Source organism: Thalia democratica, chromosome 2, assembly GCF_965202585.1.
Source record: "Thalia democratica chromosome 2, ktThaDemo2.hap1.1, whole genome shotgun sequence".
Taxonomy (NCBI): domain Eukaryota; kingdom Metazoa; phylum Chordata; class Thaliacea; order Salpida; family Salpidae; genus Thalia; species Thalia democratica.
In genome coordinates this window covers 46,801,928-46,855,264 of record NC_139166.1, presented here as the reverse complement: position 1 = coordinate 46,855,264, position 53,337 = coordinate 46,801,928, and the positions used below count along the sequence as shown (strand labels likewise).

The 53,337-nt window shown below is 26.2% G+C and overlaps 1 protein-coding gene across 1 annotated transcript; it reads right to left on the bottom strand.

Annotated features, from left to right (window-relative positions):
- Window positions 1-18,889: 18,889 nt before the first annotated feature.
- LOC145829864 (putative methionine--tRNA ligase, cytoplasmic) lies at window positions 18,890-51,678 on the bottom strand. Its single transcript, XM_082937740.1, has 20 exons — window positions 51,546-51,678; window positions 49,348-49,414; window positions 46,664-46,874; window positions 46,257-46,436; window positions 46,095-46,190; window positions 45,821-45,942; window positions 45,526-45,642; window positions 44,459-44,564; window positions 44,287-44,384; window positions 43,523-43,730; window positions 42,074-42,163; window positions 39,848-40,018; window positions 39,389-39,481; window positions 38,769-38,973; window positions 37,743-37,872; window positions 34,164-34,298; window positions 33,826-33,936; window positions 22,656-22,848; window positions 19,730-19,846; window positions 18,890-19,314 (listed from the first exon to the last, which is right to left on the bottom strand). The coding sequence occupies exons 1-20, from the start codon at window positions 51,658-51,660 to the stop codon at window positions 19,099-19,101; spliced, it is 2,781 nt and encodes a 926-aa protein (XP_082793866.1). The 5' UTR covers window positions 51,661-51,678; the 3' UTR covers window positions 18,890-19,098.
- Window positions 51,679-53,337: the final 1,659 nt, after the last annotated feature.

Here is a 53,337-nt window from a genome sequence, read left to right as displayed (position 1 = left end):
TACAAAAAGAGTTTGAAAAGGTTTATGGACAACACTAAAGCAAATTTGGTCAAAGACCAGAAATCCTCGACAAAATTGATCGGATTCGTTCCAAAGACCAATTCTCGAAGGCGAAAATTTAAGTCTAAGATTTAGTTCAGAAATATTAAGTTAGTCAAATCAATTTCTAATTTTTTATATATTTTTTATAATAAACAACATTAATTTTGAATAATAAATACTTAAGTTCTTATTAGAATTAAGTATAAATATTTAACTTGAAAAATCCGATTATTTTTTGTATGTATTGTTTGAATTTATTTAATAGATTCTAACCTTAGTTTTTATTTTGTACAACAAAATAAAATTAGTTTTTAGAATGACTAATTTATTGTTTTTTCACTTGGTTTATCAATTTTACATGTTAAATAAAACATAGAATTTTGATCAATATTTTAATTTGTTTTAGATAATCGGATTTTTTAATTGGTTTTTGTTTCTGAAGTATAAGAACGTATATCAGGGTAAATTAAAAACTCGATAATTTTCAGCCAATCAATACAAAGTTGCTATTATCTTTTGAGGCTAACTTCCTTTTTTTTTTTATATTCAAAGTTTGTTTATTATCATTTAAGTGTTGAAATAAACAATACGACTTAAACTCTAAGTTATAACTTTTAAAAACTTATCAAATAACTAAATTAGTTTTCTATTATTTTCAAATGGAAATTTAAAAGCTTTAAACTTCATGTTAAGTAGTAGATTTTTATAGCTTATTTTAAACATTTTTAAACTTTTTGTTTGAAAGATTTTGTATACTGCTATGAAGACCTTTAAAAAGATTATATTTCTGTTTTCAGTAAAATAATTAAGAGAATATTTTATTTGTTTAAAAATTCAACAGTTTTAAGTAATAACTTTAAATGTTACTGTCAAGTTTAAATACCAGGTTTTTATTTAAAGCAACAATTTTTTATCAAGTTTCAGGTTATTTTTCAACTCAGGTAAAGTCAGGTGAGCTTAGGTAAAGTCAGGTGAACTCAGGTAAACTTAGGTGGTGAGGTTTACAGCTTTGAAGTACCACTAAGGTATTTCAAAGCTGTAAAAAGTGCACATTTAATAACAACTGAAAATTACAAAGTGTGTATCAACTAACTTAAATAATTTTCAATTTTTATTATTTCCTTCACGTGGTCCTCGCTGTAAGTAGAACGTTAAAAACATTAATTAAAAAAACCAAATCTAAGTGGTTATGTTTTTGAACTTGTTTTTAACATTTGAAACTAAAGTGCACAGTTATTTGTTTTACAATCTAAAACAACAAAGTTTAAAAGCGACAATTCTTAAAGTATTATTTTGAACTAAAAAAGGTATCTATTATGTATAAAATACATTTTTGTCATATTCAAATTCTGGCAACTATAGCTTAGGTCAGGATTTTCCAACCACAGGTGCGAGGCAGCATTCCAGGGGGTGAGATTGTTTTTTTTTTGATAATTAAGAAGGGTTTTTTTTAAAGTTGGGCGACTGTAAGTCGAATTTTTTTTTACTATATAAAACATAACTACCGATTATCAAAACTAACAAGCAATTCAAATCATTCAAAACGGAGTCCTGGATGAAGAGAAAATTAATACAGGTCATAAGTGTTTTTAAAGCTAATTTTGAATCTTACACTAGATATTGTGGAGTTCTGGATGAAGAGCAATAAAAAAAAGGTTCAAAACTAATTTTGAAACTTACACTAGTTATTATGTACTTTGAATGTACTGCAAGGAGTGCGACAGCAAACTGACGAGACAAATGTTTTATGGGTGCGGGGTATCAAAAAGGTTGGGAACTACTTGCTTATTTATACTTAAGTTATCAATTTTGACTTTAGGAAGGTTAAGCATTTGTTTAACAAAAATAACGTTGGTACTTAAACAAAAGTTTTGAATAAAACTACTATTCAATTTTTTAAAGAAAAAAAAGTTCTTGAAGTTTTGTAACATAGCCAGTTCTTTAATAAGTTTTGAAAACAAATATATCGACCACAAATTTTTTTTAGTCTAGGCAGTTTTCACGGATATTCGGATATTCACTTAAACTTTTTAACTAGAAATCTCAAACTTCTAAATAATGCCCGTTGCAATTATAAAATATGTCAAATAGTTTTTGTTTTGAACTAAAATAATTATATTATGTTTTTACAGAATGAAAAACTATTTATTTATCTAGGTGCTTCTGAAGTATATAATATTTGTATGCTATATTATATATAAGCTCAGCTTATCAGGTTCTCCAGGATTTAACGCCTTTTAACGTTACATCTTATGCTATATTAATGTATTGTTGTAGTGTAAACGTCATAACTTTAAATAAATCAGGATTGCCAAAGGTTTTATGAAAAAAAAATCAATACAAGTTTTGTTTTGTTAATTTTTAGTATAAAAACAAGTTTAAAGTAAAAAACTGTTTTAAATAATACATAATTTATAAAAAAAGATACTGTAAAAATACCAATTTTACGTTTTTTTTTTGTAATTTCAACTTTTCATTTAAATAAATATGTCGATCTTATGATAAAGTAAATATTTATAGAATCTAGTGTAGTGAGTTTGTTTACATCGATGAAATGTTGACTATTCAATTAGTTTCTATAGTAACACACTAAAATACTTAAAAAACAACTAAAAAACATTTTTAACTTCAAGTTGTTAAGAAGTTCTATTTAAGAAGTTCTATTTTACACAATTTACTTTTTGATATGTACTTATTTTATATACATTTGATTACAAGTTTGTACCTTAAGCTTCATATTTAAGTTAATTGCAAGATAGTCAAATAATAAATTTTTAGAATAATAACTATTAGTTTTAATAAAATGAACTATTTTATTTATAGTAAACAAACTTTATCTTAAAATGATGACAATCTAAAACTTATAATAAGAATTTTATATATATTTAGCAATTAGAAAGAAAATACTTAGGTGGAATTTATTGGATAAAATTATTGTAAAGGAATTGATCAAACGAGATAAAATTTATGTTGGAAAAATAATTGGATAGGAATTGAATCAGGTTGGATATCGGTGGGTAAAAATTATCGCAGGTTAGAATCAAGCGATTTCATAAATTAGTTATTTTTTAATCTCTTTTTTAAATTTCTAAAAAAAATGTTTAGATATTATAGACAAGAATAATATAATACTGCAAGTAAATTATGAAGAAAATTTCATAAATAATACTAAGATAACAAAAGTTTACTACCTATTAAGCATATAACTATTAAAATATCTGTTCAGTAGGAAACGCCTTTCAAAAACAAAAGTTTTGTAGCATAGCTTAGTTAATATTTTTACTTTTGAAAACTTTATAGAAAAATGTATAAAATATTAGTTTCCTAGCGATTTTTATTTTCTTAATTTTATAGTTTGTTGAACGACAAGAAAGCGCTCAAAATATTTTGTGCAAGGACCTGTTGTACAAAAAAACCTTTCGGTTATCGAGTCGCACACCATCGTCTTTTCCAGGACTGATGTACCTAGTGTCATTAGAAAAAACAAACTTGGTTAATTTAAATTGAAAGGTTAACCGCGGGGGTCAATTTTTCTGTTACATTTTTTCAATTTGTTTTTAATTATGCGCTTTCAATAACTTTGAGAAACTATTTTTGCTTTTGTACAAGAGTTTTGAAACAGTTTTTTTAGATTTTTGTCTCTTTTAAAACATTTCACTAACCACAAACAAATAAAAAAGAAAAATTTTTCACATTAGCTTGTTTCTTGAATCCTGATTATTCTGTGGTTTAGCTTTTCCTTTCTATACTTTTAAACCACTTGTAGTGGATTGTTGTTAAACAAATATTAAATTCTAAACGAAATCAAAAAATTCTTGCACAGATTAAAACCTCGCTTAGTAACATATATTTCAATTACTAGTGCTTTTGCCTGTAATTAATCTTTGACGTTAAGTCATTGTTCTGGAGGTTTGTTAGGAAAAGAACGACTGTAATCTACGTTAAAAAAGTATGAAGTTATTTCCGTTAAAGTATGCAAGATTTATGAGTAGCACAAACAGGAAGTTTAAGTAAATCAATCTTATTAATAAATCCTGTGGATTAGATTTTTTTGTTTATTTAGTGATTTCTGAGCTCGGAAACCTGAACTTTAACTTACAGACTGGTATTATTGTCCAACAAACTCAGAGCATCTAGCTCTTCAAAAAGATACCATAGATGGCGATTTATCATATTTAGTGCAGAATTTGCACAGTTTTGAAGTGTGCTTATTAAGTTTTAGTGTTTGCTAGTAACTTCTAAAGCTAAAGTACTATTTATTCAATAAGGAATTTGGCAGATTATTAAAAAATAAACAAAACGTTTAATTTTTTTCAAACAAGTGGTGTCAACAAATGTCTTGAGCGATTTTTATTTGAGGAAAAACTATTATAAAAGTGTAAATGACTTTCGTCAGCAATATAACTTTACATATAGCTCCTGGATGTTGAAAGGTGATACGAGAGTTGAATGTTGAGGTAAATTTAAGCTAGTTAGATAAGCACTTTATAATCATCACGAAACAAAACAAACTTCCATAAATTTTATATTTCCAAGGAATTTTAGAAGTTATACCTTAATTAATATTTAAACCATTTAACTTCTGCCAGAATTCCAATGCTTCTTAAAAATTTTGGAGGTTTCATACTGAGGACTTTTTAATTTTTCTGACTAGGCAGCAGAAAGTTTTACTTAGTAGCAGTGCTAGTAAATTATACCTACAAGCCAGCCAAAATTTTGGCTTACCAAGGCATATTTTCAATGACTCATAAGTATTTGAGAATCACCCTGCATTGTAGCTTGTATTGTACTGTCAAAAACTGCGCCGATAATGATGTTTATACAGTTCCATTTTTTAAGAGGATCTATCACTTCCATACAAAATATTTTTCCATAAAAATTTTAAAATAGGTCCCTAACGAACAACTTCTAAAAGCTTATGCTCTTTTCCTAAGACAGAAACCAACAATTGTTTTTCATTTAAAGTGTCACCAAATTTTTTGTTATTTTTTTCGTACCAATGCCCCAGAGGTTTTTCAAAGCAGTTTCTTTTGATCTGATAGTGGGAGAACATGCTTTAGTTATTTAGCTGTAATGGTTTCTAATATATGAGTAACTTAAGTTCACAGAATTCATATTTCCACTACCAATTTTTAAAAACCATAAACAATTGTTAATAAGTCAGTTGATATGACTAGATTTGCATCACTAAAACAACTATGCTGCAGCACGTTTGACTTGCTTTTAATGAGAAAATTTTGTCTATACTATTATCTTTTATTGGTCTATTTTCGTAAGTTTTTTTTTCATCAATCAATTTTAAGTCATTTAACTTAATTAGGTATTAAACCATATAAAAACACCCTTGCACAAAAAGAAGTCGCAATTTATTACTTTACATAATTTGTATTTCCTATATCTAGTAGAAGAATATAAAAGTCTAACTCAAAAGTTTTTTTTGCTCAATTGAATTTACTTCTTCCATAAGAAACTAAATAATTTTCCGACTTTCATTATTTATATCTTAAAATATAAGCTTTTTTGAAATAACTGTTAAAAGCGACTTATAGCTTGGACAAAATCTAACAAAACAAAACTAACTCGTAGAACAAGGAACAGTAACGCCACCCTCCCCCTACAAAAACATCGATAAAAGTAAAGTTGTCAAATTTTATTAACGTAAACCGACTAACAACTATAAATCCAAGTTTTATCTACTGAATCTTCGTGTGATTATTGGCTGAACGAAACATAAATACGCTTAACTCCAATGTCGGGGCACTGAGTGCACATAGAAATATTATTTTGCTTTTATTTTCTACCAAATTAAAATAATATTTTAGTTATAACTATTATACACACTTGTAAATTAAAAAAACAAAATTGAAAGTGATTTAAAGGTTATTTTTTAAGCTTACAACTATTAAGTAGTCATATAAGAATTTTATATGTGTTTTATTTTTAATATATATTTTTAAATATTACGCTTTACAACAGGTGTAACTACTGAACAAATAACATGAAATTTCAAAACCATAAGCACAAAACAAGCATGTAGTCTTGTAAGTAGCTTTAAATATGCTGCTAGGTTTGGCTTTTTTTGCTAAACATAGTGCTTTTACTATAAAACTCATTTCAGATTAAAAACTTTTCTTTATTGTAGAGTTAAATATATATTTTATGTGTATATAATGTTAGATACTTTTATATAAAAATTCTTTTAATATTTTAGATATTTTTGTTTAAAAAACTATTTTATGTTGTAAGTTTAATAGTCTCATTTTTCATAGAGTTTTTCGTTTTAAAGATTAAATTTTGACTGAAAAGTTTTTTTTTAATTTTTTCGCTCATTAAAATTTTGATTAAACTTGGGTACGCAACTCGATGACCGAGAGGTCTTTTTGTGTATCCAGGTCCTTAAACCAAAAATTTTCGAGCAATTTTTTGTTATTGTTCAATAAACCTATTTTAACTTATCTTGATAAAAATATTATTTTAGTCTCTTTTTAAAAAAATTATTTATTAACATTATCATTTATTTTTGCTTAAATATATAACTTTATTTTTGTTTTAAAGGTGAAAGTTTTGCTACTTATAGATATTTCAAGTATGAGGATTTTTTTGCAATACTACTATATATCTTTAATTCGTAAATTAAGAGTGCTGCATAACAATCTACAACTAATACGTCTTTTGTATTTGATCTCTATACGTCATGTAAAATTAATTATTTTTTATAAAGTAAGACTGACTTCAACGATATTAATTAAGGGCTTGATTTAGAAAAAAATATTTTTACTGAAATATTTTAAAGGCCAAATCCTATAATGATAGTATTATCCTTTTTAAACAAACTGATCGTAATCAAGTACTTAAAATATATTTTGGTTACTTAATAATATTAGCTTTTATTTTCAGCGGAGTAATCAAGTCATTACATATATAAAATCTGAGTTTTATTTTCAAGTCAGAATTCTTACTTGGTGGCTCAAACATATCAAAAATATTTTACTTCATTTTAACAAAAATGTTCTAAACTATCTTCCTGTGTTAATTACAGTCAATAAATCTCTTTTAACCAAGCAGGTTTTTCTCATCCTGATTGTAGCAAAATTACTATTTTTTCGTTGTTTTTTTTAACTTATTTAACCTAACTGTCAAAATTTTAGTCTAGAAACTTTCGTTTTATAAGCTTTTTAGTTGTGCGAGAAGTGAAAGTTTAAATTCAGCATCAATAATGAACTATAGAATTTATGAAGTTGTTTTTTCAATGTTTAATTTAAAAGAGTGTTTTTACTCGGATTTACTATTAATTAAACTTTTGTTGTACGTTCTAAAAGTATAATTTAACAATAAAGATTTTTAAGTTGTTAATAGTATATTTATATTAGTACAGAAATAAAACTAGAGTCTTTAAGAAAAATAAATTCATATATGAAAAAGTTGATTGTTTAAAACCAATTCAATTTTTAATGTACTAAAATACGTCAAAAAATTAGACAAATCATTAACTATTATTATATTAAAGTTTATAAATTATTTTCAAACAAGCATTATTTTAAAGCTTGAACAAAACATTTTTTTTTAAATATTTATCATTTAAATTTTACCTTTTAACTTCTCAATTACTTAATTAACTTTTTTTTAATCACGATTAAGTCAAAAGGAAATTAAAAACTTAAATTTTAAAACGTTTTTCATTCACGGTTTTGAGAATGTGTTGTTCAACAAACTTAAGTTGGAGCAAACAAATAAATGACTTCAAAAATTTATAAAAAAAATATTTTAAATTAGATAGAACAAAAAGTGTTTTGTATATGTAGTAACCTACATTATGATGTTAACAAAATTATAAGCTCTTTATTTCATTTGTTCTACACTATCTTTAATATTAAATTCCTACCAAGTTAAGTGGTATAAACTTTTAACTAATTAATTTTTGTCACCGTAATAATTTAACATAATATATATAAGATGCTTCTTAATGCAATTAAACAAAGCATTGAACTAAACTATGAAAGTTAAGAAAAACAAAACTATACTCGATTTCCTAAAAAAATTTTACGAAACTAAATAACAAAATAAACATTTAAAGAAAAATTAATTATTTTTTCTTTTGACTTTTTCCCTTGCCTTGATTTTTGGTATTTTTTTTACCCTGCTTTTTTCCATCACCTTTTTTATTTTTATCTTTCTTTTTCTTTGTCGCTTTCTCGAGCTTTTGCTTGAGATCCTTCAATAGTTCGATTTTTTGCTTACAAATTTTGTCGTCTTTCCAAGCATCTCCCAGCTTTGCTTTCATTTCAGCAATTTCTTTTCCCTAAAAATGTATTATTTCTTATCGTTGATACAAAACTGCTAAACTTTCATAAACTGTTGAGCAAAAGTACTAGGATGCTAAATACAATATCAAAAAGTAAACAAAAACAATACATGTTTATAAATATTAAAATTAATCAGGAATTTATACAAAACTGGTAATATTACGCTGAGAAAACTTTAAAAGTTGTAATTGTTTATCTTTTATTGAAATAATTACAACTTTTATGTCTAACTGCATAAGCAAACAACAACTACTTACACTTTTATTTGAATTATAACGTTCTTAAGAAATGTCTTCTGTAAAAAGAACATTTCTCTAGCTTTAAAACTAATTTCAAAGAATATTTGATTCAAAAAAAATAAAAAAACTTGAGCACTTCACTATCATTGAACTAAGTTTAAACTATCTTATTCGAAACTAACCAGATCTGTTATATTTCTTACCCATTCTTGTATTTGTTCTGGAGTGATCTTCTCACTGAAGCGTTCTTGCAAATCTTCAACTTCTGAACTGTCGATTTTTCTGAACAGATTTTCACACTGCAAATTTTTTAATGTGTATTACTTATTAAATAATTTTTTTACAAATAAATGATAATATTAATTTTTTAAATGACATATTTACCAAGAATATTAAGTTGCTTTTATAGTTTTTCTACATAAATGATACATTACGAATTAAAACTTTTGGTATCTTTTTTTCCAAAACAAAACTAAAACATTTCAAAGAGATACAAATTACTAATTCATAAGTTTATGTTGACGCTGTTTCGAGTTTTCCTCAGTCATTATTAAAAACAAAACTGTGCAAAACAACTAAAAATTAGGGTTAAATAACGAAATATATAAGACACATTAAGTAATAACATATGTATAAACAGCTATATATTGAAAATTACAAACTAAAGTAAAATTACAAGGTTAACAATAAAATAAATGCACATAAACATTTGTACATGGTAAAAAAATATATACAACTAATCAAAAATTCTTAATAGGTGGGTAATACCCAGTTTAGTTAATTGTTTGTTTGAAATTGGCTTATAACGTTTAATTAAAATAGCTTCACTGATCAGAGTCTCAAATTATTCCTACATTCTTCGAGAATACCGAAATTGTTAATCTTTCATATTTACAACTATTACAATTACTAATATGATCAGATACATTAATAACTTGTACTACAAGCAAAGTAGGTAATTATTTCAGCAATAAAGACAAGACATCTCATGAATTTAAATCTAACTAGTCTACGAATATAAGCGCTCTCAGGAAGAGAGCATCCAATAAGTTGGATTTACTTCGAGACTACTAATGGAAAGAGTCAAAGAACATTTAAGAGGAAAAACAGCTGCATCTCACCATATCAGTAATTGAAATAGTTGTAAATATGAAAGAATAACTATTTACAATTTTGGCTTTTTAAAAGAATGTAGGAATAATTTGAGAGTCTGATCAGTGAAGCTATTTTAATTAAACGTTATAATTAAATTTGAACAAACAATTAACTGAACCGGGTATTACCCACCTGTTAAGAATTTTAGATCAGTTGTATATATATTTTTTTACCATGGATAAATGTTTATATGTATAAATTTTATTTTTAACCTTGTAACTTTACTGTAGTTGGTAGTTTTTAATATGTTAATGTTTTTATATATATTTTTAATTAATTTGTCTAATATATTTAACTGTTTAATACTAATTTTTAGTTATTTTGCACAGTTAAGTTTTTTATAATGACCGAGGAAAGTCGAAATGACGTCAACATGAAATAAACTATGAATTTCTAGTGTTTATCTCTTTGAAATAGTTTTTAAAAGCTCAAGTATCCCCTCCTGTATTTTATTACATTTTTATATTCAATACCGACGAATTATAAAACTTTATTATCAAATTTTCTAAAAAAAAACTAAAACCATAATTAAAAAAAAATTCTTATTGGGATCAAGAAATAGCGTTAAGTACCATGTTTGATAGTTTAGTTAATTTTTCAATAAACATAAGGTTTTAACTTATTGAAAAGAAAACAAAATAAAAAAAGTTTTTAAACGTTATGTTCAGAAACAAATCAGGTTTTACAAAAATGGTTGCACTAAACTGATAAATACTAAGTTACTAGAATCACGGTATGATTTAAATTTTTAAGTCTAAAATTTTGTTACAAAAGTAAATTAGTTATTTGAGAAACATTAACGTTAGCAATATGTACAAATTTTTTCAAGAAAAAGTGTGTTAAAAAGTAGTTTATTTTTTTATTTTTTTTTTGACTTAAGGAATTATTTTGCATGTTTTCAAGTTTTATTCTAATTTTTGAAGTCTTTCATAAAATTTCGGTAGTTTTTTTCCAACAAGTTTGTTTATTAGAAATGAATACCTTTAACTCATTTTAGCTTACTAGGCCAAACATTTATACGGGCTTAAAAGTAAGTAAAATTGCTTTTAAATTTTTCAAACAATACCTAAAAGAATATTGGTCTTAATTTTAAAACGAAATCAAACGAAACTTACCGGGTTAATTTTATGGCCAGGTTTTAGCATTTGAACAAATTTTGTATCTTCATCAAGGTGAGCAATCTCACTGAATTTTACGTTCAGTATCTTACACAGTTTCTCGCTAGTTGCTGGCATAAAAGGCTCCATCAAAATGGCGAGCAGACACGTCAAATTGGTACCGATCATCACCGCTGTGTTTGCTTTCACCCTTTAGATTCACTATGTAAATATTTTGCTTAAAATGTTCATTTTTTAAATACCATTTAAGAGTATTACATAGATAAAACTTTTGTAAAAGGCTGCTGTATACACACGGTTAGTACTAAAAATCTTGACATTTTTATACCGAAATTTTCCCTAATTTATGCTGATCAGCGCCCAGTTGGGCTTATAACCAGATGAAACGACCAAACCAATTATATTAGTTGTAACTGCATAGTCCGTAAATAACAAGATATTTTTACTGCAAATTCTATTGCTATTAATTTCAACATACTTAAGTAGAGATAGCCCCTGGAAAACATTTTAAAAATATTTTTGAATTTGAACTTTTATGAAACTGCTTTATAGACATTTTATTATCATAGTTGAGGCTCACCCAATCTTAAACTTTTTTTAAAAGATTTAACTACAGCATACTGACAATCTCACTTTATGATACTCCTCTCTCACCTCTTAACATACTAAAAATACTCTTGTTAATTAATTAGATCTTTTTTAAATCAAAAACTAAACTATAAAGTAAGCTTCACTTTACTACTTCAAGTTGTTTAAATATCATAAAAATAATAATAAATAATTTACTACCTGATTTATGATTAAACATGATCAGCTAAAATTCAATAATACTAAATTGTTGCCAAAGATTTTTTGAATTTTTTTTTTAAGTTATTTTAATTTCTTCCGGTTTTCTAAAGAACAAATTTTTTGGTCCATTTTTGGTATAAAATTAAGAAGAAAGAAAAAAATAGGATAAGATTAATGAAAAGATACTGTAGAGCTACTTTAAATGTATTTTTTTTATTAAAAAAAATTTAATGATTATTGTTTTTTTCTTATGATAGATTTTTGGTATTTAACAGAAACTTCATTACTTTATATGTTAAAACTCAAAAAAACTCTATGTTTTTTATCTAATTTTTCAAATTCCAGGTTTTTGGCAACCCTGCCTTGATCAGCAAATAGCAAACTGCGGCCCGCGGGCCAAATGAATTCAGCAAAGCAAAAATCTGAGGCCCCCGAGATACCTTTAATCTAGAAACATATTTATTAATAAGTTTTTGCAGTAAAAACTTACAGTAAGGCTCTTTATCTAATAAATATTCTTTACTTTATCGGTTCTTTTATCATACCTAAATTAATATATTTATTCTTTCAAAAATTTATTTTACAAACTAAGTTTCGGTCAAAGACCTCTTCAGTGCTTAAATAAATCTAAAAAAAGATATGTGACAGTCATGGAAAATAGCAATTGAACAATTAAATTAAGATAAAAACAAAATATCACTGAAAATTTTTACTTAAGAAACTAAACAAATCAAATTTTAATATTAAGACTGAGTTTTAGTAGAAGTTTAAATTTTTAGCTAAGTTTTAAAATCAATATAACAACAATACTAACAATAATCAAAGCTGTATGTAGCTTTCTTTTTTCTTCTAGATAATTTACAGACTAAACATTGCTTAAGTAAAAGTGTAATTAATGAAATGAGCTTAAAATTTGTTTTTATATTTATTTAAGCACTGAAGAGGTCTTTGACCGAAACTTAGTTTGTAAAATAAATTTTTGAAAGAATAAATATATTACTTCTCCTCCAGCAGTTGAGATCTCTCTATTTGTTTTCTTAAAACCAAAACATATAATACCTAAATTAAGAAGAACAGTTTAAAATTGGTTAAAACAATCATTTTAAATTAAACTGGGCCTGTGGATGACTTATTTCTATACAGCGCGGCAGGCGAACATCTTTTTCTATGAAAGTTGGCCCGCAACATATAAAGGACTGCTGACTCCTGATGTATATATGAAATATCTTTCAGCTGCAAATCTAAAGCGCTTCTGATTGGCTAATATCTTACTTATTAGAAAATCATAGAAATATGAATTAATTGCTTAATTGTAACTAAACATTTAAAGTAACTAGTGAGTTTCTTTATGACGTTTGTAGCAATTTGATATCCAAAAAGTATTTTGAAACGAAAAACATAAAAACAAACTGTAACAAGTGTTTTTATAATTTCATTGCATTACAATTATTGAAATGAATATGTCAAGAGGTCAAAAGTCTTCGGATTTTCTGGATCAAATCATGAAACGAATGGACGAGACGATTGGGTCGATCGGCGCATCTAAAAAAGTTCATAAAGTCGAAGAAATTCCTCAGGAGGGACCTGAAGATCGTGAAAAGCTTGTTCTTAGGTTCTATCGTTTCGAAGGCCCAGTTGTTGACTGTGCGAACGAAGAGGAGCTCTTAAAACAGTTTGAGAAAAGGTGCGAGTGGAAGGTTACGCTCCCTTCAGCTCTTCAAAACGATGAAGCTAAGGAAAACATCGAAAAAGTCAAGTCTGATGAGATTATGTTTACTCTGGACGAAGTTTTAAAGCCGTGGTCGAAGGCAAGCATGGAAAAGATGCGAATGATGAAGGAAAGAGAGCAGGCAGAGGTTTCGCGACTGTGCAGGACGGATTACGAGTGCGACCCGGAAATCAAGACAACGCAGAGCAGGTTCCTTTCAGAGGCAGAAATTTTCAAGCCGTGCGCGAGCACCACGCAAAAGAAGCGGGTCTCAAAGTACTCCAAACCCATGGAAGCAGGGAACAAGAAAGCTGTGCTAAATGAAGCAGTTTCTTCAAAAACTCCGATTGTTGTAAAGCGTAACATTTGCGGTTTCAACAGGAGCAAAAAAAGCCTTCGGGAGTTCGTTGCCAGCAAGAGTGTGTTTAAAATGTTCAAAACCAACAAAAGCAAAGCTTGCAACAATTTAAAAGCTTCTATTACAGTGAAAAGGCAGCTGGCTTTCAAACACTTTCAATTGTCATCCAACAAACAATGTTCAGAGCAAGAAGACCGGGAAAGGGCTTACAAAAATCGTCGTTTCGTCAAAGAACAGCACAATCTGAACGAGCAGATGACGAAATATACGATCAATGTAAACCCAAGCCAGCCTGATTTCACTTGCCGGGCGAAAACGAGGCCAAGCTGTTTCAACCCACGAAAACGAAAATGTGAATGGTTAGAAGAAAGGGCTGATAAAAAGCGTTACGTTGAAAATAAGTTCAATTACCAGACAAATGTCAAACAAGCTTCTACAAAACCGATTGATGCAAAATACGAGAAGAGTTTGAAAAGGTTTATGGACAACACTAAAGCAAATTTGGTCAAAGACCAGAAATCCTCGACAAAATTGATCGGATTCGTTCCAAAGACCAATTCTCGCAGGCGAAAATTTAAGTCTAATATTTAGTTCAGAAATAACAAGTTAGTCAAATCAATTTCTAATTTTTTATATAGTTTTTATAATAAACAACATAAATTTTAAATAATAAAAACTTAAGTTTTAATTAGAATTAAGTATAAATATTTAACTTGACAAATCCGATTATTTTTTGTATGTATTGTTTGAATTTACTTAATAAATTCTAACCTTAGTTTTTTTTTTGTACAACAAAAAGCAATTTAAAAAAAATTGAGTATGTTCAATGGAAAGCAGTTGTTGTAAGTTGTTTTTATGTTGATAAAGTTTCTAAAATAATAAATTTATTATTTTTTTCACTTGGTTTATCAATTTTACTTGGTTAAATAAAACATAGAATTTTGTTCAATATTTTTATTAGTTTTAGATAATCGGTTTTTTTAATTAGTTTTAATTTCTAAAGTATAAGAACGTATATCAGAGTAAATTGAAAACTCCATCATTTTCAGCCAATCAATACAAAGTTACTTTTATCTTTTCAAGCTAACTTTCTTCTTTTTTCTTTTGATATTTAATGTTTGTTTATTATCATTTAAGCGTTAAAACAACTAAGGCGAATTAAACTTTAAGTTATAACTTTTAAAAAATTATCAAATAACTAAGTTTGTTTTCTATTATTTTCAAATGGAAATTAAAAAATTTTAAACTTCATGTTAATCAGTAAAGTTTTATAGCTTATTTTAAACATTTTAAAACTTTTAGTTTGAAATGTTTTATTTAATGCTACGAAGACCTTTAAAAATATCTAATTCTGTTTTGAGTAAAATGATTAAGAGAATGTTTTATTAGTTATATAAGTGTTTTTTTTCAAATAATTTTTTTAATCATTGTTTTATAAAACTTTCGTAGAGTTGTGTTCACTATTGTGACTTTTTCATTTAAGGGTAGATTAAAAAAATAGTTTTAAAATTATAAATCAAATCGTTTGTTTATCTATTAAATAAAGAAAATATATTTATGTAACGTATATAAATATATCTATAAAATATATTTATATGCGTTTTATTATTTATCAATTTTTCATTAAATCTTTGTTTCATAAAGTTTAGCTAGAGTTAAGTTTATTATCGTTGATTGTTTTATAGAGGGTTACAATAAAAAATCAGCTTTTAAATTAAAAATCGATTCGTTTGGTTATTTATTGTAAAAGTAATACTAATGAAAGGCATATAGAGGGTCCACCTAGTAAAATACTTTTTATGTTAGTGTCAGGTTTAAAACAGTTAGTTTGTTGCAATTTTTTAACGTTTAATTTTTTTAAACTATCATAGTTTAATCTTAGCGTCAGGTTTTAAATTCCAGATTTTCAAGTAACAATTTTCAATGTTACTGTCAGGTTTAAAAACCAGGAATTTTAATTGTAACAAATTTTTTAATTAGTTTTAGGTTATTTTTCAACTCAGGTAAAGTCAGGTGAACTTAGGTAAAGTCAGGTGAACTCAGGTAAACTCAGGTGGTGAGGTTTACAGCTTTGAAATACCAGTAAGGTATTTCAAAGCTGTAAAAAGTGCACACTTAATAAAACCTGAAAATTACAAAGTATGTATCAACTAACTTTAATAATTTTCAATTGTTATTATTTCCTTCACGTGGTCCTCGCTGTAAGTAAATTGTTAGAAACATGTATTAAAAATATTAAATCAAAATGGTTAATGCTTTTGAACTTGTTTTTAACACTTGAAAATAAAGTGCACAGTTATTTGTTTTATAATTTAAAACAACAAAGTTTAAAAACGACAATTCTTAAAGTATTATTTTGAACTAAAAAAGGTACCTATTATGAATAAAATACATTTTTTTCATAGTTAATTTCTAGCAACTATAGCTTAGGTAAGGATTTCCCAACCAGAGGTGCGAGGCAGGGGGCGAGATGGTTTTCTAGTTTTTTTGATATTAAAGAAGGTTTTTCTTTAAGTTGGGCGACTGTAAGTCGAATTCATTTTTAATAAAAAACATAACTACTACTTATTAAAACTAACAAGCAATTCAAATCATATTGGTCCTCTGCTTTTTATTTTTTATTTACATCAACGATATTACTTTAAATACTCACATTCAAAGCGAAATAAGTCTATTTGCAGATGACGCAAAAGTATTTAGAAAGTCAGAAACTTCTTTACAATTAACATTACATAATATTCAGGAATGGTTTAAAACAAGAAAACTTTATTTAAATCCAAAAAAATGCCAAGTTCTAACCATCAATACAAATAAACCCTTCCCTATTAACCTTTTAATTAATAAAACTAAAATACCAGCAGTAAATTTTTTTTAACTTAGGAATATATATCTGAAAATCTAAAATGGAACGAACATGTAAATTATTTATATAAAATTGCTCAAAATTCATCTTATCAAATACTTAAAAGTTTTAAGACCAGTTCTGCTAGTATTCTTACTAAATTATTTAAAATCTACGTTCGCCCTAAACTCGAATACAATACCCCAATATGGTCATTATTAGGATTAAGTCTGTGCAGAGAAATTTTACCCGTTTTGTTTGTAAGATGCAACATTTCAAATACCTCATAAAAAGATAGATTGGTAAGCTCAGATTGGAGTCTCTAGATTATAGAAGATAACAGTTTGATTTGATAACACTTTTTAAAGTTGTTAATGGTAAATATAAAGAATTTTTCAATCAGCTTTTTCTTAGACGAATTATAATTCGAGAGGAAATGATGCAAAAATATAATTTGTAAATATAATTTCAATAACAGTCAGTGGCAAAATTAATTTTCTACAGAACAATAAATATGTGGAATAAGTTACCGCAGGATGTGGTTTTATATATATATTTTTTTGTTAAATGTATATTTTTTGTGCGTATAATGTTAGATACTATTATATAAAAATTAATTATATTTTTTTTTGGATATTTTTGTTTAAAAAACTATTTTATGTTGTAAAGTTTAATAGTCTTATTTTTCATAGAGTTTTCGTTTTAAAGTTTAAATTTTGACAGTAAATTTTTTTTTTCTCTCATTATAATTTTGATTAAAGCAGGGTACGAAGCTCGATGACCGAGAGGTCTTTTTGTGTATCCAGGTCCTTAAAACAAAAAATTTCGAGCAACTTTTCGTCATTGTTCAGTAAAGCTAATTTAACTTACCTTGATAAAAATATTATTTTGGTCTCTTCTTTTTAAAAAGTTATTTACTACCATTATCATTCGTTTAAATATATAACTTTAAATTTTTTTTTTAAGGTGAAAGTTTTGCTATTTATAGATACTTCAAGTATGAGAATTTTTGTTGCAATACTACTATATATATTTAATTCGTAAATTAAGAGTGCTGCATAACAATCTACAACTAATACGTCTTTTATATTTGTTCTCTAAACCTCATATAAAAAAAATTAAATTTTTCAAAGAAAGACTGACTTCAAAGACATTAATCATGGGTTTGATTTAGAAAAAAAAATATTTACACTGAAATATTTTAAAGGCCAAATCCTATAATGATAGTAATATCCTTTTTAAACAAACTAATCGTAATTAAGTACTTAAAATATATTTTGGTTACTTAATAATATCAGCTTTTATTTTCAGCGGAGTAATCAAGTCACTACATATATAAAATCTGAGTTTTATTTTCAAGTCAGAATTCTTACTTAGTGGCTCAAACATATCAAAAATATTTTACTTCATTTTAACAAAAATGTTCTAAACTATCTTCCTGTGTTAATTACAGCCAATAAGTTTCTTTTAACCAAGCAGGTATTTCTCTATCCTTATTGTAGCAAAACTAATATTTTTTGGTTGTTTTTTTAAACTTATTTAACCTAACTGTCAAAATTTTAGTCTAGAAACTTTCGTATTGTAAGCTTTTTAGTTGTGCGAGAAGTGAAAGTTTAAATTCAGCATCAATAATGAACTATAGAATTTATGAAGTTGTTTTGTCTATGTTTAAATTAAAAAGTGTTTTTACTCGGATTTACTAACAATTAAACTTTTGTTATACGTTCTAAAAGTATAATTTAAAAATATAGATTTCTAAGTTGTTAATAGTAAATTTAATTTAGTACAGAAATAAAACTAGAGTCTTTAGTAAAAATAAAATTCATATATGAAAAAGTTGGTTGTTTAAAACCAGTTCAATTTTTAATGGACTAAAACTCGTCAAAAAAATTAGACTAATCATCAACTATTATTATATTAAAATTTATGAATTATTTTCAAACAAGCATTATTTTAAAGCTTGAAGAATTTTTTTATTAATATTTATCATTTAAATTTTACCTTTTAACTTCTCAATTACTTAATTAACTTTTTTTTAATCACGATTAAGTCATAAGGAAATTAAAAACTTAAATTTTAAAACGTTTTTCATTCACGGTTTTGAGAATGTGTTGTTCCACAAACTTAAGTTGGAGCAAACAAATAAATGACTTCAAAAATTTATAAAAAAAATATTTTAAATTAGATAGAAAACAAAAAGTGTTTTGTATATGTAGTAACCTACATTATGATGTTAACAAAATTATAAGCTCTTTATTTCATTTATTCTACACTATCTTTAATATTAAATTTCTACCAAGTTAAGTGGTATAAACTTTTAACTAATTAATTTTTGTCACCGTTAGCATACTTTATTAAAGATTTAAAAACTCATTAATTGATCAATTACACCAATTTAATATAATATATATAAGATGCTTCTTAATGCAATTAAACAAAGCATTGAACTAAACTATGAAAGTTAAGAAAAACAAAACTATATTCGATTTCCTAAAAAAAATTTACGAAACTAAATAACAAAATAAATATCTATAAAAAAATTAATTATTTTTTCTTTTGACTTTTTCCCTTGCCTTGATTTTTGGTATTTTTTTTACCCTGCTTTTTTCCATCACCTTTTTCATTTTTATCTTTCTTTTTCTTTGTCGCTTTCTCGAGCTTTTGCTTGAGATCCTTCAATAGTTCGATTTTTTGCTTACAAATTTTGTCGTCTTTCCAAGCATCTCCCAGCTTTGCTTTCATTTCAGCAATATCTTTTCCCTAAAAATGTATTATTTCTTATCGTTGATACAAAACTACTAAACTTTCATAAACTGTTGAGCAAAAGTACTAGGATGCTAAATACAATACCAAGAAGTAAAAAAAAAAAATACATGTTTATAAATATTAAAATTAGTCAGGAATTTATACAAAACTGGTAATATTACGCTGAGAAAACTTTAAAAGTTGTAACTGTTTATTTTTCATTGAAATAATTACAACTTTTATGTCTAACTGCATAAACAAACAACAACTACTTACACTTTTATTTGAATTATAACGTTCTTAAGAAATGTCTTCTGTAAAAAGAACATTTCTCTAGCTTTAAAACTAATTTCAAAGAATATTTGATTCAAAAAACTTGAGCACTTCACTATTATTGAACTAAGTTTAAACTATCTTATTCAAAACTAACCAGATCTGTTATATTTCTTTCCCATTCTTGTATTTGTTCTGGAGTGATCTTCTCACTGAAGCGTTCTTGCAAATCTTCAACTTCTGAACTGTCGATTTTTCTGAATAGATTTTCACACTGCAAATTTTTTAATGTGTATTACTTATTAAATAGTTTTTTTACAAATAAATGATAATATTAATTTTTTAAATGACATATTTACCAAGAATATTTAAGTTGCTTTTATAGTTTTTCTACATAAATAATACATTACGAATTAAAACTATTGGTATCTTTTTTTTATAAACAAAACTAAAACATTTCAAAGAGATACAAATTACTAATTAATAGTTTAAATTCATGTTGACGCTGTTTCGAGTTTTCCTCAGTCATTATTAAAAACAAAACTGTGCAAAACAACTAAAAATTAGGGTTAAATAACGAAATATATAAGAAACATAAAGTAATAACATATGTATAAACAGCTATATATTGAAAATTACAAACTAAAGTAAAATTACAAGGTTAACAATAAAATTAATGCACATAAACATTTGTACATGGTAAAAAAATATATACAACTAATCAAAAATTCTTAATAGGTGGGTAATACCCAGTTTAGTTAATTGTTTGTTTGAAATTGGATTATAACGTTTAATTAAAATAGCTTCACTGATCACAGTCTCAAATTATTCCTACATTCTTCTAGAATACCGAAATTGTTAATCTTTCATATTTACAACTATTACAATTACTAATATGGTCAGATACATTAATAACTTGTACTAAAAGCAAAGTAGGTAATTATTTCAGCAATAAAGACAAGACATCTCATGAATTTAAATCTAACTAGTCTACGAATATAAGCGCTCTCAGGAAGAGAGCATCCAATAAGTTGGATTTACTTCGAGACTACAAATATAAAGAGTCAAAGAACATTTAAGAGGAAAAACAGCTGCATCTCACCATATTAGTAATTGAAATAGTTGTAAATATGAAAGAATAACTACAGTATACTACCGCTTAAGTACGCACTTTTTTTGGTACGCATCACGCCTTAAGTACGCACTTATCCAGAAAGACAAAGTAAAGGATGTTATACAAGAACTTATAAGAAATTCCAGTTTTTTTGCCTAAATTTTCAATCATCAAGTTTTTCCAGATTATTTTATGTTTCCAGGTAGAATGGCCAACCTGCTGAGTTAGCCTGAGACTTTCACAACTTTTAAACTAGGGTGAGTAATCCTGAGTAGTCTAAAGTAACCTGAGATTGTGACAGTCCTGTTATTAAATGTTAATAAACTAAATACTTATGTAGTAGTTGCAGAAAAGTAAAAAGAATAATGATATTTGAGCTGTAATGCTATAAAATAAATATAGATGACAAAGTTTAAAAAACCTACAAATACAAAATAGTTAAGTCATAAATTAATTTAAATGTACATACATCGATGTTTTGAAAATGTTTGGTAAACAAAATGTAGTTTGGTACTTTTCCTCTAACAAAACAAAATGTAGCTTAATATTTTTTTTTTAATCATTGACTGACATTGACTTTCTATATTAAATGTATGTATTAATTATGTAGAAACTTTTTATAGAAAAAATAAATCATTTCAAGATTTATAAAAAAAATTTACAAATTAGAATTATGTATTAAATGTTATTTAAAATAAAAAGACTTGTTTGTTTGGCTTAATTATTTGGTGGCTAGTTGTAAGAAAGAAAACAAACAACTAAATTTCAAATTATACTATGTCGTCAAAAAGTACGCACTACCCGTGCTAAGTACGCACTTTTTGGTCGGGTTCAATTTGCGTACTTAAGCGGTAGTGTACTGTATTTACAATTTTGGCTTTTTAAAAGAATGTAGGAATGATTTGAGAGTCTGATCAGTGAAGCTATTTTAATTAAACGTTATAATTAAATTTAAACAAACAATTAACTAAACCGGGTATTACCCACCTGTTAAGAATTTTAGATCAGTTGTATATATATTTTATACCATGGATAAATGTTTATATGTAAACATTTTATTTTTAACCTTGTAACTTTACTGTAGTTGGTAGTTTTTAATATGTAACTGTTTTTATATATCTTTTTAATTAATTTGTCTAATATACTTAACTGTTTAATACTAATTTTTAGTTATTTTGCACAGTTAAGTTTTTTATAATGACCGAGGAAAGTCGAAATGACATCAACATGAAATAAACTATGAATTTGTAGTGTTTATCTCTTTGAAATAGTTTTTAAAAGCTCAAGTATCCCCTCCTGTATTTTATTACATTTTTATATTCAATACCGACGAATTATAAAACTTTATTATCAAATTTTCTAAAAAAAAACTAAAACCATAATTAAAAAAAAAATCTTAGTGGGATCAAGAAATAGCGTTAAGTACCATGTTTGATAGTTTAGTTAATTTTTCAATAAACATAAGGTTTTAACTTATTGAAAAGAAAACAAAATAAAAAAAGTTTTTAAACGTTATGTTCAGAAACAAATCAGGTTTTACAAAAATGGTTGCACTAAACTGATAAATACTAAGTTACTAGAATCACGGTATGATTCGAATTTTTAAGTCTAAAATTTTGTTACAAAAGTAAATTAGTTATTTGAGAAACATTAACGTAAGCAATATGTACAAATTTTTTCAAGAAAAAGTGTGTTAAAAAGTAGTTTATTTTTTTATTTTTTGTTTGACTTAATGAATTATTTTGCATGTTTTCAAGTTTTATTCTAATTTTTGAAGTCTTTCATAAAATTTCGGTAGTTTTTTTCCAACAAGTTTGTTTATTAGAAATGAATACCTTTAACTCATTTTAGCTTACTAGGCCAAACATTTATACGGGCTTAAAAGTAAGTAAAATTGCTTTTAAATTTTTCAAACAATACCTAAAAGAATATTGGTCTTAATTTTAAAACGAAATCAAACGAAACTTACCGGGTTAATTTTATGGCCAGGTTTTAGCATTTGAACAAATTTTGTATCTTCATCAAGGTGAGCAATCTCACTGAATTTTACGTTCAGTATCTTACACAGTTTCTCGCTAGTTGCTGGCATAAAAGGCTCCATCAAAATGGCGAGCAGACACGTCAAATTGGTACCGATCATCACTGCTGTGTTTGCTTTCACCCTTTAGATTCACTATGTAAATATTTTGCTTAAAATGTTCATTTTTAAAATACCATTTAAGAGTATTACATAGATAAAACTTTTGTAAAAGGCTGCTGTATAAATGCGGTTAGTACTAAAAATCTTGCAATTTTATACCGAAATTTTCCCTAAACTATGCTGATCAGCTCCCAGCTTATAACCAGATGAAACGACCAAACCAATTATATTAGTTGTAACTGCGTAGTCGGTAAATAATAAGATATTTTTACTTCAAATTCTATTGCTATTAATTTCAACATACTTAAGTAGAGATAGCCCCTGGAAAACATTATAAAAATATTTTCAAACTTGAACTTTGATGGAACTGCTCTACAAACATTTTATTTTCATAGTGGAGGCTTACCCAATCTTAAACTTTTTTTAAAAGATTTAACTACAGCTACTACTGACAAACTCACTTTATGATACTCCTCTCTCACCTCTTAACATATTAAAAATACTCTTGTTAATTAATTAGATCTTTTTTTAAATCAAAAACCAAACTATAAAGTAAGCTTCACTTTACTGCTTCAAGTTGTTTAAATATCATAAAAATAATAATAAATAATTTACTACCTGATTTATGATTAAACATGATCAGCTAAAATTCAATAATACTAAAGTGTTGCCAAAGATTTTTTGAATTTTTTTTAAGTTATTTTCTAAAGAAAAAATTTTTTGGTCCATTTTTGGTATAAAATTAAGAAGAAAGAAAAAAATGAATAAGTTCATTGAAAAGATACTGTAGAGCTACTTTAAATGTATTTTTTAATAAAAGAATAATGATAATTTTATTTACTATATGATAGATATTTGAATATAAAAGAACTTCATTACTTATATGTTAAAACTCTATGTTTTTTACCTAATTTTACAACTTCCAGGTTTTTGGCAACCCTGCCTTGATCAGCAGATAGCAAACTGCGGCCCGCGGGCCAAATGCACCCCGCAAAGCAAAAATTTTAGGGCCGTGAGATACCTTTAATCTAGAAACATATTTATAAAATAAGTTTTTGCAGTAAAAAATTACAATAAGTCTCTTTATCTAATAACTATTCTTTACTTAATTGCTTCTTTTATCATACGTTAAATTAAGAAGAACAGTTTTAAATTGATTAAAACAATTATTTTGAATTAAACTGGGCCTGTGGATGACTTATTTCTATACAGCGCGGCAGGCGAACATCTTTTTCTAGGAAAATTGGCCCGCAACATATAAAGGACTGCTGACTCCTGATGTATATATGAAATATCTTTCAGCTGCAAATATAAAGCGCTTCTGATTGGCTTATATTTTATTTATAAGAAAATCATAGAAAAATGAATAAATTGCTTAAACTTGTAACTAAGCATTTTCTTTATGACGTTTGCAGCAAACTGAAATCCAAAAAATTTTTGAAACGAAAAACATAAAAACAAACTTTAACAAGTATTTTTATACTTTCATTGCATTACAATTATTAAAATGAATATTTCAAGAGGTCAAAAGTCTTCGGATTTTCTGGATCAAATCATGAAACGAATGGACGAGACGATTGGGTCGATCGGCGCATCTAAAAAAGTTCATAAAGTCGAAGAAATTCCTCAGGAGGGACCTGAAGATCGTGAAAAGCTTGTTCTTAGGTTCTATCGTTTCGAAGGCCCAGTTGTTGACTGTGCGAACGAAGAGGAGCTCTTAAAACAGTTTGAGAAAAGGTGCGAGTGGAAGGTTACGCTCCCTTCAGCTCTTCAAAACGATGAAGCTAAGGAAAACATCGAAAAAGTCAAGTCTGATGAGATTATGTTTACTCTGGACGAAGTTTTAAAGCCGTGGTCGAAGGCAAGCATGGAGAAGATGCGAATGATGAAGGAAAGAGAGCAGGCGGAGGTTTCGCGACTGTGCAGGACGGATTACGAGTGCGACCCGGAAATCAAGACAACGCAGAGCAGGTTCCTTTCAGACGCAGAACTTTTCAAGCCGTGCGCGAGCACCACGCAAAAGAAGCGGGTCTCAAAGTACTCTCAACCCGAGGAAGCAGGGAACAAGAAAGCTGTGCTAAATGAAGCAGTTTCTTCAAAAACTCCGATTGTTACAAAGCGTAACATTTGCAGTTTCAACAGGAGCAAAAAAAGTCTTCGGGAGTTCGTTACGAGCAAAACTGGGTTTCAAAAGTTCAAAACCAACAGAAGCAAAACTTGCAACAACTTGAAAGCTTCTACTACAATGAAAAGGCAGTTGGCTTTCAAACACTTTCAATTGCCATCCAACAAACAATATTCCGAGCAAGAAGACCGGGAAAGGGCTTACAAAAACCGTCGTTTCGTCAAAGAACAGCACAATCTGAACAAGCAGATGGCGAAATATACGAGCAATGTAAACCCAAGCCAGCCCGATTTAACTTACCAGGCGAAAACGAGGCCAAGCTGTTTCAACCCACGAAAACGAAAATGTGAATGGTTTGAAGAAAGAGCTGATAAAAAGCGTTACGTTGAAAATAAGTTCAATTCCCAGACAAATGCCAAACAAGCTTCTACAAAACCGATTGATGCAAAATACGAGAAGAGTTTGAAAAGGTTTAAGGACAACACTAAAGCAAATTTGGTCAAAGACCAGAAATCCTCGACAAAATTGATCGGATTCGTTCCTCAGACGAATTCTCGCAGACAAAAATTTAAGTCTAAGATTTAGTTCAGAAATAACAAGTTAGTCAAAGCATTTTCTAATTTTTTATATAGTTTTTTTAATAAACAACATTATTTTAAATAATAAAAACTTAAGTTTTTATTAGAATTAAGTATAAATATTTAACTTGACAAACCCGATCATTTTTTGTATGTATTGTTTGAATTTATTTAATAGATTCTAACCTTAGTTTTTTTTTGTACAACAAAAAAGCAATTTAAAAAAACTTGAGTATGTTCAATGGAAAGCAGTTGTTGTAAGTTGTTTTTATGTTGATAAAGTTTTTAAAATAATTAATTTATTGTTTTTTTCACTTGCTTTATCAATTTTACTTGGTTAAATAAAACATAGAATTTTGTTCAATATTTCAATTAGTTTTAGATAATCGGTTTTCTTAATTAGTTATTATTTCTGAAGTATAAAAACGTATATCAGGGTAAATTGAAAACTCGATGACTTTCAGCCAATCAATACAAAGTTGCTATTATCTTTTGAGGCTAACTTCCTTTTTTTTTGTTTGATATTTAAAGTCTTTTTATTATCATTTAAGTGTTAAAATAACCAAGACCACTTAAACTTTAAGTTATAACTTTTAAAAATTTGTCAAATAACTAAATTAGTTTTTTATGATTATCAAATCAAAATTAATAAATTTTAAACTTCATGTTAAGCAGTAGAGTTTTATTGCGTATTTTAAAGATTTTAAAACTATTTCTTTGAAATATTTGATTTAATGCTATGAAGACCTTAAAAAATATTATATTTCTGTTTTGGGTAATATAATTAAGAGATTGATTTATTTGTTTAAAAATTCCAGAAATTTAAGTAATAATTTTTAATGTTACTGTCAAGTTTGAATACCAGGTTTTTTTAAAGTAACAGTTTTTAATTAGATTCATGTCATTTTTCAACTCAGGTAAAGTCAGGTGAACTCAAGTAAACTCAGGTGGTGAGGTTTACAGCTTTGAAATACCAGTAAGGTATTTCAAAGCTGTAAAAAGTGCACACTTAATAAAAACTGAAAATTGCAAAGTATGTATCAACTAACTTTAATAATTTTCAATTTTTATTATTTCCTTCACGTGGTCCTTGCTGTAAGTAAATTGTTAGAAACATGAACTAAAAACATCAAATCAAAGTGGTTATGTTTTTGGACTTGTTTTTAACACTTGAAAATAAAGTGCACAGTTATTTGTTTTATAATTTAAAACAACAAAGTTTAAAAGCGACAATTCTTAAAGTATTATTTTGAACTAAAAAAGGTACCTATTATGAATAAAATACATTTTTTTCATAGTTAATTTCTAGCAACTATAGCTTAGGTAAGGATTTCCCAACCAGAGGTGCGAGGCAGGGGGCGAGATAGTTTTCTAGTTTTTTTGATATTAAAGAAGGTTTTTCTTTAAGTTGGGCGACTGTAAGTCGAATTTATTTTTAATAAAAAAACATAACTACCACTTATTAAAACTAACAAGCAATTCAAATCATATTGATCCTCTGCTTTTTATTTTTTATTTACATCAACGATATTACTTTAAATACTCACATTCAAAGCGAAATAAGTCTATTTGCAGATGACGCAAAAGTATTTAGCAAGTCAGAAACTTCCTTACAATTGACATTACATAATATTCAGGAATGGTTAAAAACAAGAAAACTTTATTTAAATCCAAAAAAATACCAAGTTCTAACCATCAATAAAAATAAACCCTTCCCCATTAACCTTTTAATTAATAAAACTAAAATACCAGCAGTAAATTTTTTAAAGACTTAGGAATATATATGTATCTGAAAACCTAAAATGGAACGAACATGTAAATTATTTATATAAAATTGCTCAAAATTCATCTTATCAAATACTTAAAAGTTTTAAGACCAGTTCTGCTAGTATTCTTACTAAATTATTTAAAATCTACGTTCGCCCTAAACTCGAATACAATACCCCAATATGGTCATTATTAGGATTAAGTCTGTGCAGAGAAATTTTACCCGTTTTGTTTGTAAGATGCAACATTTCAAATACCTCATACAAAGATAGATTGGTAAAGCTCAGATTGGAGTCTCTAGATTATAGAAGATACCAGTTCGATTTGATAAACTTTTTAAATTTGTTAATGGTAAATATAAAGAATTTTTCAATCAACTTTTTCTTAGACGAATTATAATTCGAGAGGAAATGATAAAAAAATATAATTTGTAAATATAATTTCAATAACAGTCAGCGGCAAAATTAATTTTCTACAGAACAATAAATATGTGGAATAAGTTACCGCAGGATGTGGTTTCGTGAGGGAGGGTGGAACATTTTCGATTAAAACTAAAAAAAAAGATTTAAATAATATAAACACCAGTAAAATACAGTGATTATCAATTAAAAATTCATTATAATAATGGTTTGAAGTAATTTTTATTTACTTATTTTGAATTATTAGTATCACTAAGAATAACTTTTCTTCCCTACGCTTTCCCTCTACAGATTATAAACTGTTATATATATATATAACTTTTCTAAATGTGTTATCTTTTATAGTCAATACATAAGTTTAATACGGAAATTTATTTTATATTGTTTTTTGTTTATACTAAGTTATTTTTGATCATACAGGACTATTTGTTTGTAATTTTTTACTATGTTATGTTTAGTTTTTCAATTTTCATTGAATGTAATTTGTTTGTTTCTTTTTTCGTGTGTATTGTTTAAGTGGCTCAGGTTTTAATGCCCGAGTCCATCTTTGCACTATAAACTCCAATAAAAATAATAATATAAAATTGAGTCTTGGATTAAGAGCAAAGAAAAGATCATGTATGTTTTTAAAGCTAATTTTGAATCTTACACTAGATATTGTGGAGTTCTGGATGAAGAGCAATAAAAAAAAGTCTCAAAACTTATTTTGAAAATTACACTAGTTAAATGTACTTTACATGTACTGCAAGGAGTGCGACAAAAAACTGACTAGACAAATGTTAATAAAATGATTAAAATGTGAATAAAAAACTATTTATTTTTCTATATGCTTCTTGAGTATATAATATTTATATGCTATATTAATGTACTATTGTAGTGTAAACGCCATGACTTTTAATAAATCAGGGTTGCCAAAGGTTTTTTTTTTAATTTCAGGTTTTTAAAAAAAACAAGTTTTTTTGTTCATTTTTAATATAAAATCAAGTTTTAAGTAAAAAGCTGTATTAAATAGTACATAATTTCAAAAAAGGTACTGTAAAGATACTTTAAATGTGTTTTTTAACAAATGAAATTTAAAATGATACAACATTATTTTTGTATATGATAGATTTTTCGTACCTAATCACATTTCCATCATTTTGCATGTTTAAAACTCCAGGTATTATAAGTGATTTTCGTTGAAAAATCCAGCTTTTCCAGTTTATTTTTCTATATTTCTCTTATTCTAGGCTTATACAATTTATTTTCTTAAATACAGGGTGGCCACTACTTTTTTAGAATATTCTTCCAGAATTTCAGAATTTCTTCCATGTTTTAAAAGTACATGTTTTTTGGTCTAATTTAAGTTTACAAGAAAGTTTAAAGTAAAAAAAAACTATGTTAAATAACATAACAACATCAAAAAAATACTGTAAAGCTACTTAAATCGTATTATTAAATATAAAAAAAAATTGATGGGACAAAATTTTTTAACTATATGATAGATTTTTTTGTGTCAAATCAAGAATTAACTACTTAACATATAAAATTGTTTAAAACTCCATGTTTTTCAGTGATTTTTGTACAGAATTACTCAGATTCTAGGATTTTCAATTAGTTTTTCTTAAATACAGGGTGGCGACTAGACTTTTAGAATTTTTTTCCAGGTTTTCAGATTTTATTCAGTGTTTTTAAGAGTACATGTTTTTTGGTCTAATTTTAGTTTAAAATAAACTTAAAAGTAAAAAACTGATTTAAATAGTATAAAAATTGATTTAAATAGTAAAAAACATTGAAAAGATACTGTAGAGCTACTTTAAATGTATTTTTTATATAAAAAAAAATTTAATGATTATTGTTTTTTTCTTATGATAGATTTTTGGTATATAACAGAAACTTCATTATTTTACATGTTAAAACTCATTAAAACTCTATGTTTTTTACCTAATTTGTCAAATTCCAGGTTTTTGGCAACCCTGCCTAGATCAGCAGATAGCAAACTGCGGCCCGCGGGCCAAATAAACCCCGCAAAGCAAAAATCTGAGGCCCCCGATATACCTTTAAGCTAAAAAACATATTTATAAATAATTTTTTACAGTAAAAACTTACAGTAAGGCTCTTTATCTAATAACTATTCTTTACTTTATCGCTTCTTTTGTCATACCTTTTATTAAGAAGAACAGTTTTAAATTGGTTAAAACAATCATTTTGAACTAAACTGGGCTTGTGGATGACTTTTTTATATACAGCGCTACCGGCGAACAACTTTTTCTAGGAAAATTGGCCCGCAACATATAAAGGACTGCTGACTCCTGATGTATATATAAAAAATCTTTCAGCTGCAAATCTAAAGCGCTTCTGATTGGCTAATATCTTATTTATTAGAAAATCATAGAAATATGAATTAATTGCTTAAACTTATAACTAAGCATTTAAAGTATCTAGTGAGTTTCTTTATGACGTTTGCAGCAATTTGATATCCAAAAAGTATTTTGAAACGAAAAACATAAAAACAAACTGTAACAAGTGTTTTTATACTTTCATTGCATTACAATTATTGAAATGAATATGTCAAGTGGTCAAAAGTCTTCGGATTTTCTGGATCAAATCATGAAACGAATGGACGAGACGATTGGGTCGATCGGCGCATCTAAAAAAGTTCATAAAGTCGAAGAACTTCCTCAGGAGGGACCTGAAGATCTTGAAAAGCTTGTTCTTAAGTTCTATCGTTTCGAAGAACCAATTGTTGACTGTGCGAACGAAGAGGAGCTCTTAAAACAGTTTGAGAAAAGGTGCGAGTGGAAGGTTACGCTCCCTTCAGCTCTTCAAAACGATGAAGCTAAGGAAATCATCGAAAAAGAAAAAGTCAAGACTGATGATATTATGTTTACTCTGGACGAAGTTTTAAAGCCGTGGTCAAGGCAAGCATGGAGAAGATGCGAATGATGAAGGAAAGAGAGCAGGCGGAGGTTTCGCGACTGTGCAGGACGGATTACGAGTGCGACCCGGAAATCAAGACAACGCAGAGCAGGTTCCTTTCAGACGCAGAACTTTTCAAGCCGTGCGCGAGCACCACGCAAAAGAAGCGGGTCTCAAAGTACTCTCAACCCGAGGAAGCAGGGAACAAGAAAGCTGTGCTAAATGAAGCAGTTTCTTCAAAAACTCCGATTGTTACAAAGCGTAACATTTGCGGTTTCAACAGGAGCAAAAAAAGTCTTCGGGAGTTCGTTACGAGCAAAACTGGGTTTCAAAAGTTCAAAACCAACAGAAGCAAAACTTGCAACAACTTGAAAGCTTCTACTACAGTGAAAAGGCAGTTGGCTTTCAAACACTTTCAATTGCCACCCAACAAACAATGTTCCGAGCAAGAAGACCGGGAAAGGGCTTACAAAAACCGTCGTTTCGTCAAAGAACAACACAATCTGAACAAGCAGATGACGAAATATACGAGCAATGTAAACCCAAGCCAGTCCGATTTCACTTGCCGGGCGAAAACGAGGCCAAGCTGTTTCAACCCACGAAAACGAAAATGTGAATGATTAGAAGAAAGAGCTGATAAAAAGCGTTACGTTGAAAATAAGTTCAATTCCCAGACAAATGTCAAACAAGCTTCTACAAAACCGATTGATGCAAAATACGAGAAGAGTTTGAAAAGGTTTTTGGACAACACTTAAGCAAATTTGGTAAAAGACCAGAAATCCTCGACAAAATTGATCGGATTCGTTCCTCAGACGAATTCTCGCAGACAAAAATTTAAGTCTAAGATTTAGTTCAGAAATAACAAGTTAGTCAAAGCAATTTTTAATTTTTTATATAGTTTTTATAATAAAAAACATTAATTTTAAATAATAAAAACTTAAGTTTTTATTAGAATTAAGTATAAATATTTAACTTGACAAATCCGATTATTTTTTGTATGTATTGTTTGAATTTATTTAATAGATTCTAACCTTAGTTTTTTTTTGTACAACAAAAAAGCAATTAAAAAAACTTGAGTATGTTCAATGGAAAGCAGTTGTTGTAAGTTGTTTTTATGTTGATAAAGTTTTTAAAATAATTAATTTATTGTTTTTTTCACTTGCTTTATCAATTTTACTTGGTTAAATAAAACATAGAATTTTGTTCAATATTTCAATTAGTTTTAGATAATCGGTTTTCTTAATTAGTTATTATTTCTGAAGTATAAAAACGTATATCAGGGTAAATTGAAAACTCGATGACTTTCAGCCAATCAATACAAAGTTGCTATTATCTTTTGAGGCTAACTTCCTTTTTTTTTGTTTGATATTTAAAGTCTTTTTATTATCATTTAAGTGTTAAAATAACCAAGACCACTTAAACTTTAAGTTATAACTTTTAAAAATTTGTCAAATAACTAAATTAGTTTTTTATGATTATCAAATCAAAATTAATAAATTTTAAACTTCATGTTAAGCAGTAGAGTTTTATTGCGTATTTTAAAGATTTTAAAACTATTTGTTTGAAATATTTTATTTAATGCTATGAAGACCTTTAAAAATATTATATTTCGGTCTTGAGTAAAATAATTAAAAGAATGTTTTATTTGTTTTAAAATTCCAAAATTTTAAGTAATAATTTTTAATGTTACTGTCAAGTTTAAAAACTCAGGTTTTTGTTCGGTTATATTTTTCTTAATTATTTTCAGGTTTTTTATTAACTTAGGTAAAGTCAGGTGAACTCAGGTAAACTCAGGTGGTGAGGTTTACAGCTTTGAAATACCAGTAAGGTATTTCAAAGCTGTAAAAAGTGCACACTTAATAAAAACTGAAAATTACAAAGTATGTATCAACTAACTTTAATAATTTTCAATTTTTATTATTTCCTTCACGTGGTCCTTACTGTAAGTAAAGTGTTAGAAACATGAGTTAAAAATATTAAATCAAAATGGTTAATGTTTTTGAACTTGTTTTTAATATTTGAAACTAAAGTGCACATTTATTTGTTTTACAATTTTTAAGTACTAAGTTTAAAAACGACAATTCTTAAAGTATTATTTTGAACTAAAAAAGGTATCTATTATGTATAAAATACATTTTTGTCATATTCAAATTCTGGCAACTATAGCTTAGGTCAGGATTTCCCAACCAGAGGTGCGAGGCAGCATTCCAGGGGGTGAGATGGTTTTCTAGTTTTTTTGATAATAAAGAATTTTTTTTTTAAGTTGGACGACTATAAGTTGAGTTTTTTTCACTTAACCTTTTTGTTAAAATTGTCTTTTTTAATGTTTTTTAAGGACTCCAGGTTTTTGGCTACCCTGTAAGTAGTCAAACTCTAGTTTATTCCAGGTTTTTTTGGTGACGCTGATTATTATTATATGTTTAATTATCGCTTAAATAGAGGCTACAAAAAATATACACTAATTAAAAAAACACAACTTAATAATGTATTCGAAAGAAACTGAATTTATTTTTTTCTTTCAAAATTCATAACTTTGTAGGGGATTGTACAAACTAATATTGAAGTTATTTCAATATTGCTACAAAAAAAAACTCTCAAACTTCTTTTATAATTTTTCAAAGACTTGTAGTGACAAGTAATGACAAACAATATGCAAATATAGCAAGAATTTCACAGTTTGATTAGAAATAAATATGATTTTTTCTCAGATATTCAAACAGTCAAAAAATTGTATTAATAAAATTTCAAGCATTTAGACTGACAAAAACTGACATTTGACTAACTTATCCATAAAAACAGGTTTATCCTGATTAGACCTAACGCACACGAACCTTGTGTACATTATGGTAGTAATATTAAGAAAGAAGGGTTGTAAAGTTAATAACAGAGTTGCCAGTCATGAAGCAAAAACTTGCTAAGTATTCATTAACCTTTTGAAGTTAAGAACTAAATCTATAAAAAATGCTATTAATTTATAACTCCATTGATTTTTTTTTTTGCATACATTAATCACAATATAAAACTAGTATTAAATAAGTCAAACTTATTCTGGACTTAATAACATTAAACACAACTTTATAAGAACTATATGAAGATAATTGGATATTTTCAAAAAACATTAGATGCTACCTAATACTAACAAATTTTAAACTTTAAACATACTTGAAGTTTAAAGAAACAGTTAAATGTGATTAAAAGTGAACAAAGCCTACCTCAATTCAGGTTCAACACCGTCTTTAAGGAACTTCCATGGTGTAGTTTCTTGAATATACTTATTACCGAAACCAGCAATCTCCATCATTTTGCCAAGTCCATCTCGAATTCTGAATACAATTTACATATGCATATGGAAAACATAAGAATAATAAATTATAATCTACTGATTTTCTAACAGATATCTTGTACAATTTTTTACATGTCAGCTAAATATAAGTTTTAATTATTACTAAACTTTCTTATTACCTCATTACAATTGACATTTTCTTTGAGTTATTTAAAAATTTGAAAGGAGTTTTAAAGATTATGAACTAAATACAAAAATTTTACTTACTTGCATTTTGACATTTCATCAAGATATTCCTTTAATGCATTATTAACTTTGTTTATGAGATCACAGTCAATATCTTGCAATTCATAATTGTGAGGTATAATACTATCAAATGACTTATTCAATATCTTCAATGGTCTATATAAAGTTCATACAACAAGTTTTATTTTATTAATAACCTCAAGTTGGTATAAGTACTATTCATATTTTAACAAATATACTTTATTTTTAAACAGCTAAACAATAAAATTAGACAATTTCTCAAATAGTAGTTGAAATTTGATATCTTTGTCAAATTAATGAACAAATAACTAATAACTTTACTTAAATTGAAAAAAATTTTTATACAACTCACTAATATGGTTACCACTCTTTGAAAAGTTTACCTGAATTAGCTATGTTTAATTATATTTATATATTAAAACATTATACAAATGTTTAATCAACACAAGACTTTTAATCAATTTAATAAAAAAAATACACTAATTTTATTAAATAATACCAGGAGCGTGGCGTTGGGAGGGACACTTTTTTAAAAGTTTATCTTATTTTTCACATTAAAATCTAAGGTGTTAGTTAATTTATAACAACTTTTAAGATTCATGAAATTTATGAGTTTTAAAGGCATAAGTAAAGTATTTCACTAAACTTCTATCTCCTCCTAAAGTTGTCTTAATATTTGCTTAGTCAAGTCTGAAATATTTTTTTTAAATTTGAATGAAACAATTTTTTAGATTTTTCAATTATTATTTATTCAAAACAAAAAAAAAACATTTGTTTAAATTTTGGTCATAAATTAAAAAATGGTATTTTTAAAAATCGGCTTTCTACGAGTGGTTGTAATATTTAAATTTTTTTTTTCCTTTTAGATCAAAAATATGTTAATTTTAAAATAAAGTAAATCTTAGATATTTTGTACATCTATAGAAATTATAAAAAAATTGACCATTTAAAAACTATCTTTTATACATTTTTTTAATCAGAAACTTTTAGAAAACTGGTTGTATCTCAGGCTTGCCACACACTCAGGACTCTAAGGACTTTAAGGATATTATGTAGTTTTTGAAAATTTCAGTATGACTCAGTTCAGCTAAGGATAACTCAGAATATTTTAAGGTTTTTTATGAACTCAGAATGACTCAGGATAATTTTGTGTTCTTATAAAAAACTCAAGATGGTTTTAAGACTTTGAAAAAATATCAGGACAGTTTTTATCATATATTTTGAATGGGATTTAGTTAATTTAGTTGCAATTTGTGTTAATTTATATCCAATTTTGTTAAAGAACTGTAATTCTATTAGATTAAAAATAATATAAAAACTTATACCAGACTTATGACGGTGCTACGGTCATGAGGGAGAGGATAGGAGGGGATCATGTAAAGTAAAGGAAGTGTATGAAAATGCTTATTACATACACGGTTCTGCTCATCAGCTTAATTTAGTGCTTTCTTTGGCTGCTAGTTGCAACAAAGAGCCAAAAAAAATTTGTTAAGTTGGATCAGATTTCTTCTTTTTTTTTAAAGTCACCAGAAAGAAGACGTGCAGTCGAAGTGAATGTTCCTTCTGGATGCAAAATTAGTTTGAATTACAACTCAAAAACTGTTTGCAAAGTTGAAGCGAGAAAAGATGAGTTACTCACAGAATTTCAACTTATTGTTAGTAACACCGACCATTACAGATTTCCCCCAATAGCTGCTGCGGAAAACTACATAAGAATCTTAAATGATGAAAAGTTTAACTTTGGCTGAACATTTTTTCTAAACTTATGCCTGAATAGATGTTCTGTATAATGTAATGCACAGTACTAATTTAACTGTGCAAAAAGTCGAAGAACTTGTGAAAAATTTTTAAGATGCTCTTGATAGAGTTCGTAACTCAAGCATTATGCCTCTCTACTTTCTCAAAAAAAGTTTAAGACAGTGTAAGGTAAACGTTGCAGATAGATTTAATTTTTCAAATAGACTTAGGACATTCCAGGTGTCTTCAAATATTTTTTTTCCTTGTGACCTTATCCAAGCAGTGAACATTTTTTACCCTGTTGTAGATTGTAAAAAGCTACAAAACGAATTGATGGTTTTTTACAATCGACCAGAAATGCACAAACGAGGATTAGTAAAAACACTGTTGAACCTTAAGAATAATAACTTGTTTAAGATTAAGAGTGACATTATAAAAATCCTAGAAATTCCTAATAACTAAACGTATGTGTTCAACAAAAGCTGAAAGGACATTTTTATCTTTGAAGAGAATAAAACGTCTTTACGAAATACCATTGGTCAGTACAGATTAAACTTCTTAAGTCTTATTTCTATTGGTCGAGACTTGATTAAAAACTGTAGTGGTTTTAATGAGGAAAATACGAATTTATTTATAAAAAAAAAAGGAGAGAAGGATGCATTTTCATTACAGAGGTATAAATAAGCTTCTTAGTTATTATGTAGGACCAACTTAGATTTTTCTTTCAAACTACTTTAACTTTTTATGAACATTGCATATTTTAGATAAATATATTTTGCCATTATATGACAACTTTATTTACAAACTTTAAGCTTTGTCTGACTAGACTTAACTATTTATTTTGTAATTTATGTTAAAACATATTTAGCTGTTATATATAAAACTTTTTCGCTATTAGATATTAAAACTTTGGTATAGTTTTCCAAGGTACTTGCAATAAAACATTTGTACAAATATAAAAGTTGTTATTCTATACTAAATCGTTAGATATAGGTTTTAAGGTGTTTTTATTCTTGTTATTTTTATTTTTATTGTCATTAAGCTTTGCGATTAAAACCTGCCAGTCAATGGTTTTCTACTATATATTGTGTTTTAAATTTGTCTTTTAATATGTTTCTTTTCTGACAAGCTTTTGATTTGTATTTAATTTTTTTTTTTAATATGCAATAAGTTTAAGTTCATCATGCGTTAACTCTGTTATGATTCAAAATAATTTTATAACATTAATACTTTAACTTTCATTAAATAAGTAAGCAATCGATTCTATTTATAATATTACACTTTCTTTTATTAAAGAATAACTTTGTGAAATGTATATAATATGCTAAGAGGTCATCACTGTTTTATTGTAATTTGAAGAGACTGACATTTTTGTCGTCGAAACACTTCTCGTTAATAAAACAGATAAGTTTGTTTTATTTTGTATATTTATTGTTATAGGCGTATCATTTATTGTAAATAGTAAAAAATAATATAATTTGGTAAGTTTATATTTGTACAAGTACAAAAAATTCTAATGATTTTCTGATTTTTAAATAGTAACTATAGTTGTTAAAAAATGATTAAGTTTTTAAAATAATTAAGTATTTTTTATAAAAGTAACTTTGAAATTATTTTATATAACAAAATTAATTCAATTGGATTACTTAGAAAAAGATGACTATATAGCTTATTAAAACAGTTTTTAGCTAAGAGATTTTTCTAGTAAAATTTGCGCACCCTCTAACAAAAATACCACACTATGCCACTGAAAAATACTATAAACTAGATGAATTATCCAAAACATTAAATAAAGCCTGAGGGTGTGGTGACCCTGTTGTTATACAAAAAAACAAAAATTACCGATTAACAAAGTTGCCTAAAGTATCGTTGAGAATGTTGTTAACTTTAGCAGCAAAATCTTCCCAATAAAACTTTGAATCGTTATTCTCAGGCCTAATTGCCAACATGTAGTATCTATATAACTCAGCATCTGTGATTTGACGTGTAAAGTTATAACATACTTTAACAGTTTAAATTATTAAATAGTAGTGTTTTACAAATACAGTTTAGTTATAGAAAACTATACATTATTTTATAAATAGAATAACATATTACAACAATTTTAAGTTTGTATTTTTCAGCCTAAAACATTTTAATGTAAGATATTAAACAAAAAAGATATTTAAAATTAGTTAAGTGAACTTTTCATAACTACAACATTTAAAACGCGTACATAAAAAAAGAAGAAAAATATCTTTAAAAATTGCTTATTTTTAAATTTATTTGACACATTTATTAAATTTATTTTGTATAGTAATATTTTCTGTAACGTTTTAATGTATATCTAAGTATGTTTAGTAATAAAAACACAAAATATTTATATATATTAATTTTGTTAGTTTAAAATAATCTGAAAACTTAGCTTGCGTTAACAAACAAAATAATAGTGGATTTAATGCTCACATTTAAATTAGTGTGACAAAAACAATTCGCACGTTTTGATACTTAATTAAGTGCTCTTACAATTCAATTGAACTCATTTTATAAGCTTTTATGCATACATGTTATTAGAAGAATATTATTTAAATCTTTAACTATTTATATGTTGTAAAAGACTATTTTTACAAAGCATAAAATTTTGAGTATTGATTACTTTACTGCACAAAATAACTAAAAATTTAATTAAGATTCTGATAATATTATCTATGTTATTAATTAGTAAAAACTAATAAAACAAATTACATTTTGAAACACTTAAAACAGTTATCAAAATATCGTGTCTAACTTAAGTAAAAAATACTAACTATATTTAAGTTCAAAAAATGGTTTAAAGTTAAAAGAGTAAAATTTAAAGTTATACTTTAAACACCAATTGCAGTAACTCACCAATGCCTGTTTCTTTTGCTTGATTACCAAAAACTCCAATTCCTCGACTTTTAGAGAATTTAGAGTCTTCGTACTGAAGGTACTCAGTGGAGTTGAGGTTGCTCACCATGGTGTAGTTGTCATCGCAACCAATCATAGTGCATGGAAACATTATAGCGTGGAATGTCACATTATCCTTGGCCATAAACTGGTACAGCTCTACTTGCTGTTTTTAATAGTTTCGGTGACTTAAGTGTTTATAAAACAGTTAAATTAATTTCTACATATGAAAAACAAAAACATTTAGAGTTTATAAACGAAAAATTAGTAAACTTTTACAACTTAAAATAAAACTTACTTATTTTGAAAAAAATACGTTACAAAAAAAAAGTTGAAAGTTATAATAATAACACTTTATTTACCATTTACTACAGATAGTATTTAGATAATTCATATTTAAAAATAACTACTAAATGAATATTTAATTTAACTTAATTTTGATATTATATTTATGCAAAAATTCCTCTTATTTTTTTTACTACTTCATTATTGCTTGGTTACTTGACTACCTACTATACCAGAAGTCTTTTAGATTTTTAAAAGTGTGTAATAAATAGTAAAAGCAGTTTGAAACTAATTACTTCTGGATTTTTCCACCATTTTTCCCATTGATCAGTGTACTCGTTGGTTATAGACAGGTACCCGATTGGAGCATCGAACCAAACATAGAACACCTGATTAAATTTGTTACAGAATTGTGTAAAACATATTTTTTGATAAAAAGTTCAAATTCTTAAGAAAAACTCTCAATGTTAAGCTAGTAAAAAAATTTTTTTTTTCTACTATACAAACAAATACTGCTATAAACTAATAAAAATAATATTAAAACCTCAGAAAAATAATTAAGTATAATTGACACAAAATTTTCTGAAATAAAATAAAAAATTAGGTAAAATAATTGTTAGAAAATATTTAAAAATTAAGTATAGGTATGTTTGATAAAAAACAAATTTCAAGTTATCTAATCTCATTAAATGTACCAAAAAAGTAAAAAAAAACTACGAACATTAGACATTTGTAACGTAGTAAAAGTTAATTACCTTTTCTTCATAGCCTTTCTTGGGAATTTCTGTACCCCATTTTAGGTCACGGGTAATACATCTTTGTTCTAATCCCATCTGGAGAAACCCAGCCGACGTTGTTTTGGCATTTTTGGACCAACCATCATTTTTCTTAGATTTCACTAAAAACTCTTTTAGGCTACTTTCCAACTAAAAAATTTTATGTTGTGAAATTTAAGTAAAACTACATTTAAAAATTACCAAGCGATAAATAATTTGAAAACCTAAACAAACTGTAATAATTGATTTACTTTTAAAAACCCACTAATAATTGAAAAAAAATAAAGCCTTGCCCACCCTTTGCCTTTAATGGATAATTGTTTACAACTTTTTTTTTTAATTTTTTGATTATGATAATAATGTCTCTAAAAATTTTTTTTTGTATTTTTCAAAAATTGCCCAGCTTCAACATTAAATTTCTTTCTTTTAGCTCTAAATATGACATTTATTTCGTTTTAAAGAATTGATCTTTGTCTTTAAAAGAATGCATTTATACCATATTTACAATGGGCTTATTTTTGAAGCAGGGTCCTTTTCAGAAGTTTGACATTATGGCTGCTTTTAACGTTATTGGCAGTATATAAAATATAAAAACATTCTACACATGTAATTAAGCTGTTTTTCTTATGGTAGATGTAAAAAGTTTTTTGATTTCAATATTGGATTTAATTTTGTAATGATATTAACATCTCATTTTCGTATTTTAAAGCGAATGTTGTGGAGTGTTTTGCGCAGATATTTGTGACGTGCTTCTAGTATTAAAAAAACAAACATATTTTTATAAAAAACAAACATTTTTATTATTTTAAGGAGTTAATTTCATTCCGACGCGTATATATCGGCGTTTTGTCTTTCAAATACGCGTTAAAGTTAGTTGTTTTACTTACTGAAAGATGTTTCATTAACTTGTTTCGAGAAAACGTCTACATCGCGGAGTTGATGTTAGTATTTTATATAACTTTACGATTGTTAATACTTTTGATAGATTTTATTTGTGTCGTGTTTTAATAGTTTCTTTCTTCAGAACTAAGAATTATTATTGAAAATAAAGTAAATTGCATTTATTCAAAGTGTGTTTTATTCATAACTTAGGAAATAGTTTTGTAACTTATACTGTTAGTATATTATTTACTTCTCGTAAGTATAGCAGTCAGTAAGTTACTGGAGACCATGTAGTTAAGACATAAAACATAAACATCATTAAAATAGCCAATTTGGTTAAAATTTGAGTCAGAAACACATTTCTCTGTTTACTACACTGTTGACTGCATAACTATTTAAAGCGATTGACTATTTTAACATTTTATTTGCTACTTTCATGTTTTTTGGTTTACAATTTATTAGTAAATGTTATTTTTTTAATTTATAACTAAAACTTTCAGATATGTCTCCCTTAAGCTTACGCAATTTTGTAAATTTTAAATAATAAAATTTTTTGAGTAGTTATTTTTTTATGTTTCTAGGAATGCTTTATACCTGAAAAATCAAAAACACTTAAAACTGTAAGGAAGACATGTCTAAAAGTTAAGTAATAAAATAAATCAGATTTTATATCTAACGTTAGATAGTACAACACGGAACAAAATATTAATAAATTTTATAAATTATTGTTAAAAGACTCAGTCGCCTTAAATAGCTGAACAGTCAACAGTTTAGTAAAAAATCAAAAAAAATAATGTTTAGACACATCTTGAAAAGAATATTGAAATTGTAACAAAATTATAACTTTAGTAAAATTGTAATTAATTATGTTTATAAAAAACGTCTTTTTTTTTTTGACATGTCGCCCTAAATCAGAAACAGCCATAATGTCCCAGGGAACCTAGTCAAAAATAAACCCTAACATACGTTGAAACTGTTTTCGTTTTAAATGCAAACGTACGTCCGCTAATTTTATTTTTCAGGTAAAATAAAAAGAGTCAACTTTGAATTGAACTTGAACAATTTTGAAAAAATGTAAAAAAAAGCCAGAATATTTTTTTTTGCTTTTTAATTGGATAATTCTAAATTATTACATTTTTTTAACTACTTACTAATTTTTTTGAGAGCAAAAAAAATATTTTTGTTTGTTTAACGAAATTACTTTTCATTTAAGGTTATTAAATTTAAAACTATCAGATTAGAGAAATACTCAAGTTATAATTTTTTTTTTTAATGAATAAAGTAATACATAATATAGCTGTATAAAACTATAATTCAACTCACTTTTGGAAGTCTGATGTACAAATGGTTAGTTTTTTCAGTTTTAATGTTATCCTTACGTTTAAGATCTTTGCAGACTTTGCACTTAGGGTTCTAAAAAAATATAAAAAGTCAACAAGTAATACTAGACAAGATTTATATATCGAATATATTACTCAAATCTGTACAGGACACAGTCTACAATCGTTTGTGATTTTTTCACGGCATCAAACAAATAAAATAATCGAATGATTTTTTGTGAAAAATTTACAACTTCAATTTGTTGATAATGCGATTATTATTACTCTTGCAGGGTTGCCACAGGTCAAGCTGAGAAAAATTTCCTGATCTTTACTGACTTTTTACTAAAACTTTCCTGACTTTTCTAAATCAAGCTCTTGACTTAAACCTATTGTAAAACACATAATCAAACCTTTTAAACTATATAAAGCTTTCAATCTTTTTTTTCAGGTTAAAACATCAGTTTTTATGCTGAATTCAATCATCCATTACATCACTTAAACCATCTATGTATGATTGATGTATTTGCCATAAACAGCTCTATCAGCAAAATACTTGTATTTTTTAACTTATAAACACAACTTGTCTGAAATAAGAAATAATATTTTAGCATCTTTTAACATAAATATATCTAAATAAACAAAAAGACATATAAGTAACTTTTACAATTGAATAAAACCTTGAAACAATAACGAACTTTTACAACTAAAACCTTAAAACAATAAATAACTTAATCAAACACATTTTGTTTACTATATGTACTAAAAATTTTTTTCTCCGTTTCTTTATTAGCACTTTAACCTCTTCATCTAATGAAGATATGGTTTCCTTTATCTGGTCTGCATCCCGTTTCATTTTCTTGACAGTCAAAACCATTTGCCTCATTTTAATTAAATCGTTCTCATCTGTTGAACCTACACTTGGCGAAGAAAATATTTTCTCTAAATATAGCCACAGTTTCTGGGCTTCATTTCTTTTCTTTTTGCACTCATTTTATTTACATTTACCAGATGAAGGCATTAAAAATTAAGTAATTTGGTAAATTTTTAGGAAGATTTTGCATTTTTAGTCTGACTTTAAAAAAGTTTTAATAAAATTTCTACCATTTGAAGGCTTTGGAAAACAAGGAATTTTGTAAATTTGAACTAACAAAATCTAACGTTTTTTTAAACTTTGACAAACTTCCTGCCTTTTTCTGACTTTTCTTCAAAAACCCCTAATTTTTTCTTGACTTTGTGACAACCCTACTCTTGAACACGTTTTGAACTTGAATGTGCAATAAAAGCTTGAAGATATTTTTCAAGTAATTAGTCAATTATTTTATCATAAGTAATACTAGACCCTTTTGTGTAAAAATAATCATAAGAATCAAAACAAATCTAAATAAAACTTTACAAAAACTAGCACATTAATGTTCAAGACTATTGTGTTCTAAGAGAAATGAAAACCAACAATAAGTTCGACGGCATTCATAAGGTCACCGCACTTGTCACACTGATCTCCTCTCGCGTCGTCGTAGCCGCACTTAGGGCGCGGACAGGTTCCTTCGACGAAGCGATCCGCCAGAAACTTGACGCAAACGTGACACTTCAACTGTTCAGTTTCCTTCTCCGTTATGCAGTCGTTCTCATCCAGCTTTTTGAAAATGTCTTGCGTGATCCTGAAATTTCAAATGAAGGGTAAGAATAGGTTCGTTAAAAAAAAATTGAGTAAAGTACATTTAAATATTTAGATATCAAAAAAAAAACCAATTAAAACCAAAAAAATAGATTCATAAAATAGTTAGTAACTTGGATTACAAACCTAAGTAAACTTATCCAACTGAAAAGATAATAGTTGTGCTAGGATATCTTTACTTTTTTACTTTATAAATCTTACTAAAATTACTTAATTTAAGTCAATTTTTTAACTTATTTAATATTTCTAAATAAGTACAACGAACTAATTAGTTGAAAAGTAATTATACAAAGAACCAATTTTTCCTGCTTTGATAATTCTAAAATTTTGATTTTAGATGAATAAAAAAATTAATAATTTGAATGTTGAATTTCTATACTACTATATTCGATAACTTTTTTTTTGTACAAGCTTTATTTTTTATTATACTTAGTCTTACAATACAAAAATAAATAAAATATGTTTAAATAGTCGTTACATTAAAAGATTCACGATAAAAAATTGATACTAATAATTGATATTAATTATTGTCATCTAACTTTTTTTGAAATTCATTTGTAGTTCTTCCAAACTTATCAAACTTGATGTTAAACCACTCATAAGTTGCTTTGTGTTTAGCGTGGTACTCGTCGCATATCTACAAGCAAAAGATCAAAATTTGAACTAAACACATCTATCATACACATCTAAAATTGTCAAAACGTTGCTTACCTCCTGGCAAGTTTTGTTCTCTTTAATAGCTTTAGTTTCAGTAGCAGTTCCGTACTCATCAGTGCCTCCGATGTAAACTGTGTTCCAACCCCTGGTGCGGCAATACCTATATACAAGTACCGTAAATATCAAATTATTAGATGACGAATCAAACTGTGAAAGAGTTTTAAACTCATCTGAGCTGACATACATCCGATAATAAGTTTAAATTACATAAAAAATACATACAAAGCAAAACTGGTAGTCATAACAAAATTTTAATAATGTGATAGAATCATAACTAGAAAAGCCAAAAAAAATAAAAGAATGAGTTTAATGTAAACTTTTAAATACTCAAAACACTTTGGCTAAACATTATAATCTTCAAAACTTAGTGAAATCATATAATCTTTTTATTTTGCTTTTCTATAAACAATTACTTACAGCTTTCAAGACAATATTAAATATTGTAAAAAATGTTGGACTCCTTATAATCTTAAACTTATAAAACTTTAATTTTACATGAAGAACAAACCCTGCATATTTTGATCCAAAAAATGCCCTATTATTCTATTTTTGAAATATAGCCCACGTTTTATAATCAAAAATTTAATTAGATACTTCAAAGTTACTTTTTTGAAAATATTTTTACCTTATAAGGCATGTACTACTTTCAATCCTACAAGTTTTCTGAACAGGGATTTTATCAACCATTTCAACATTTTAATGGCAATCTAGCTTATAGAAAAAATTAAATGGTAGCTCTTTAAATATATGTTTTTCTTTTGACAAGTACTATTACATTATACAGATTTTTTTGATGCTGCTTAATGTTGTACACTTCTTAATAACGAAAAACTATTAGCAAAGTTGATTTTTAAAAACAGCAAATAAGTTTTTCTTAAATAAGATTAAGTACTGGTGTTATTACAATAAATTTGTAAAAAAAATTAAAAAATTATTACTTATACTTATAGTTAATTTTATATGGTATTGATTTCAGATTAAGATTTTTATGATATCCTTGGAATCTTGCCTCTTCAAAGTTTTAATTAATACACCATAAAATGTATAAAATAATTTACAACCTTGCGTAGACATCAGCAGGCAAAACACAACCAACAATATTTCCAAGATGAGGAATGTTGTTACAGTAAGGAAGAGCTGCTGTTATCAACACGTTTCTTTCACCGTTCACTGGCAATCTTGGAAATATTACAGTTATTACATTTATTATAATTATTAACATAAAAGACTTGTATTAAAACTACACATTGATAAATAAATATGCAAAACATTGAAAACAAAAAATAAATAAAAGTTTTTGAACTACGATAATACTTTATGCACGAGTTATTAAGATATATTAGTTTTAAAACTAACACTACTTCGGGCTTGACTTTTCTTTTATTTGTCTCAGTTTCAATAAAACTTTTCTTCACTTTTTCCACATCTACATTAGGCAACTCTTCCCTATTGTTGACATTTTCCTTATTGTTGACATCCTAAATTTTATTTCATTAAATATACTAAGAAACACAAAAGTATTTTTAAGCTGCCTTGAAATATAATATATTTAAAATGTATAATTTAAAAACATTTGGTATGAAAAAATAACATTACCTTCTTTAAAATAATATTATTTTGTAAAACTTACCTCTCCAACTTCTCTTCTAACTTCTCTCTTAACTTCTCTTACTTCATTATTTAAATTCACCGCCAAATCAGTGAAAGATTTTGTTTGAAAGTAATCCTTTTAAAAATAATTCAAGTATGTAAAATAAAATAACGAGTACAAAAATAAACAGCTAGTACAAACCTTGCAGAGAGTGCGTGAAAAAACATTGTTACAAAGGTTGTTCAAGTTAACTTTCTTGTAGAAATCACCAGCATATTTACAAAGCTGCTGGACACCTTGCAACTTGTTTATTTGTGAAGTGGCAACAAGAAATAATGGAGCGATTGCTGCGAGCCAAACATACTTTACTTGAGAGTTTTGCTGTGCAACAAAATTACATTGAGCATTATAATTGTTTTAAACTTTGAAAGAAAAAACCGCTTAAATAATAAAAAAAATGAGTAAATAAAGTAAATGAAAAAAAAAAGATATAACTTGAATTATTATAATAAAATACTTGAAATGAAACAACTAATATTTCACCTTTCAATGAGATAGTTTTTTAAACAAACACGTTGTAATTTCGTACTAAACAATTAAAAACCCACTTTTATCGCATCTTTTCCCTGCCGAGTCAACTCACTATTCATTTTCACCAAACAAGCTTTAACGCTATTAGTGAGCTGCAAAGTAGCAGCTGGCTTCTTGTGGTGTTGAGACATGAAAGATCCAACCACGGACCTCAGTGATGTCACTTCCCAGTCCAAAGCTTCGACGAGGGTTTTCCCTTCAACAGATAAATACTTTTCGCAGAACAGTCTACAAATTTTAGAAACAAAAATTATACTGAGCATAACCATAAACTAAAACATAAAAGTTGAAAGGAGTTAAAAAACTAATTTCCTCCAAATATTTTTTAAAGAAAATGGTAAGTAGTGTAATAAATAAAAAATGATTAAGAATTTTTATCAAAAAAAGAATGTAAATTATTATATATAAAAACTAGTTCCAAAGCGAAAATACAAAATAAAAAAATTACTTTTATTAAATTTAGTTTTTAACCAAGTTACAAAAAGACTTGATTAAGATCGGGATGATTATATAATATATCAATTTCAGACATCTAAAATTATTGAAAAAAAAATTAAAAAAATAACATATCTCAAAAAGTAATATATGTTTGAAAAAAATACGTATGGAGATCTTATTAAATATCTAGAAGTCATTTTTTTTTTATGCAAAATTTAAAATATTTATTGAGGTGTTTAAGAATTTCTAAAAGTTACAAGCTTAAAAATTTATTTTAGCCATATCTTATAAAATATTAAAAATATCTCAAAAGACAAAAATTATGGCGTGTAGAAATTAAGAAAACGTACATAAATAATTTTTATTTTTTTAAGTATAAATTCCTTTTTGAGTTGTGGCCCTTTAATTATTATATATAAGAATTTGAGTTATCCCAATTTGAATAGTCGTGTACCCTACTGAAATAGTCAATAAAAATTTTGAATTATTGTTTTCTATTTCTATTTTTTATACGATTGAACCTCATAATTCAACTAAAAAAAAAATTTCTATCAACAGTTGTCGAAAATATTTGTTGTGGCCCTTTAAACATCATTTATAAGAATTTGATTATCTGAATTTAAATAGTCGTGCACCCCATTGGGATATTCAATAAAATTTCAGATTTTTTTTCTATTTTTATATTTTATGCCATTAAACCTCATAATTCAACTAAAATACTTTATTTTCTATAAATGGCTATCGAAAAAATTTTCTATCTTAATAGTTAAAAACAAATAATAAAATAAAAATTTACATTTTTTGATAAAAGTTTACCAAGTTAAAGTATTATTTAATATCATTTATTATAAAAACTGTAATAAAATAACTACAAAAATAAAAAGTAATTTCAGTTAAAGATACCAGTCAGAATTAAACTAGAGGTGGCAAAAAGAAATATCTTGCTAAGGCATAGTTTTTAGGTTGAAAACACCTTGTGTAAACCAAGATAATATTTTTTTAATGACTTTTTTTTTGATTTCTAAAACTTATAATACTAGATAATTGTGCCTTTTATAGATTATATAATTTAAATTTTTCTATAACAGTTTTTATATCATAACATTTTCTTAGTTTTTTAATACAGTTTATCAAATATATGTACCCCCTAACTCTTTTCAACAAATCAGAGAATTTTTCTCATTAATCTTAACTACCGTTTAAAACAGCTTAATACACTAAACTGAACTATAAATCAAAGATTAACTTACATTTTAAAAAATTAATTAAAACAAGTATCAAAAAAAATTATAAATCTTACAGTGCTGAAAATTAAGAATGTAAAAATAATCTACAAACACTAAAAGCATAAGAACTTATAGAAAATAAAACATGATCAAATTTTTGAAAACAAAATTTCAAGTAAAACAAAGTTACCAATTTTTTTTTTTTTTGTATTAAATATCTGTTTAAATTAAAACTCTATTTGTTGTAAAATTACGTATGAAATAGTGACTTAAGCATATATTAAATCAAATTAAAATTATTTACAAATTTAAACCATTACAAGTTTAAAAATTTTTACAGCTATCAACTTAAAAAACTAATAATATTTTAAAAATTTACCAGAAATATAAAGAAATAAACACAAAGATTAAATTTACCCATAAATAATATACTAATAATCTGAAACAAAAAAATCTTCGTTTAATTTTTCTGAAATGAACATCTACTTTAAAAAGTGAATAATGAATAAAACTAACTACTTGAAAAATTCAAATTTAAACTTGTTTAATTTAATGCTTTATATTTTAGTGGTCAGGATATCATAAAAAGCAAGCCTAATCTAAAAGCAGTCTGGAACAAAACCAACAGTGTAAGTTACTATTTTGCAGTATTTGTGTAAACAATCTAATCTATTTTTACGTAAAATAGAAAAGCATGTATTATTAATACATTTTTATTTATCATATTACTTTTTTTTAGCTTAAACGAAATTAGTTTGACAGAGTTGTGAGTTTTTCACTTACAGTTTAGTCTAAAGAGATTGTTAAACAGAAATGTAAAACTTTAAACCACAAAATGTTTAGGTCAACATTTTTTTAGTATAATCCTTTGTAGCTAACTTGGGGAACATAGTTCGAAATTTAAAAAAAAGACAAATAACTTATTTTTAATCTCAAATATCTTTAAAAAAGCTGATTTATTTTAATATAACATAGTATAACTAAATCAATAAGTTATAGATTAGTAATAATATTTTAAACTTTAAAAACAAACATACCCAACCACAGCATTAGCAGAAGTAAATACATTTTCCTGGTTTTCATTGAAACTGATTTCAAATGGACCTAAAATTGTATTTATCTATATAAGTTTTTTCAATAAATATTAAGGCATAGGGGATAAACACATAATTTTATAAAAAAATATATTAGCTGCTGTTTAAAACCTTTAGGTACATACTACAATATACTTTTTATAGCGGAAATCAGTTTTTTAGATAAAACCAGATTTGTAAAATATTTCCAATACAAACATTAGGAAGAGCTGTTTTTCATGAACAGTTTTCTTAAAATTTTAAAAACACTACAAATCATATATTTTAACCTTTATTTTTAAAGCAATCTACTTCAATTTATCAATATATGCCTTAACATGGTTGCCACTCTTCAAGCTAAGAAAATTTTCCTGACTTTTTCCTGACTATTTACCAAAATTTTCCTGACTTTTCTAAATCAAACTCTTAAATTAAACTTATTCTAAAATACATAATCTAACACTTTAAACTATATAAAGCTTCCAATCTAACTTTAATACAGGTTATAAACAATAGTTTTTTGCTGAATTCTATCATCAAACTTCCAGTACATCACTTCAACCATCTGTGTATGATTGATGTTTGTAATATCAGCAAAATACTTGTATTATTACCTTATAAACACAGCTTGTCAGAAAAAAGAAACATTTTTTTAGCAAATCCTAGCATAAATGTATCTAGATAAACAAACGACATATAAGGAGCATTTTGCAGTTTATTAAAGGATATTTTACTAATTTATACCAGCTGAAGGCATTGGAAATAAAATTAAATATTTTTGTAAATTTCTAGGAAAATTTTGGAATTTTTTTCTGACTTTAAAGGACTTTTAATTAACTTTTACCACTTGAAGGCTTTGGATAACAAGGAATTTTGTAAATTTAAACTGACAAAATCTGACTTTTTTTTTTATCAATTTTTTTGACTTTTCCTGACTTTTTCCAAAACCCCCCATTTTTTCCTGACTTTTCCTGACTTTTGTAATTTTTTCAAATTTTTCCTGACTTTTCCTGATTTCCTGACCGAGTGGCAACCCTGCCTTAAACAATGTTATGAAAACTTATAAGAAACAATATTTTGAAAAAAAAAATTAAGACTTATAATCTTTTTTTATTGCAAACATTTTAAAATATCTCTTGTACAAGTTATTCATAATTTATTAGGAAAGTTTCATAACAGTTGTAAAAAACTGAAGAATGAATTATGTTTTAGTGAAAAAAAAACAATTTTAACTAGTTATTTAGTGCCTTCAATGAGACGCCTATTGAAACCTTTAACTTTGATCCCTTATATCTCAAAAGTGACTACAAATTTTATAAAACAATAAAAAACAATTGGTAGAAGCTTACTTGTTAATTAATGTAAAAATTAATAGCTTTAAAAAATTATTAATCCTACATTGCCTTAAATTTTTAATAATATTTTTATGAATTTACTTTTTATTTTGTTAAACAAATAAGAAAATTATGTATATAATCAAGATACAATTAGAACAATTTGCAAAGTACTTGCCTTATTGAAACTGACGTTTGATTCTCTGTTTTAAACTAACAACACAGAGTTATATAATAATAATTAAAATAAGTACTTCAAAGAATCGAAGATAAAAATGAACATAAACATATGTATTCTCTAAACAAATACTTTTTCACATACTTATATATTATTTATTTATCTTTTAATACTTGAATTATTTATTTTTTTAGATCTTTATTGAAGTGTGTATTAGTTCAGAACAGTAAAAATAAACATCAGTTTCAATATAATAAATATAATCACCACTATTCGCTATTTATTAAAAATATCATTGTTTTAAAGAAGGTTTTTTACAACTTTTTTTATTCTTATTTTATTCATGAGTCCTTCAGTTGTAGACTGCAATATACTTTATTTTCTTTTAGTTTTTTAGTACCGTACATAGTGCAATTTTATTTATATTTTTTATTTATTGTTTTTTTTTTGTCTAGTTTGATTTACTAAAATGCATAAAATTAAAAGCTGTATAGAAGTTTTATATTTTACTAACAGAGGTTATTTAAGTAAAACTCAAAAAATTCTAATTTGCATTTTGAACACAATGTTTTTTGGAAATTTCAAGTGTATTAATTCCAGGTCTAGAAATTACAACTGTTTCAGTAAAAAAATACAAACTTAAACTTTACCTTCAAGTTTTGTGTATTCAAACTTGCACCTCTTTTCAGTCAAACAGAAAACAACTTTTAAAACTTCCGGTGAAGGAGAACCTTTAATAACTATATTTTGATATTTACTAGGCATCTTTTTTTAAACTTTTCTAAAGAAAAATTATTAACATTTAACATTAAAATTAAAACCAACTCAAAAATTATAATTTAAGTAGTTAGTAACTTTAATCAAGCTAAACTTTCTTAACCAAAAACTTAAAGAAAAGTTGTTTAATAAAAGCATAACATTATTGTATAAAAATAAAATATCTTAACTATTTTACTCAAAACAGAAGTTAAATTTTTGCATGTATTCAACACAATAAATTAAATATTATGAACAAACAAGAAAAAACTATAAAACACTACTGCTTAACATACAGTTAGAAATATTAGTTATGGTTTAAGGGCATAGGGGGATTCCAACATTTATTTTACAAAGCATTCAAAGCTTAGAGTATATACTATAAGATACTATTCATAGAACAGAAATATTTCGATTAACTTTTGAGATATAGAGTTCTGTAAAAAAAATCAATACAACTGTATGGAATCAAAAAAAATCACAGCTGATTTTCTTGTAACTATAAAAAATTTGCTAAAAATATATTCCTCCTTAATTTTTCAAGCAATTAAATTTAAATTTACAGGTATTGTAGTTTTTAATATTAGAAAACAACTTGTAAAAGCAGATTAAAAAAATAGTTAAAAAAAATTTATGACCAAAATTTTGTTTTAAATCAATTTTTTAGATTATCAAAAATGTTTTTTTTTTTATTAAAAAACCTGTTTCCTAAAAGTTGTTTAAAACTTATTAAATTACTCAGAAAAAGTTTTAAAACAATTATTCAAAAACTGAAGAAGGAGGATAGATTTTTAGTGAAGTAGTCTATTTTTACCCTTTAAGTTTGTGTTTACCATAAAGAAGCTATTAAAGGCTCTAACTTTGATAGCTTATATCTCAAAAGTTACTTTGAATTTTATCAAGCAGTAAAAAGTAACAAGGAGCTTATCTAATTATGTAAAAAAATAAGATTAAATTTGAAAAATGTGTTTTTTTATCTTTCAACTATCCAGAGTTGTTAATAATAAAATTAAGCTTGCCTGAGTCATCCAGAATTTAAAAATAATCCAAACTAGACTTAGCCTAGTTATCCTGAGACTTTGGATAATTTCAAACTATCCTGAGTTATTCTGAGTATACTAAGTACTCTGAGTGTGTGGCAACCCTTATACTATAATATATCAATGAAAGTTTGTATTAATGATCTAAAAGCTTCACTATTTTTTCAAGACATTTTATCAAATGGTTATGAGATTAAATAAAATATTAACATAGAATTTTAAGACCTTTGGGTTGAATGCTAAGCCTTATTTATTCTACATAATTAAGGCTTATTAATTATTTTTGATGTCTGTTTTAACCATAATTGAAGGCTAAAAATCTTTGATTAAAGCCTAATATGTTTAATCTAAAAAGATACTTTGTTTTAAACAAGCTTTATAAACATATAAGTAGAATTAAATTTGTTTGTTATAAAATAATAAAACTTAAAACTTTAATAGCTTGTATTTAACAGATTTGTAGTCGATATAAAATATTGTATTGATATAATCAATTTATATTGTAAAATGAAAGCAATTAAATATTCAAGTTTTAATGTTTTAAGATAAAAATGTTTGATTTTATTATTTATGTATTTTTAAAATGTCATTTTTTGTCTAAAAATATTGTTAAAATAGACAGAGCTGCCACTTGTTTTTTCAAAAA

What these genes read in the sequence shown, in the direction of transcription:
- LOC145829864 (XM_082937740.1), bottom strand. Translation starts at nt 51,660, where the DNA reads ATGCCTAGTAAATATCAAAATATAGTTATTAAAGGTTCTCCTTCACCG. An exon ending in AAAGTCAAGCCCGAAGTAGT is followed by an intron (nt 45,643 to 45,820) that starts GTTAGTTTTAAA and finishes AATATTTCCAAG; the next exon opens with ATTGCCAGTGAACGGTGAAA. An exon ending in ACAAATGAATTTCAAAAAAA is followed by an intron (nt 43,731 to 44,286) that starts GTTAGATGACAA and finishes TTGAAATTTCAG; the next exon opens with GATCACGCAAGACATTTTCA.